General features: G+C 39.7%; 2 protein-coding genes across 2 annotated transcripts; both read right to left on the reverse strand.

Annotated features, from left to right (window-relative positions):
- Positions 1-19,071: 19,071 nt before the first annotated feature.
- Positions 19,072-45,861, reverse strand: LOC124167559 (ATP-dependent RNA helicase DHX33). Its single transcript, XM_046545526.1, has 14 exons — positions 45,315-45,861; positions 45,023-45,155; positions 43,006-43,171; positions 41,728-41,861; positions 31,485-31,669; positions 28,004-28,079; positions 27,398-27,591; positions 26,365-26,494; positions 24,973-25,104; positions 24,167-24,321; positions 23,607-23,778; positions 22,480-22,680; positions 21,115-21,384; positions 19,072-20,583 (listed from the first exon to the last, which is right to left on the reverse strand). Exons 1-13 carry the CDS (start codon positions 45,497-45,499, stop codon positions 21,181-21,183), a joined length of 2,067 nt encoding a protein of 688 aa, XP_046401482.1. The 5' UTR covers positions 45,500-45,861; the 3' UTR covers positions 19,072-20,583; positions 21,115-21,180.
- Positions 45,862-49,884: 4,023 nt separating this feature from the next.
- LOC124167560 lies at positions 49,885-58,941 on the reverse strand. Its single transcript, XM_046545527.1, has 4 exons — positions 58,884-58,941; positions 56,908-57,406; positions 52,200-52,254; positions 49,885-49,941 (listed from the first exon to the last, which is right to left on the reverse strand). Exons 1-2 carry the CDS (start codon positions 58,900-58,902, stop codon positions 56,934-56,936), a joined length of 492 nt encoding a protein of 163 aa, XP_046401483.1. The 5' UTR covers positions 58,903-58,941; the 3' UTR covers positions 49,885-49,941; positions 52,200-52,254; positions 56,908-56,933.
- Positions 58,942-63,801: the final 4,860 nt, after the last annotated feature.

Here is a 63,801-nt window from a genome sequence, read left to right on the forward strand (position 1 = left end):
GAGAAATAAAAATAATATTCAAAGCTATTGTCAAGTTTTGACATACAGTAAATTTTAACATAACATTTTAATGAAACCCAAATTTTAAGTGCCAAAATTAAGTAAAGAGTATCTGCAGGCATATAATTTTTCCAAAATTTTCTCAGACTGGGGGGGTCGCCCTTACCCATCCCCCCTCACCCCCCCCCCCCTCAAAGCACATTCCTAGTTACGCCACTGCTCTTTCTAATATTATTATCACGAATTTAACACTTTAGTATACTAACGAATGATGGACGGAGTGGTTCCCTGTCACAAAAGGAAAATTCACTGCGCGTTATCCATAGCATATCGACTCATCGATAAAAATGATCATGAATGAAGATATACAACCTTCGTAAAGCTTCACAGATTTTTTATTTGGCAAGACGCGTTTCGACGCTAGGGTCGGAAACCATGGAGAGAACTGAAATATATAGGTGACCAGGGGTGCCGACTTACAAAAAATATTGGGGGGGCTCAAACCGGGTATCTTGCCCCGTGAAATTTTATAAGTAGTGAGTTTTAAGTTTTTTAAGCATTTTAGAAGAGTCATATGATCAACATTAGAACCCTGATATCTCGAATCTCGATATCTGGACACTCCGGGGAATATCGACAAGCTTGACACATTCTTTCCTCACACCCATAACAAATTTTTGAGGGGGCTCGGGCCCCCTCAGGCCCCATGGAGTCGGCGCCGCTGTAGGTGACTCAATGAAATGCATGATTTTCCGTTGCGTGCAAATAGGGTGGTTTCCTATTATTTTTTTATTGCCTAAATCGAAAGATTATTACTCCTGGAGTACGCTTTTACGCTTTCAGATTCACGCTTTTAGACTTTTAACTGACGATATCTATTTTTCGCGATTAAATGAAGAGTAAAAACTTTCAAGCGCGCGAAAACGCGACGGCTAAGTATGAATGCTGAGAAAAAAAAAACAGTTTCAGCTCTCTGCCATCGCCGAACATGCATGGTCGGAACCTGGCCACGACATCAAATTTGAGGAGAAGAAACTTTTAGTTAAGGAGTGCCGATACTTCCCTAGGCAAATCAGGGAAGCAATAGAAATTCAAAAATTTTCGAAAACCATCGAATTTCAATAGAGAAGATGGATACTTCCTTCTCAGCGCCTGGAAAAGAGTCGTCAAAGAGAGAGCCAATCAGAGAGAAGCGCCCAGTCAGACAGCCAATCACAGTGCAGCTCCCATCCAGCCTACAGTATATAACCGAGGCAGAAACCAACAGCCGACACCTTCGACCTGAAGACGCTGACAGGATAGCCAGCGAAACTGTTGTCCACAAACAAGCTGACGCGGAAGAAAACCCTGAAGAAATGCAGAGATCAAACCATCGCCGCGGAAACCTACGTTCTAACAATGCTGAGAAAAGCCCGTGTGACGTCATTCTGGTTCCCGCTGCCGCCGTGTGAGGCCACCTTGGTGCGAGGCTATGAGCGCCGCTACGATGCAGGCGTTAGCAGGTAGCGCCTGGCTTAAATAAGGATTATTAATGACCTATCAAACGAAGGAAAGTTTCCGACCTTTGGCAATTTTATAGGTGATTATTAGAGATGTTTCCCTGAGCTCTGAGCCTCATACATGCATTGGTAATCTCAGACGATGTAAAACTCTTGACTACTCGTATACCATCTAGGTCCCTGTGACGTCATGTGGAGTGGCATCGCATGGGTTCCAATCTGCCCTTTTTCAAATGAGGAATTGACCAATAACATTCGTATACACTGGGATTTTTAAACCAAATAATTTGAATATTATGAATATACAAATGGTGGGTGTATATAGTACTGACAACCCGAATACCTAAGAAGCACCTGAAACAAACTTCTGGTAATTGGCAGTCCAGCAATCTGGCCTTCCGAAAAGAATGTCAATATTACAATTCCAAAAAGAAGAGAGCTGAGAATTGCGAATTTTAGAACCAAAAGCCTGAAGACACGCGAGTCTAAGATACATAAAATAATCACCTACAGCAGAAAAGAACGGAGAGATGAGGATTTTGGAAAAAGACCAATTGGGGTTTATGAAGACCAAAGACACTAGATAAGCTATATTGGCTCTTATTGGTGGAGAAGATAATCGAGATTAAAAAGCTATATTCATCGCGTCAGTTGACCAGAGAAGGCTTTTGACCACTAATTGAAATGCAAACATTGAAAATCTAACATAATACGGATTTTCCTGCAATGACCTGAAAATTTCCACAATTTATATAAAAATCAAGTATCTGTGAATACTCCTGCACCTAGCTGCTAAAAATCAAGAATAAAGAAAGTAACGAGTAAGTTCATGCGGGTGACTTCCGTAAAAGTTATCACCGCGGCTAGTCCCGGTATACTTTAAACGAGTAAGTTCATGCTGTCTCCCATTTTAAGTCAGTAAGTAAGTTCCAATTATGTCATTGAAAAAGTTATCGATGAAATAAAAGAGGTTCCACCAGAAGTGAAATCCACAATGAAATAATTAGCATTAGAATTTGCCTACGACTACCTAGTAACAACAGAGAAGAATTGAAATCTGGAAAGGCCAATGGCTAGGTATAGGATGAAAATCAATACGAAGAGAACGTTTTAATCTACATCGCAAGAAAAGGCCAACGATTGATTGGGAAACCAAAAAGTTGAGGAGGTGAAGTAGTTCTGCTACTTGAGTAGTCGATTGACCAGCGATGGAAGAAGCAAAAAGGATACAGTCAGAAGAAAAGCCCTAGCGAAGAGAGCTTTCTTGAAAAAGAGGAATCTCTTAATGGCTTGGATTAAAAACAATGAAGTAATGATCCAATACATAGTGAGTTTCAGGAGGAATCTGCAATACTTCAGGAAGTGGTAGAGAAGACGATTTTGAGCATTTTTGTCCCATAAACATCGGGTCGCAACTCCTTTGTTACTGATCTATGGTAACGCAATCATTTTGTTGGATGCCCTTAGTAGTTACCATTACAACGCTTAAGAAGGTAATGTGGAGTCATGGAAGGGATCTGAAACTTGTGCTGATTTTGCTTGAGATATATTTCGTTCATTTCATACAATCCACTGAGAGAATAATAACTTATTTTTACGATATAATCCGAATTATCGTAGGCATTTCAACTTTCAAAGGCGTGTTTTTTAAAATAAAAGCTTTATTTTTAGCTATAACGTAAAAAAATCATCACTAATTTTTAGGAAAATTTATTTTGTTTATTGCAGTAAACGTCATTTCTATATTTGCAAGGATTATATGAAAATTGAAGTGTTACTTTCGTATTTCAGCACTCCTCGGATGGGGAGAGAGTTGTAATATTCCCCAGTAATAGGTACTTATTAAAGCGATTAGCTGCAATAATGGAAGCTTGACACAGAGGTGAGGAACTGAAGAGGAATGAATGTTCAACAATGTTCGAAAGTTGAATTGAATTCATCATACTTTCACAAAATATATCCATTTTTATTAAGGCCAAAATAGTGAAAAATATTTTTTTAGTAAACGCTTGTGAATATATCTATACGAAATTTGCCGGTAATATGGGGACAAATAATTTTCAATGCGGCCCGCCAAATTATGACACGTTTCTTAAGTGGTCCACTAGAACATTTTGGTTGGTTACCGATGGTCTACAGGACAGAGGTTAGCACGTCCCACCTCTGCATATTTTGTTAGGCCATACACGGTATATAGTATAAGGTCTAAGGAGTACGAGGCGGCAAAAACAAATAAGTATGTTTTCCACCCGCCAGTGGCGTAATAGAAAGTGATCTTCCCCCTCAGATATCCAAAAAAAAAATTCTACTTGAAATACTAAGTCAAAAGGAGCGAATTCACACCTGGGTCGTCACTGCTCAGCACCCTATAAGCACTATTACGAGCCATATTCGCAGAATCGCTACGCGAAATGAAATTTTAATGCTCAACGTTCTGTTCCATATGCTGGTTACGTCGTCAGGAGGCCGAATAATGGCCAAATAATAGCCAATAAACTTTGCTTGCGCATACACAAACAATGATGGTAATGTGGGCAGATGGGAAATGACCAAAACATGTCCGAAGCGCAATCAAATTCCCTGAAAAGACCGCTACACTGATGCCATTTTCCCGGAAGTTGATCGCAGAGCAAGTAATCTCATTGTAGTACAAACACATTAAAGTGGCAACCGAAATAACTGAAGTGAAGACGACACTCCGAGCAGGAGGAATGAAACGTTGAGCATTAAAAATTCAATCCGCGCAGCAGTAAACCCGAAAATGGCTCATACTAGAGTTCGTTTATAATATCTTAATGATCGCGAGGCAGGTCCAAGTATTTCGGGGAGGTGAGGGCGGAGAGCACATGACTTCCTGAAAACCAATTAAATTGCGATGTGCGGACCCTAGCCTCTGGGAAATTCAGTCGCTTTCAGACCTCCGCGGTGTACGCTTCGTAAGTTAGCTGTGTTGCCAAGTGGGAAGAGGGTTTTTGAGAGTCTTTTGATTCCAATCACTGATGCCTCATTCACATTACGATTGTTCCAGCGATTGTCGGAACCATCGTGCATTCACACGACGATGGTTAAAACCTGTGCTGCCCTCTAGTGCTGACATCTAAAGTGAACGGGAAATTGACAGTTAGCAAAGCTGTTGAGGTATGCAGGTACAAGATATTACTGTGTTCAACGTGTCTTGGCCTTCCTAGGCCAAATACATAAAAAAATAGAGCTTAACGAGCTTTTCGTCTTTCTTTTCGTCTTTCTCTTGTCTCTTCCGTTTCCGGTCTCCCAGCGTCGAACCATCATAAAGTGGCAACGTTCGCAATTACGTTAACTATTGTCAGGACATGCATTCACACGGCTAGTTCGGTCAAATATCGTTAGGACAATCGCACGGACAATCGTAATGTGAACGAGGCTTGACTAAGTATTTTGAGTAAACATGGCAACGCCCGCCTCCCTCTCTTTTTCTCCCTATCCCACTTCCCTAGGGTCGCAGGCGCCAACTCCTGCCGCGACGTCACTCGAAACATTCCGAGCTTGCACGATAGGGCCAGCCGCAAAGATATTTGAAAAGGTCCATAGTGAATCTAATAACTCCGAATCTATAAACCAACAAACCTAATGAGGTGCATTTACATCTCAAAAAATGAGTGAGAGATTCCATAATTAAAAATGCTTGAAAAACTTGGGAAAATCTCACGAAAATTTTATTTCTCTCGGAATAGGCTGAGGAAAGTAGGCGCACAACTAGGAATTAAGGCTAGGGGGTGGGTTTAGGCGCAACTTATACCGGGGGATATGTAATACCCATAAGGGTTAGCGGGATCTGTGGATGCCCTTCCCCAGAACATTTTTAAGGTAAATGGTTCAAAATGGTGAATTTTACGGCTTTTTGAGGGGTATTTTATTAATCATTCCACTATTCTATAAGTAATATTTATCCAGCTAAGTAAAATGGATTGAATTTTAAAACTTCTGTGAACTTTGGGGAGGGGCTTTAATCCCCCAAAACCCCCCCTCGCTGCGCCACTGGAGGGAAGTATACAAAAATTCGCTAAATACAAACTGCACAACTTCTCCCTCGGAGCTACGGATGGGCACTCCAAGTGGGCCGTCTATGCGGTACTGAAATGGGATTTCACACTAAGTGGAGTATATTTCATTCCGACACACCCATTTCCAAATACACGATAACGTTACCCATACGAATTACTTGAAAACGAAAGGCAAAACTGGATTGACTCCTAAATAAATGGACCCGACAGGGGCGTTCTGGGGTGACTGGGGGCCCACGGCTAAGCCTCATGATGGGTCTCTCCTTACCAAGGGATTCGGGGGTCCTCCCCCTGAAAATTTTAGGAAACTACATGCCTGGAAATGGATTTTGACGCTATTCTGGCTTTTAAAAATTATATAAAAGTAAAGACACAGCAATTTCGTAAGAAAAAAATACCTACAATGAAAAGTGAGAATGTCACAACTAATAAAGTTTAATTTTAATGTATTATGGTTCTATTATCAATTTAGTTAATTGGTTCCTTGCAGTGGCGTCGACTCCATGGGGCCCGAGGGGGCCCGGGCCCCCTCTAAAATTCATTATGGGGGTGAGGAAAAAATGTGTCACGCTTGTCGATTTTCCCCGGAGTGTCGAGTTATCGAGAGTCGAGTTTTCAGGGTTCTAACGTTGATCATGTGACTCTTCTAAAATGCTTTTAAAATCTGCCATACCGCCCATGGGACCCAACTTCAATAATGCCAACGAAAGACATTTTCTCACAGCTATATTTGACAAAAAACTAACCCATAAAACAGCCATCGTATAAAAAAAACTCCGTCATGTTCATCGTGCATTCACAGGTTAAGTATCTAAATTTAACAACAATAAGGATGTATCGCAGTTTGAATTTTACATCCCGCGCTAATTTTTCCCTATCCAAAAAACCTAATATGCACAATCAGTAAAGAGCTATACTTCATAGTTATCGTACTTTGGAAATTATACATTTTTGAAAAAATATGTAAATGGGTTTCGCCAAAATTTCCAAAAAAACTCAATGAGCCGAGGACAACAGAAAGAAACAAGCAACTTGATTTCATATCCACCTTGCTGTAAATATTTTAACCTATCATCTCAACTGGAGGAGATTTCAACAAGTGAATTTGAAGAATAGCTGCACTAAAATGGATATTTTTCCCAAAAAACAGGAATCAATTATTGATAAATTATTGTAAAGAACAAGAAATATTATCAGTAATAAAAAAATTATATTTGCTGAAGTATAAGGTTAAATTGTTTTTATAAGGTTGTTATTTACTTACAACAATAAGGATGGTGCAGTAAATAAAAAATAAATGGATGGCTTCCATATTAAACCAACAGCTCGAGTAAGAAGTAAAATTACTAATAACCCCAAAAATATTAACAATCAATTTGTCAACATAAGCATTTAGTCCATTGGCTCACAAGGACGTGGCAAGAAAAAATTTCGTAGGGGAAGGGAAGGCTAGGGTATTTGAAGGGGGTACACGTAAACCTAACACTAATCTCCAAAGCGCTTAGGGGTGTGTCTGAACACCTAGAGCCCCTGCTTGTTTCATCCTTCGTAGCCCAAGTCAAATCATTTAATTAAGGCCTGGTTACACGGTAGTAAATTAACCCGAATGAGTTAATGTCTGTTTGCATGAACGATTTCTGTGGACTAGAATGGAACATGTGCTAATGCATGAACCAAATTAGAAGAGGTTCTATTTTCTGTTCATGGATTCGCACAAGTTTGGTGGTTACACGGTGCATTTTCGTGTTCATACTCGCGTTCATACATTTAGACATTAACTCGTGTAACCAGGCCTTTAGGCTATGAGCATTACTTTGCGAGAAATGTGAACAAATATCAAAACGATTGAGTACCCAACCACATGCTAACCAACACAATAACGAAGTCATGCCCCTTATATACGTGTATAAGGATCGTGAACGAAGTAAAAAATTCACAATTTGACTCCTTCGTTGGCTCCATTTACGACAGCAAACAATTCTTGAGTAGGTATCTAAGATTTTTAGCACCAAGCTAGGTTGCATGACAGGGATACTTAAGAGAAAAAACGGGCTCTTGCGGGAAAATAATACATTAAACGAACAATAAGAGGTAAAAGTAATTTTTAAAATTTCTGCTACAATTATAGTAATGCGGCTATATTTACTCTATCTTCTTATCACGATTAGAAGCGAACGGTTCTTCAAACTGCCACAAATTTCACATTAATACTGTGTAAACCCTTAGAGATTCAAATTTTTATTCAAGTGGTCTGGTCCAAATTAGCTTTTAGGAAAAAAGAAATAATTGATAGGATTGATTGTTGACCTAATAAATTTTCTTATTTTATTCTTCAAAGTAAAAATCCACTCGTGTAATATTATGAATGTTAAATTGAAGAGTTTTTTCCTTGAAAATTTTAATGTGCTATATCACCTGAAACATGGCTCATGTATAATCGCAGCGCCTTGTGATATCGAGCTCAACTCGACGTTGGACCTGATGCTAGCAGTACGCCTGTAGATCGATTGTTAAAAACTTTAAGTAGCAGTAAATTGAGTGTTTTTCCGCTGCAATTTACATAATATATGATACCAGGACCACTAATTCCGGTTTAGGTAAGGTAAAAAGTACTCACCAACTAACTTTAGCGCCAAACGATTCCGGTTGACATATGCTGCATATGAAATGCGAACAAAAAAACTAAGAACTGTTTTTCGGCGAACAATCAGAAATCTATGAAGAGTACGAAAGGAGCTACGAAATTTAAGGTGTATTCTTGAAGCGCCTCTACTCAATTACTCATTACCACACCAGCGTCATAGTCTTGCCAGCTCGCTCTAGGGTGCAACATTCGCGTACACATGCGTATCATGTGTCTAATTATAATATGTTCATCGTAGGTGGTTGGCTGAGCACAGGGGTAGCCAGAACGATTTGTTGGGGCAAGGGGGTTCAGGTGGGTGAAATCCTTATCTAGGAAAATGTGAACATTTTTATCTCTAGAAATCACATTTGATGCTATTTTGGCACATAAAATGACACAATTGATGGGTCGCCGGAAGCAATTTGGTTAAACATATTGGTGGAGTAAAATCAATTTGTTTTATAGGCTAACATTTTTATGCTAATTGGCTTGGGCAAGCACGTGCCCCCTGTGTACTCCCCCCCCCCCTAGGCTACATCACTGGCTGAGCGACAAGGTCGTAACAAAAATAGTTTCAGGAGGTGGGGTTTGCTTGAAGAGAGGGGTACATTACGGGGCACAGTGGGCGGAAATCGAAAAAAGCTTGACAAAACTAATATCTCCGTTATTATTCAACGTAGATCCACGATTTTTTCGAGTTTTAATTATTTTTACCTCCTTAATCCGAATCTAATGTTATTTTTGCTCTAGAACAATCAGGGGCCTCTCTAAAATAAAATGGCGGAAACAGTAAAAATCCCCTAATTTCAATATTAAAAGCGCTTCATGTTAGATGCTTATTATATTCATACAAGTACTATCACTGACTTAGAAACTTTGATGCATAACCCTAAACAAATTTACCGTGATGTATCGATACATCATAGAATGTATAGATGCGTGGTATCTATATAATATTAAGGATATGGATTTTATCAATGTACTCCACGGAAATTAATGCAAGTATTTTTCGATTATTTTCATAAGAAGTTAAAACCACATTTCTGTATCTGAAACGAATGACTAATGAAATGGAAATAATGCATACCTGAGTAAATACAGTTATAGGTCTTCGTCACCTGAATCAATCTCGTCTCCATCCGACTCTACGTTCTCGTCAATCAGAAGGAGGTTCCTAGCTTCTTTAGGTACCTTCACATTTCCGTGATTCGAATCGATTGATGAGGATATTATTGCGTCCGAAGATAGAAGAAGCCTTCGAAAAATAAATCTTCGAACGACACCATTCTTGAACATTTTCTGGAGTGCTGCTCCCTGAACCTCCTAATATCCTTGTGCCTCGATTCAAGGGCCTTCTCCGACAATTGTCCAATGGGTAGCACTGCTGCGTTTACAATAGACGCTCCATGTATTAGAATATTATGCACAGTTGGGGGCATAAAATACCATTCATAGTGCCCCACATAAAGGGCAGCAGTGGAAGAGCAATACTTGCGGAAACGATCTACGTCAGTTGGAAGCCCCAAATTTCCCAAAAAATCCTTTATCTCTGCATCTCATTCAATGCTAAATTTTTTAAATAGAAATTTGAATGCCAATAGTTTTTTCGACTCTGTCGTCTACACCATTCCTTGGCACATAGCATCGTGCTGTTCTTTTCGAGTCATTTTCCTCCTCTTCATTTTCTCCCCTGTCGGAGATAAAAACTTCTAAATCTACAAGCCACAAAAAAATAGCTACATTTTCTATCGTTGCCTTATCGACATAAAATATTTCCACAACTAGTGGTGTTAATCATACCTGTGACCGATTAATGTATTCCCTCCGTCGTGTACGACCTCTCAGTATTAGAGTAACTTCGACAACCGGTAACCAATCGATGGGTTCACCTAGGAGAACTCTATCAGTAGTCACTGTGGCTAAAAGATGTCGATGTTTCAACACTCACCAGCTAAGTTACTGACTGTATGAGTAAAACTGAGGAGGCAAGACATTATCTAAGCCAATAGAACGTGTGCATGTTTGGGAAAACCGCCTTGTAAATCGCCAGCTAACTCGTTCACTAGCGTGTTCCAGAGAAGCGATCTTTTGGAGGGCATCCACCGATGCACGTGCGCTACGGTGGTAAAACAAATAGCGGCGACTTCTCAAAGAAACAACCTAGCCCCAAACACCGAGTTCACGAGCCCCACGTTTTGAAGGAACAATATCCTAAAGATGTCAAGAGGTGTTACTTAGTGAACTACTAGTGGTGGAAGCGGATTACCGCCCCAAGGAATAATTGCGGTCTGTCGGTCGTGTGCACTGACCGCGCCTGCTTCGATTCTTTCCCGCTCCTCAAGGTCGGAGGGATTTCTGGTTTGAAGGGACCTAAAGTGCGGGAAATTCCCTGTGTATATGCATGTGAGAATAAGTACGAATAAAAGAACATAGCACTCTACCGACGAATGGTCACACGTCCTCATCGGGCTCCTGGGTGACCGGCGGCAGCGGCGAATTTTATACTTTCTACTTATGTGCCACAAGAGAGTACGAAAGTTTTTTTGGACTAAACATTGCCTTTACTTTTAGATGTCACATCTTTCCTAACAATTGGGGTAAAAATAATAGTGGTGGAACGATTATTTGCTTTAAGCTGCAGCAAAAACCAAATCAGGATATTCCGCGGCCGGGCGGCTGCGTTGACTTTTTATACATATCCCATCTTTAAAAGCAAGGTAGCAAGTTGGAGCAAGATTTTTCTTTTGGATCATTTAGTCAATATTCAGGTCTTTCTTTCCATATGAATTTTACGATCGAGTCTCGTCGCCCTCATAAAGTTATTTTCCACTTTATGTCAAAAATAGTCCAAAAACAATGCACTTTTAAATGTTTAATTATTATATGAAAAATTGATAAAAATAATTAAACTATCCCGTATAATTCTTAGAAAACGTTTACTCTTTTACAAAATATGCGTTGAAATTTATGGAAAACCATATTAACGGCTCACTAGTGAAAGTAAATACTCGATTTTTGCAGAAATTCAGAATTGAAATTTTTTATATATTTTTCTCGTCTTTAACGGCTTCTAATGAGTTAATGGGTGAACCAAATATTTAAATATCCATAGTTCCTTGATCCTTGGACATTATTCTATTGGACTGTACCATTTTTGTTTACCAAAAAAATAGTGAAAAATTAGGGTTTTGTCACACTTTTTTCGATTTCCGCCCACCGCGGGGGGCGGTGGGCGGAAATCGAAAAAAGTGTGAAAAGGCCGTCTCTAGACGGTCGCATCCATATTCCGCACATTTTTATAATTCTCAAAAAGGGTCGGAAAAGGGTCCACTAATCCGTCTGAATTCCGCAAATGACCATTAGTTGGTAGTTCGTTTTGTGAAAAGAATTCTGAGGAAGTGTTAAGACTATGTGAGAGAAACGAACTACTTTTCCCTTGTTACATCCCTGAGTACGCTGCCAGTATATAGCACCCCCGAAAAGGCACCTATCTTTAAGTAAAAGAAAGGTGCTATTTCGCACTCGTCCGACCACACCTCGAATATACAGCGAGCATATGGGATCCGGTACAGAAGGACTTAATCCGAGAACTGAAGAAAATGCAAAGGAAAGATACGCGATTCGTCAAAAACAGCTACGGGCGGAGCCGCTAGAGACTCGGAGGCCGCTCCGAATAGGCTCAGATTGCTTAAACAATTGAGAACAGATATCTTTAAGAGAGAAACTGAGAACGACATATTAGAGCCCCACAATAATTCCAGGTCCGATAGAAGCGGTAAATTGAGAGAGATATTTTGCCGAACGGATAGATATGGGAATTCGTTTTTCTCCGACCCATACAGGACTGTATTAAATGCTAGTCGTAATTTTGTTTTAGCATTTGCTTTATATTGTGTCCTAACACTCCCTGCCGCACGCCTGTTTTAGGGGCTTGCGGGGTAGTACGTAAGTGTAGACAGAGATGGGTTCCTCATGATATAAGATACAGAGTAGTGCTACTCTGTGGATAAGCTTAATCAACGAGCTGGAGCGCGTGAAGTTGGTTTTTGGTTTGGTCAGTTATGCCTAACAATGGCGTAACTATGGGGGGATGAGGGGATAGATCCCCCAAAAAGCTTCAGAGAAATTTAAAAAAATTCTTTTAAAACAATGGTCTAGTTTGACTTACATTATATGTATCTACTTAACGTTAAAGATCGTTTATGAATGATGTAAAATGTATTTCCATGAGTATAATTTTTCAAAGATTTTCCCCGGATCCCCCCGTAACTTGGGGGGAAGGGGATCGCTCCTCCAGGCCCCCTCATGCCCCTCAAAGCATATCCCTAGTTACGCCACTGATGTCTAATATACACCTCGACCAGCAAACAGGCAACTTTTTACACTAAAAAAAAGATTTTTTCTACCTACAGGCACCATGAACATACGTGTACCTACTTAAGATCCGAGAGACGACCTATTGGCCTTGGCATAGTGGCAATATTCGAAGTTCGGACGCTCGCGTTCAGGAAAGTTGGGTCAGGAAATGGTAATGTGTGGAATATGGATAGTTGCGGTCAAGGGACCTTTAGGGAACTGTGCGGATGACGGACGATCTTATCCAGTGGCACAGCCAGAGGGGATTTTGAGGGATAAACGCTCCCCCCCGCCCCAGAGCTCAGAGAAAGTTTTGAGTTTAATCCATTTAAGTTAATTGGATTGATATTACTAATAGAATAGTGTAAATATTAATAAAATATCTCTCATAAAGCCGTAAAACTCACCATTTGAACCATTTATCTTAAAATTCCGCAATTTATTAATCTCGCACCTACCGCTTATCCTTGTAGGTATTCCATACCCCCACACACCCGGTATTAGTTGCACCTAAACCCCTCCAGCCTTAATTCCTAGCTGCGCCCCTGATTTTATCTACCGAGGCCGTGCGGATTAGGAGCAGGCTATGTGCGGAGCACGGATGAGCAGCCCTTGATACCTTTCTCCCACTTATTTCGTGGGGCTTTATTATCCCTTATCTCCCCCGCAAGTCAAGGCCTTGACCTTTTCGGAGTGGAATACATTATTTGCAATTATCGCATTCCATAATTTGTTTTGATAATATTAATAATTGTTTCAGCATCATATAAAGCGACCAGCATTGTTCGGGAGAAGAAGAGCCCAGCTTACATTGACGCGACAACCAAACCAAAGATCGTTTCTTTTCTCGCCATTGCTACAGTTGGCAACAGTACTTACTGCGGTTATATTAGTTAGGAAATGACTGATTTGCTCACTGAGTAGCACAGACATGGAAAACTGAGAGCAGTTAGTTGCCAACAGCTGATTTCCTCATTCAAAACATTCCTCAGAACAGCATTCAAACTCGATAGTAAAAGAAAACACATTAACACACAAACGGATTAATGTATGCAGCTTCCAGAAACTAAGGAGAATCTAACGTTTCAAATGCATTCTTCCGTGCCCCTTTAGAAGTGACAGCACCATTCGAATGCTCCATCAAAACACCACTTATGTACACAATTTGACAAAATAAAGTCATTCAATCCAACCTTTACCACCAAAAACAAAAATCGCTCACTCGTTAAAAGGGAATCATTATACCGTAGATAAGTAAATCTACAAATATTCATTGATCGACTGTCGATACAGACAGAAAAACTAAAGGAAAATTCCCGATGTTAAGAATAGTTCAAACCACAATTGTTCTATATGAATAACGTGGTGATTTGTGTGCTATTACGACATATGCCCTTCGATCTTTTCATGGATGCTATTATTTATGCTCACCAAAAACAATTTACTAAGGTCAGTTGTGAGAAGCTTGACAACATATACACAATGCTTTTTAAGTAAATATGATAACTCTAATTTAATTCCTTATATTAAAAAAAGTGGCTATCTTTCATGCGGTACAGCATGAAAACTAAAGTAATTCGGCATAAAATATTTCTCACTGTTTTTGGCACAGGTGGTTGGATGCACGGGTTGCACGTACCTGCCTATGCTGGCGGCACTCAGTATACGCGTTCCTCGAGGAATATCCTGCAAAACCAGTGGTTTTGCGAAAAGATGACACATCCTGAAGAAGTTTCCTCGCCGATAAATCACTCCATGGTAAAGCGACCCGATGAGGAGCACATGAGAAAGCACTGAGAGTATCTCACTTTCCAATCGATGAATTGATAAAAAACGTACGAAACCCATTGCACTTGAGAGCACACGTATTTTTCGCCACAAATTGTGCTGCTTTTCGAAGGGAAACACACCCGTGTCTTCACAGACTAATTTGGAATCGGCGAACACATCCAGCCTTCGGCCCTCAACTTCCGCAACAATATTACGTCAGGCAACTACGCGGCCGTCTCGAACACAATTCATACGCTGGTTATTATAACCTGTGCACCTTGTGTGATAAAGATTTATATTTCTTTTATCTGGAATTCAACATCGATAACATGCATTCGCAGTAATTACGAGGGCAGTTTTTTTTCAACCTACGACGAGTCATGGACAGAAGACAAAGTGATTAATCAAAAATTATTTCATAGCTAGCATACTGCTTGTGATGTCCTTTCGACATTATCGCCTCGGCGATTGAAGAATTGGTCGTGCCTTGTTCGAATGTCGCTGCGCAACTATCTTCGGGCCACGTCACATGCTGCTCGACGGCAGACAGACTTTTATTTCATTTCGATTACCTCAACCACAGAATACTAATCCTTAAACTTTTCCAGCATATTCCGAGATACTGGTTCCGTTTGCAGAACTGCGGAATTGGCGCGCATATGCCTGTTGACAAGCTTTACTATACGTTCCTCATGTAATGTTGCCCCCAATGACCTCCAATGAATTTCGCCCTTATTTTGAATCTCATCGCCCGTTTGAAAATGCTCCCTCCTTGCCATATCTTCATTTCAGCCGAAAGATGGAAGTCACTCGGCACTAGGCCGGCATTGCAGGTGGGAAATTGTCAAATGTCCCACTGAAGGAGCGGTTGAGGTGCATCAGCGCTGAGATGTCAGACGTCATGGATCAGAACACTTCCAGAAGTCAGCATGTCTCTTCTTTTGTTTTGAATGGGAATGGGCATAATGTGTCACACCGAGCAGCTGCATTAACGTTAAAATTCTCTTTTGTCGGCATGAAGGTCAAGACAAGCCAATTTTGAAGCCATTCGGCGATTTTTCTGACTGCCACTCCCCGGTACACACTTGGCGGGAGAATCAGTTGAGGCAACTGACTCTCCCGCTACGTTTAACTGATGAGATAGCCATTAACCTTAAATTAACAACTTACGATCAGAAACGACTTAAGAGTGTGGTGTGGAGGACGTGCAGTTGCTCTATCCACACAGTACCAGCCTGTAGCTTTTATGGTGTTTTTGCTGAGCGATTAGAGGTTGAAAAAAAATCTCCCTCGTATTAATTACATTACTCTTCAAGGTATGATTCTGAAATGCGAAGAGATTCCCAAATGAGGCTAAGGGCTTAACTTTTAACTGTATCTTTTAAGGAATCTCACATATCATCCACATTGTTCATATCGTCTCAATCAGTTTCAAATAGCCATGATAGGTAGATGTGTGACTGGCTTATTGCTGGGCCGATTTGAATGTATTTGGGCAGCACACACTTAATCTTAAAAGAATGAGGTGAAACCATAACACTCCTATTCTCCTTATGAAGTTCCCAGCAGAAGGAGCAAAATATCGACCAGAAATGATTCCAACAACGTATTTCCTGAAAGGAGAAATCCTTATGAAGAACACAAAAGCTTCCTTCATCATAAGACAGCGCAGAGCATGGGAAGCAAAATGAAGGAAAAATTATGCAAAAAATAAATTGGATGGTAATGTAGGAGTCCAGCTGGTGAGTGAGGGAGTGAGGGATCCAGGGCAAGTGAGGGATGACATACTGAACTGAACTATAGGAACATCCTAGAATAGGGAGGAGGGCAATAGCAAATAATTTCATGAAAATCACTTCTTGATCTTTTGTGGTGTAAGTGAAGTAATACAGGCATGTGCCTGCGAGGAAATCGACATTGAATTCCAGAAGGTCCCCTGTGACCAGAGGCTGATCCAGAACAGGCACAAGGGGGGGGGGGAACTAAGTGAGGGGCCTGGAGGATAACCTCCAAGCAGTAATAGAGGTCCAAATTAAATTACCATATTGTCAAGCGTAAATTCGATACCCAAGGGGGAGGCTATAGCCCCCTTAGTCCCTCTCTGGATCTACCACTGCCTGTGACATACAGTGACAGTGGCACAGTGAGGGGGGAGTTTTTGGGGGATAAACCCCCCCCCCCAGAGCCCAGAGAAATTTTTCAGTTTCATCCATTTTACTTAATTTGATTGATATTACAAATACAATAGTGTAAGGATTAATAAAATATCCGTCCGAAAGCCGTAAAACTCACCATTTTGAACAATTTATCTTAAAATTCCACAATATGTTAATCTCGCACCTACCGATTATCCTGGTGGGTATTCCATACCCCCACACACACTGGTATTAGTTGCACCTAAACACCCCCCCAGCCTTGATTCCTAACTGCACCCCTGTACAGTGGTATAACCCAATGGGTGAGGAGACCTTCACAGAAGAACCCAGGATTAAATGTTCTTCAAGATGATTTTAATGGTTGCTAGACCCAGTGGCGCAGCGAGGGAGGGGTTTTGGGGGATAAAACCCCCCCAGAGCTCACAGAAATTTTTAAGTTAAATCTATTTTACTTAATTGGATTAATATTGCATATAGAATAGTGTGAGGATTAATAAAATATCCCTCAGAAGGCCGTAAAAATCACCATTTTGCACCATTTATCTCAATTTTTTCCGGCGGAAGGCCTCCGCACCTCCTGCTTACCCTGGCGGGTATGCAATACCCCCAAGTATTAGTTGCACCTGAAACCCCCCTAGCCTTAATTCCTGGCTGCGCCCCTGGCTAGACTCAGTACAATTTCTCTTTGTGGCTGAGTGGGTGTGGCCAAATCAATTGGGGATGAACAGAGGGAAAATCATCTCAGCATGCAATTTTCCCTTTGCCAATCAGAAGACAGTCTGTGTGGCCTTGTCCTTCAGAAATTCAGTCAAACTGAGACCAACTTTGTGTTAACATTGTGAATTTGCTATTAGTGTTTCCAAACCTGGTGTCTGACCTTTTCTGGATCACGGCTAAGGCTCTTGTGTCTCATTCCCCTACTAATGAGTGCATATATCGTAGCAACGCCAGACCCAAGGGGACTGCATAGAGGAGCCCCAATTCCGTCCCATAGAAGGCAGATTTCTGTAGCCACTTTGGTCGAATTTTAATCAGTTTTCAAAAATGTCTGTGGCGTAGTGATGAGTGCAATGTGATCCACTTTATTCCAATATTTTGCAGTATAATGTTAATAATTGTGAGGAATAGCATTGAAAAGTAATGAATTTGATAGATCACATTATCATGCACATAAATTTCAGCCGACTCCGCTAATTATATCTTATTTCCCCAATTGAACTCTGATCACTTTGTCCATCAGCTACCCAAGTGGCAACTTTTGTGAACCTATTTAAATGCGCAGTGGATAAAAACACATTTAGAGGCAGACTTGAGGATTCTCTTTTGTAATATTCATGGCCAGGCCAAAAATACAGGTCTACGTATCACTACCCATGACTCTTGCATTTCCTCTCACAAACAAGGGTGGCTATGTTACATTTGGCAACGCTACATTCACTTCAGCTCTCTCTCCTCTCCCTCTCTGTATTCTTGTAGTGGCCACAAATGTATTTGCCTCCACTTGCGGAAGCGAGGAGACGTGGGAGAGGATGGCTGGAGGCACTGAAAGCGAATGGGAAAATTTAAGGAACTTGTGATTTCCAAAAACCGATCTAGGTCGCCATTCTTGGAGGCCATAGGTATTTTTCTAAATGCGGAGATTCAGCACACTCCTCTAGGTCAACAAGAGGAGGGGTGGGGCCTCTAGGGGCATTAAAAGTAGTATATAAATGCTACCAAGATAGGCAGACGGCAGTGTTGGTTTGGGGGAGCCTTCAAGTGAGGGCGTACTCCACAAAGTGTGCTACTGTTGATCTGCCCCGTGAGGGACCATCGCTGAAACTACTCTGCTCCGCAACACATATCATCGGAAGGAACAAGTCCGGGCCCCTCAGGCTAAACTACGCCTTCCGCCTAGAATAGGCAGCTAACCCATTCACTTCGTGTCTCTCAGCCGCTTGTCTCACACGTCTGACGCTCCATCTCCCCTCGCTGGTGCGATATCCCAAGGTATAGTGACAATTCTCTTTTCCTCTCTAACTTCAAACCTTTTGTGTAAACGTGACTTCTGGTACCCAAAGGCAAGAACCCACGAGGCAATAGCGCGGGTTCGATCCCCCCTCACACGGGGCGAACATTACACTCTCCCTCCCCCATCAGCAAAGCCCACCGACAGTATCTGGGCTCTCAAGATAGGCATCCTCCCCCATTTGCTTTGCCCTCACCTACACAGTTGCAAGATTAATTGAACCGGCCATAGGTGAAACAACCTATTGGTCAAATTTTGATGGTTGGAAGGAAATTACTTTGCTTTTCTACAAACCACACACTTTATTGCCGACTAGTTTCGGTTACACTGTACCATTTTCACTGTACCATTTTCAAGTCTTGAAAATGGTACAGTGAAACCGAAACTAGTCGGCAATAAAGTGTGTGGTTTGTAGAAAAGCAAAGTAATTTCCTTCCAACCATATAATGGAATTCTACAAAGTAAAGGCCTCAACAATTCAGTGCAAATTTTGATGGTTTCACTGATTCCCACAAACTTTAAAATATTTTAGAGCAAATCCACCACACTCTCAAAATGATCCAATTATCAAATTATTAAAAATGGATCAAATTATCCAAAAGAAACACTACAAACATGCAGGTACCAATGTAGCTTTTATTCAACGGCAAATTCTCCAAAGGGCAAGTCACTTACCCCGTCCTCATTAAAATTTTCACTAAGTCCACGAAAATATTATAAAGAGATGTCATTTCCAACTTTTTTGGCTAATTAAGCTGGCTTTAAAAATATGTTAAAACTGCCAGTCAGCATAAATAAAATTTAAAATAAAACAACTTACAAAATCAAATTCATCAATGCAGTGACTGCAGCCAGAATCAGAGAAGACGGAATGAATGAAGCCAGCTGTCCTCCATAGATACATGTGTGTCCAATAGGTATCTAGGAATTTTTACACAATGTGAAGTAGGTATAAATATAAAATCAATAATTTGGCAACAAATATTCCAGCACCCACAGCAACAAATACACTGCAATTCTGATGTAAAAAATATTCAATAAAGCAAAAATTCCTCTGATTTACTCTCGGATAGAAAAAATAAGATAACTTCTCAAAAGCACGTTCAACCACAAATATCTGCAAAATTCAAAAAGAATAATCTACATTGGTTCAAAATTTTACATGCCATGCAAATCAAGACTCCTTTACCACAATTAAGTGTCACATGCAATGAAATGCAATATTATCTTACCACAAGGCATTTAAATGACGACTTGGCAATATTCAGTTAATTTAACCTTGTGAACAATGCCTGACAGTTTTCCCTCCACTTGAATCACAAACAAACAACACTGCAGCACTTAGGTCAAAACATTCAATCAAGTGAAAATCCTCTATGAAGTGATTTCCAAAAATAAATAAGGAGAATTCTGAGGTGAATATTCATCCAAAACAATCCACAGCATTCAAAAAGGAATGCTATTTGTCGTTTTAAAATTATATACCACTCGACTTAAAAATCCTCGACTTTAGTTTACCATAATATCAGGATGGTCCCTTTCAAAATGCAGGTACTGATAACACCCCTCTTTAATCAAAAGTGAACACTATTGAAGCAATTGCACCGTAAACATTCAATCGAGAGTAAATTCTCCAAGTTCCCTTAATTTAAAATAAATCAAGTGAAATCACTAAAACACATTCATTCACACAAATCCAAACCATTCTTGAGGGAATGCACTTTGTTGGTTTAAAATTGTTGTCATTCAATTCAAAATTCTGCTATTACAGTTAAGTAGTACAAGGGGATGGCCCCTATGCGTAATGTACATTGCACAATCAAACTCCTTCTTTGACGCAAATACAGGAGTGATGCAGCATTCCTCCGTGTATACAGATTCATAATAAATGCCACCTCAGCAAATATCAATTCATTCACTCTGCAGTTCTCAGGAGACTGAGTCAGCCAGTTCAAGCTGAAGAAATGCGATCAGCAAAACACAAGTCACCAACGCATTCGCATTGGCAGCTCTTGAATATAAACCCTGAATGAAACAGCACATCTTTCTATGTCATCTTCTCCATAAGTAACTACATATTCATAATGTCCATTTCCTACTCTCATCTGTTGAGTGAAGACTTGAGCACCTACAAAAGAAAATCCAAAACAGCATCTATGAAGTACGTATTTGATTAATTTGCCGAGAGATCAAAAATTAACAATTACACAATAAGAGTAGAGTGATATAATGCATGCCACAAACTGGATCATAAAGAATCACAAAACTGAACATAGGTACGAACAAATAGGAAATATTATCACAGATACATAGATATTTTATGTTCCACAAATTTTTAACATTAATATCACATCCTCGAGTAACACATGAAGAGCTGTATATACTCTGTAACATATAAACTAGTATTCATTCTCGGAAAATTCCATAACACATCAATAACATGGTCGGGGCAAATGACAATTTCTCTGCAAAACATTAGCGCCTTGACAACATCATTTTTCAGGACTTCTAAAAAAATTAAACAAGGGGAAATTTTACTATGAAGCCAATAAACACTTAGTACTGATACCACCATTAATTCTCTTTTAAAATATAAATGTACTTCATGAGTTTTGAAAGAGACTGCATACATGAAGGGACAATTGAGGGAGTCACTTACCTCTGAGAAGTGCAATCCATGCAATGTGGATGAAAAGAAGATTTCTCGTTCATAGGAGAGGCATGCTCACATGGAGGCATTGAGGCAGGCGTTAATCTTCCTCTGGAAGTCAGGCGGTGCTATGTGGTTCACCCATTCCGGATCAATCGACGACACTTGGCGCATGTAACACCGCCCTGTTTGCACTACTTCTCCATAGATGACAAGCGGTGGCTTGGAACGGAACAGGACAGATGAGGGGTGAATGGCCACCACCTGGTTGGAGCCCACCTGGATCCATGTAACAAGGAGAAAGAGATTTTTTTCATTTACTTACCACGTTAGGTAAGTCTTTATGGAGTCACTATCACAAAACATCTGTCCTCCAAAATGAAGGGAATTTTTAAACTATATACTCCTTGTACCAGGGAAATTTAATCATATGCATCACAGTAAGATAACAAGTAAAAGACTAATATTTTTCCCTCATTTCTCAAAAGTATGCTTTGCCCACGTCTCACCTAGAACTCTCACTGGGACATCTGTAAACATGGCCAACACTTTGGACATTGCACTTCACTGCTAGAGAGAACAATGGCTCCGCTGGTGTGGTTGATCCAGTGAATAGTGTTCGGTCAAATCTTTGCAAAAAGTCTATCCAGTTTGGCTCTATGTTTAGTTTAAAAATATGTTGATGCCCAATTTGGCCACATACAAATGCAAGTGAGCTTTGCGTTAATTTTTTCCACCACTGTGCTTACAAAGAGAAAAAATTCACAACCACTACCTCTTCAACCATCTTCTATTCAGCCTGTCATTCCAATAACATAGAAGTACTAAGGTTTAAGTGTCCAGTCTAAGGGTCCCATGACAGGTTTGTTGCATTTGAGATGTAAGAATAGAAGATGGAGAGGTATACAGAGTGTGGAACAACACAAAGGGTCATTGATATTCCCGAAGTGGTGAGCATATACTGAATAGAAAACAGAAAACCGATTTCTCCACGGCTTCAAGGTGGCTTCATATGTATTTGCTTCCACTTTGCTTAAATGAACTCTATGGATATTTCCTTTGAAATGGGGGAGGAGACAGAGGCTGTGATACATTGCACATGGAGTTAATGGTTAGGCACACTGAAAGAAGGGTTGGACTACACTGAAAAGTTGGTTCCTTTACTGTAGTGGCAAGAAAGCTAAGAAGCAAGATGAGAGCTAGCTAATGCACGAAAGAAGGATGCTGAGGAGTGTATGGGATGTTTAGCATTAATTCTTTGATAATTCTGTAACTGCCCTTCAAACTCAAGTGCACCACGTTATGTGTCTTATGAGCATAGAGGTGAATGAGAAACAAAGAATTTACTCCACACAATTTCATGAAAACAATTACCGTCAGATAGTGGCCCTCCCTCTGGAGCTGGGCGAGGTTACCAAAGAGACCCGCAATCAGGCACTTGCGGATGCAATCCCTGTCCTGCCCACACGACGAGATAGGGATGTTGGAGTGGCGACACAAGTCCAGCAGTTGGCTCCTCACTCCAGCAGCATACTCCAGGTTGCGGTTGTTGAGGAAATTGTCAAAGCAAAATTGCTGCAAGAAGTTGAGAGGCAATAATGCACCAGTTGTAGAAATACCAAAGAGTTGCAATACATAAAAATTACACACATCCGCTCACCACAGGATTTACCGATGACTAAACCCAAATGAAAAATAAAAAGAAGGTTTAAGAAAAGGTCAGAAAATGATTAAAGTTAGCTTGCAATGCCAGTTGTTCTATTTTTTGCCGAATGAATGGCGTAAATAGATCGAAAGAAGCAATGGAAAGAAGAAGCACTTTGAAAAATCTCTGTTAGTAGAAATTCCACTCCCTGCACCCACCCTTGCCAATTCCCTCCAATGAATAAAGCTATGGCTTTTTAGGTAGGATAGTCACAGCCAAGCCCAACAAATTCCTGCTAATTCAGCTTCTCTGTCACGCTTGGCAGCTCCCATTACAATAAGGGAGCAAAACTTGACTGCATAGATGCTTGGCAGTTGTAACTGTGATGCAGTCGGATTTCTTTTCAGATGTCCCTCTGAGTACTTCTGCAGTGTTTATCATTGTGATTTTTGTAACAAGAACAATTAGAAACCACCTTCTGCAAAGCATCCTGCTTGGCTAAGCTTATCAATAACATACCAGTCACAACTGTCTCAATGGAGAGGAGTTTTTCTCCGCTTAAAAGAATTAAAACTTTTAAGAGATCACGCAAGAAGAAGAATGGATGAGAAACCTGGCTTTGTTGCCTTGAGCAATTTGCATGATTGTACCTCTAATTAGAATGGATGTTTCATGTTCTGTTAAAAATTTAGAAGAGTATGGAGCAACTAACCCAAGAGGTCACCCAAAAAAACCTGCATCAACATAGAGTCAAAGTTTAAAGTAGTAACTTTCATTCAAGGGAATATTTCATAACAGCGTTTTTCAAAAATGGTCTTACTTAAGTGGAGGTTAAAATTCATTTGAATTTTTGTACCTTTTTCATAGAAGCAGAGTTGTACGCCCGGAAGATGTTTAGGTTGGTGATGTGGTCCCCCGTGGGGGAAGCAAACTTTTGGTGGGCTGAGGCAGCATCTTCTCGGCGCTTCGACACAGTTACTCTTAGATTCTCACCAGACAGGACAGCAACAAGAGTCACCACTTCCTCCCTTAAAAAACAAGCAACAACATAGAGTGAAAACATTACCAGATAGATACACACAGCTGAAATACACAAAGTCCACACAAATGGTGTCTACTAAGGTTGCCCCATTTTGCAACTTAATCTCTGAGAGTGAACAGTAATACCCAGAAAAATTTGGCAACCCTCATGAATATTACAGATGTGAGTTTTTCCCCACATACGTTAATATATTCCACAAGAAGTTTCACACCTTTGTCTCAAAATTTAAAAAAAATTGTCATTCATCTTTTTCTTTCAGAGTGACCAGATTTTCAGAAGGAACATCAATCATTATGGCGATTGCTATCTATCCTTTAACATGTTCCTAGATAGGCTTTACTGAGACAATGTGCATTGAAGGAGGGTCGACTTACACACATCCCATGTCTCGGGCAGCCAGGATGACACGACTGTAGTGAGGATCGAGAGGGAATGCTGCCATCTGGTGGCCCAGGGGGGTCAACTCGGGACGGTTGATAGAGATGATGGCACTCAAGTATGAGAGCTTCTTCATCGCCTCCATTATGGACTAAAAAGAGACAAACAGGCATGAGTTGTACCTTAAGTTTGTTTGCAGTAGAAGGTTATTAGGAGTCGGAATATAAATTAGTACAAAGACTTTGGTGCCCAAAATAATTCTCACAAGTGAGACACTTGTTGAACTGCTTTTAAAATCTCATCTGTTCTCCAAGTTGTTACATTCTAGGAGTGACATAGTGCATTAACAGTGCAATTCATTATGCCCAGCAAGATTTGCATCACCAAACAACAAGCCTTTACTTAAATAAATACTAAGTGTCAAAGGCATTATGGTATGCACAAAGAAAATAATATGTATATATTTTAAACATTGTTATACGCTGCAGACCACAAACTAACCAGATTTTTACCTTAATCAATCACATAAAGTTCTTCAAAATAAAATTCATTTTAGAAAGAGCAATCATCATTCCTGAAAGAAAGTCATTCCACGCGAATTTGTTAAGAGCTTTACAACTAAGCAGATTTTCAACATTTTTCCCGTGGTTATAAATATACAAATCTAATACTAAAAATATAATCAATTATAATGAATGTTTATGCAATTCACATGGTTCACAATTCAAGGTAATATTAGTAATTATGGGTAGATATTTCTACCTATGGTTCAAAATTTTGTAGCTGAATAACTTATCCTAACCTCAACTGGTGGACGATCCATAAAGTCAAATGAGAGGGCATTGACACCCATGGCCAAGAGCTGCAAAACTACACCTGAAAGGTTGCAGCGCTGGATCTCGGGAACAGTCATCTCAGCCATATTGTTGTACTCCTGTGCACCAAGAGAGAAGACACATTTAAAAGAAATCCTAGCAAGAAAAGTGAGACTACCATCAGCCATCAGATTTTAGTGCCAGACCACTTCGAGTGGGATTTGCAAAGACTGCCAAGGCTATTTCACGGACTTCGCAAGATTTCAGCTTATAAGTTATTTTGAGTACTTAATTTTGTTGAATGCATATTGTCGTATACTAAGAATAGTTCACAGACTAGGAACGTAGTTTAACTCGCAAGGGGAGACCACATACCTTGCTCCACCTTTTTCAATGCCATACTTTTTATGGCATTTGGAATTATTAAAGTGTACAGGGACTAGCCACGGTGATAACTTTTTACGGAGTCACCCGCAAATGCACAAATAGTGCGAAAAATCCACAGAGGAAAAATCATTCGCCTTGACCGGGATTCGAACCCGGATCCCTCGATTGTCCGGTATAGTCCACAAATTTCCACAGGGAAGAATGACGCCTTGGTAGCTTAACTGGGTAAAGCACTCGGCCGGAAATCGAGGGATCCGGGTTCGAAACCCGGTCAAGGCGAATGATTTTTCCTGTGGATTTTTCGCACTATTTGGGCATTTGGAATGGTGAACACATCTCTGAACTGGTAGTGGTTCCATTGAATGGGCCTTAGTTTGGCTGTAATTAATAAATTTTCATGCGGTATTTTTTAACAAGCCTTATATAATTTCAAAATATCACCACACCCTACAGACGGGTCAGGTGGTGCAGTGGTAGCGTGATCGATTCTTACCCAGGTGGCCTGGGTTCGGGGCATTGTCACGACTGTTTATTTTCTAGCCTTCATTTTGATCATATGGCGTCAAATTTTTCATTATTTTAATTGCAGCAAGCATAGGCATAAGATAAATTTTTTATCATCATAATGGCGTTTAGGGATTTTAGCGCTGTCATTTCGAGCTTCAAGTCAAAATTTCAAGTAAACTTGCAGTAAAATAATTTCTATGTGAAAAATTTTGCTTTGAAAAGATAGTTTTCATAAATGAAGCCCACATTCAGACTTCGTTAGAGAGAAGTTTGAAAATAAAGAGGATCGCCTTGGGATGTTATTTCCGTGTATTGTTTATCGGAAAGGTCTGGGGTCAGGGCTATGAATGTACTATGAGGAGGTTTTTGTAAAATTTTGGTACATGGACGTCCGTGATGTAGCCGGGTTTTACAGTGCATATATGATTATTCCAGAAGGGTGGTGGCTGCTCTGACTACCAATGATAGTGAGGGTTGCGACTTGCCTCATCCGTGTACATGCGATAGCAGGTCCCTGGTCCCTCACGACCTGCTCGACCAGCCCTCTGCCATGCTTGTGCCTTTGAGATTCGTTGCACCTTGAGGGAGTCCATGCCCGTGGTGGGGTTGTGCGTCCTGTAAATCATATACAGAGCACTAATGAAAAATGAATTTTTGGTGCCCAAATTAATGACTGTACCTTTCTGAAGTGGTAACTTGGAAAGACAAAGATTACAACTTGTTAATATCTCTTTTCGGTTTACAACATTTTATTCTGAAAAAAATCCATAATGAAGACCCACACTCCCTCCTTCATGGAAATGGCACATATAGATTGATTCAGACGATAAGATGCATGTACTTTAAAGGAAATGTTGGATCACGATCAATACAATTAGCACATTAATGCTACATACATGATTAATAGTGTTAATATTGATTGTGACAACTAAGTGGGGTCTGATCAAGATTTTTGGAAATGATTCAATAATTCAAAGAACTTAGACATGCTAATTTCCATAAACAAGCCATGTGATTTCATGATTATCACAGAAACACTTAAGTCACAAGTTCCTTGGATTGGGAACCTTACAGAAACAGAAAGTATTGATGGTTGTGACTAAGTTTCTCTAAATGCCAGAGCAGGGGATGACTATGGACAAATCATCTGGAGCCACAGCAACAATGAGAGCAATTATGGCACAAGACAAGAGGAATTCTCAGGAAAGAGGGGAATTTCTACTTTTAAAAGCCCAATTATGAACTAATTTTGATCAATTTCTACAAATGAATAGAGTAAAATCTAGCTTTGATGACTGGAGTAGTTACTTATGAGATACAACGAAGCAACTCTTTCATTACCATATTTAACTCTGAAATCAATAATGCCCCCACAAACGAGACTTTCTCATGTTCACTAGTGCCCCCACAATGCACAATATGGTGGCTCATACACCGGAATATGAAGTGAGAAGCCCTTATGTGACAGGAATAACAATACATATAATGCATTCAACCATTAACATGTCCCACACTTACCTCAGCTTCACCATGCCACTGTCAATGACATATTTCACTCCAGGAATAGTTATCGAAGTCTCTGCAATGTTTGTACTCAGAATAAGTTTTCGAGAGCACGGGAGCCCAGGCCGCAGAACCTCCAGCTGTTGAAACTGGGCCAATGCTGCATAGAGGGGAAGGACTCTAAGCTGAGGACCACTCTTCATCAAATCCTGGAGAAAGAAGATAGAAAAAGTATAAGTAAGGTAAGTAAAAAGAAAATTAAGGTAAAAATATGCAGATAAGGGTGATATAGGCTAATTAAAGATTCAATCAATGGGTCAAAGATTTGATTGACACTTACGCCGATTCTATATAATTCTAGGTAAAAAAAAATTGTAACACCAGCCAGCTTCACAAGGAGTACTACACTGCTTGGTGTGAAGTTAGAACTTTTGCGATTTTTAACTTCTCACTAAATCACATCAACTTGTGAAGGTAATGTCTGAGCAACAAATTAAACTCCATAGCATTAGGAGTGTTGATCGGGGAATAGACAATCCTTCCACATGAAAAACTGAAAGTACACTGACATAGAAAACAGTGGCTAATTGATTTTCCACAACTGACAGTTGATCCACTCACCTTAGCAACAAGCCTTGCACTGTACACCATTGCCTCAATTTCTTCCTGTCCAGTAAGGAACACCAGAATGTCCTCACTAAAACAAGAGCAATTTAATGAAAAATTTAAAATACCTATACATACTTCTACTTTTGTTCAAGTTTAAAACTGTTCATCAAAAAATGCAAACAAGATAAAAACTACCTGAAAGTATAGTAATGATGAATGAAATGACATCAGAGACAAATAGGATGATTTATGTTCGCATCTGACTATATTTTAAATGAAAAATTATAAACAGCATAGACAATGCTGCAGCAAATTAATTAAAAAATACCAATCTTGGATTCTCACCATTCATTAAAGAAAATTAAATGGGATTTTTATTTATTGCTCAATTATGAGATGGTACTCCTGCTTAACTATTAGTAGGTATTCTCATAACTCCAGCTTCAATAGTTTTCAATCTCTACACAAGAAAGCCAGTTTCTTGCAAAAAAAATATGGCAGTGATGCAAATGCCCAGAGGCCCACTTGACGATTAGCATCTAGTATGAGAAGATCCATTGACCCCAGATAATTATAGAAGCATTTTCTGGAGTGTTTGCTGCTGTATATAAGCAGCGAATATTCCAACAGTGGGCCAGTCACAAACTTATCAAGCTGCTTGTCAGATACATAAGCAAAAAATCTGTTCTTAGTCAGTTCTGTTATTCATTATCACGAGACACGCCTCAGAAGAAAAAGATGCCAAATAACACAAAAGTTGGACAAGATTCAATATGAACTTATGCAGCAGGGGTGTTTGCAGTGATTTACAAATGATTCACTTCTTATACTACTGATAAACACTGTTTTTAGAATAGCCCAGGCGAAGAGAGCATTCCACCAAAAGAGAGACATGCTTACAGCGGGAGACTTAAATATGGAAGTAAAGAAACAATTAATAAGAACCTACATCTGGAGTATGCTCCTATACTGAAGTGAGGCATGGACAATGACCGCAGTGGAGAAAGCAAGGATAGAGGCCTTCGAAATGTGGCGCTACAGAAGAATGATGAAAATCAAATGGATCGACCCAGTTAGTAACGAGGAAGTCCTAAGAAGAGTAGGAGAGAAGAGAAGCCTCATGAAAACCTTAACAAGAAGACGGAACAACCTTATAGGCCACATCTTGAGACATGATGGCCTGATGAAGATAATCGTCGAGGGACAAGCGGAAGGCAAGAACGGAAAAGGAAGACCTCAAACAAAATATATGGAACAAGTAAAGAAAGATGTGAAAGAGAAGAAATGCGTAGGTGTGAAAAGATTAACTGATAGGAGAATTCAGTGGAGAGCTGCATCAAACTAACCCTATACCATTTTTCTGAACTGACGGCGGCTGACCTTGAGCGTGCTCGAAACCCACCCACTCTTCTAGCGAATCACAGAAGAGCGACAGGAGAAAGTGAGGAAGAGCCCGCAGTCTCTCTCCGAACTCCGAACAGTGCACATCGCTCTCCAGGTAGCAGTGTTGCCAAGCCGAATCTTTGGAGATCGCACAGCACTCGTTCTACCGCCCCCGAAAGTACCGTTATTCCCAAGGATGGCAACGCCGGTCGGCCGGATGGAGGGGAAAAGGGAAGGGGATGGAGGGGAACGGAGAGGTGGAAGGGTGTCGAGGGTATGTACTCATCATTCCCTCGTATCGAAGATAGCATCTGAGCTATGAGTGTCCCATGCATCACCCTAATTCCATGAATTTAGATATCGGGCATTACTCCCAAGGGCACGACTAATGCTGTTGGCCGGTGACGTAGGCTGGGTAATCCTGACGTCCCTGATAACGGCCCTTGCCTGCGTCACTCGGAGGACAAGAGTCACTCGCAGGAGCATGTATAAATTCGGCTGCCGGCAAGGCCTCAGGGTCAGTTGGCTACGCACGTCGTGACCGCGTCTAGCACGAAGCAGTTACATTCGCCGTGACTTCGGCTAGACGACCAGACCAACCTCCCGCCCTTATCCTCGAGAGACGAAGGCTTCGCCAAGGGGTACACTCCTCGTGCCCGCGCCTCTCCTCCCGCCCTTATCCTCGAGAGACGAAGGCTTCGCCAAGGGGTACACTCCTCGTGCCCGCGCCTCTCCTCCCGCCCTTATCCTCGAGAGACGAAGGCTTCGCCAAGGGGTACGCTCGTCGTGCCCGCGCCTCTCCTCCCGCCCTTATCCTCGAGAGACGAAGGCTTCGCCAAGGGGTACGCTCGTCGTGCCCGCGCCTCTCCTCCCGCCCTTATCCTCGAGAGACGAAGGCTTCGCCAAGGGGTACGCTCGTCGTGCCCGCGCCTCTCCTCCCGCCCTTATCCTCGAGAGACGAAGGCTTCGCCAAGGGGTACGCTCGTCATGCCCGCGCCTCTCCTCCCGCCCTTATCCTCGAGAGACGAAGGCTTCGCCAAGGGGTACGCTCGTCGTGCCCGCGCCTCTCGCTTCCCGACTTTCCCTCCGGCCGGCTCCATTCCGCGGCTGACGAAAGGGATACGCTCGCCGTGCCCGCGTCTGCACCGTTCTTCTGTCGCCCAGTCGCACCCTTCTCCAAGGCGATCGCATCCCGGTGTCCGGCTCTCTCTCTTCCTCACGTCGCAACACGTAAGTGATGTCACTATTGTACTGTATTGTCCTTGCTTTGGGAAAATATATATTTATCATGTCTCCGGGTAATTCGGCCTAGTGATTTCCGAACCATTCAACCTCTCGACGCTCCTTATGTCGCCCACTGCGACAAGGGGCAGCGCTTCTCATTGGCTAGTTTCTATTTTCCACCCAGCCACCGTCAGTTCGGAAAAATGGTATAGGATTGTTGACCAGTGATGATGATGTTGAAACACTGTTTTAACAAAGCCAACCCTAGTTAACTCACAAAAAAATCTAAAGAGAATGATATACACACTAGAATCTTAATTGAATGGATACTTTGAAGGCTTACGTTAAAACTGAGTGTATGCATTAGACTCTGGTAAATTACTTTTTTACAGATAAATTTATTACAATGCAACCTGCCTTCTGGATCAAGTAACAGCAAATGATATAAGTAAAATTACACAAATTCTTCAAAAAGGAATATGAACACACACACACACATTGTATTCACCATACAATCAAAACTCCTCTATGCCAAAAAAATTGAAATATATGCATCGAAAGGATTCATTTTCTGACAGCTTCATCCAACATTCATATTTGCACCAGTGAAGATAGCCATTGAAATGAGAAAAATATCAGAAAACTTTCCTTTCCCTGCATTTAGGTGGCCTCATCTGAAGAAAAATATTTTTCTCCAACTTTGCAAGAGTGCTTTTTCATGTTTTCATTGGATCGTAAAAAATACTGTAATACATACATAGATTTTATCCTAAAATTTCATAAAATTCTTTCGGTTTCAATTACAAATTACTTTAAGGAGATTTTATTAAACTTGATGCGAATGTTTTTTATTTGCCAAGAGCCAGATGCAAGTATAGGTACTTACTTGGGTGGGGCCTCTCGATGGATTTGGAACACAGTGACAAGAATGGCAAAATTATAGTCTTCGTGGCTTTTGAGAGCTTGCATTATGTTCACAGGAAACTGACGCCCTTGCAAGTAGACAACAGGGGCATCATCAAAGTAGGATGAGAAATGATCCACGTCCATTGTGGCTGACATGAGGATCACCTGAGGGAAATAAAAGAGAAAACAAAAGTGACGAATATTTAATCATAAATCTAACTGCAGGACTATAAACAATGATAATCAAAACCTGAGATGACTAATATTTGTAGAAAAGCTATAAACACACAAATAACAATAAACCGAATTTATAACCGATTACAGTAAAGACATTCAGTACAGTTAGTGAAAAATGCTCCTGATTTCGTTAACATCAATAATAAATACAGTAAAACCTCTATGTAGTGAACCTCTTTACATCATAAACCTCCATACATCATACCACTCCTATGGTCCCATCAGATTTACATGTAAAGTTATATGCAAACCTCTTAGTAGTGAACCTCTTTATCTCGTAAAACCTCCACTTATCATACCAAGGAGATACCCCCGAGACAGCCTAACTACCTCTGCAAATCATACCGAGACAACTAGAGACAATTAATGCAGCCACGATTACGTACATGGAATGAAATTATCAGCGGTAAATGTTTCGCCCTTATTTTTTTTTCTTATACACCTTTAATATGCTGTAATTTTCACGTTAATCATTAGTTGTGGCCATTTTGTTCCATATGAGAGCATACCTAACAGTAAATTAATAGAAAAAAGGATCTATCCTAATCAATTTAAATGTCTGTTGAATTAAGAGAGATCACATCGTTTTCTCTCGAATCATGGCAAAAATCATGCGATAACACTCGCTTTTTGTAATTATTAAATAATAAATATATGTTCACTAATGCATGTTACCTCATGCTTATACTTGGCGGTAAGTGGAAATTTGCTGTTAAATAAAGTTTGGAAAAAACATTTGTATTCATTACATTTTTCTTATTTATTATACAAAAGTCTCAAATTTATTTCAGCTGCATAATTCCTTTCAAAGTTGGGAAAAATGTAACCATTGAGGTGGCTCTCTAATGCATTTTTTCTCCATTCCAACAAGTTACGTTTTAAAATAATTTCAGTATACCTGAAAGCTGATTTCAGATGTATTAAGGCTGAGAGGTATTGATTGCTTACTACCAAAGTGCCACAGAAATATTTAACTAACCAAAGTAAGGAATTATGGTTAATTTTATGACAGCATTAGTTTTGCTTTACTTTAAGTATTCCTTGTTGCAGTAAAACCTCTATGTAGTAAAACCTTTTTACATCGTAAACCTCCATACTTCATACCACCCCTACGGTCCCATCAGATTTACATGTAAATTTATAGGCAAACCTCTATGAAGTGAACCTCTTTATCTCGTAAAACCTCCACTTATCATACCAAGGAGACACCCCTGATATGGCCTAACTACCTCTGCAAATCGCACCAAACAACTAGAGACCATTAATGCAGCAGCAATTACGTACATGGAATGACATTTTCAGTTATAAATGTTTCACACTTATTTTTTTTCTTATACACCTTTAATGTGCTTTAATTTTCACGTGAACCATTAGTTACCGCCATCTTGTTCCATATGAGAGCATACCTAACAGTGAATAAGAAAAAAGGTATCCAACTATCCAAATCTTTTTAAGTGACTGTTGTTTTATAAGAGATCACATCGTTTCCTCTCAGATCATAATAAAAAGAACTAGATAGCCCTCGCTTTCTGTTATTAATAAATGTATATTCACTAATGCATGCATGTTTGTTTAAACACATAAATATAATGGTTTAAAAGACAGTAGTACCTTTCATTTCCAAAGGACATGATAAAATGGTGCCTATCACTAAAACCTCTCTATAGTGAACCTCCATACATCAAATTGCCCAAATTTTGGTCCCCTCCATTACAATACAAAGAGGTTTTACTGTACTAATAATTCGAGCTTAGCAAACACTAAATTTTTAGCAATTAATGTGAATTTCAGCGTCATTCACACAGCAGATTATATATTGTATTCACCACCACTCATGGCTTCAATGCAGTGTGAGGGTTCTCAGATTGTTCTGGCTTCCTGAAAGTCCTTTCTCCCTTGCGTTAACATCTTGAATGGATTGCAAGGGTATATTATTTGGTGGCTAGTATTTGGTTTGTATAAAACTGGTGCCGTTACAATCCTTCCCTGACCTTTTTTACGTGCTACAAACAACCCTCATCCCACAAGCATTTCAATATTTCCCAAAGGAAATACATGGCTGAATATATTGCTTTTCCAATGTGTGCCAATGGGCCAGTTGCATAAAATTTGTTATGTATCAGATTTACATCGTTTCCCTTCATTTTTTTCCGTAGAATACGAAAATGTTGATATTAAAATCGAAAAATTAATATTAAAGCTAAATATTAGCCTTAAAATATGTAAAAAAAAAAATTAAGGCGTCTGATTGGCTGATGGCCCTGATGACGTAGAACCACTTGAAAATATCGTGAAAAACCCCCGTAACACTCGATCTCCGCTATCTTTATAATATATCTGCTCGCTGTGGCCAGTTGCGTTGTTTAGTAGTCGATTACTAATAAACACATATTATCCGAGGTGTTTATTCTCCTACCAAGAAATGATTCCAGGATTTTCCAAAGGACAATCAGACAATCTACCAGCTATTGACGCTGTAATGGTAGCGGAGTTCATGAGCCAGAACTCGAATTTTGTGGGAGCAGAAATACGTGGCATGAAAACGGCAAGGTTGGTTTTTTTCTCATAATCATACGAAGCTAATACGTGATGTGGTGAAATAACCATCATTTACACGTATATTTAAACTGTACATTGGCTTACACTATCTGCGTGTTGCACTTATTTAGAAGCAGGATTCATGTTGCATTTTTAATCTTTTACTTGCTTAATTTTATTTGTGTCAATTGAAAATGTGAAATTAACTTATTTTATAGAGCCGGAAGAGAATCTTACGGCGATAATGCCCTGGGCTATGTCCAAGTAAGAAGAGAAGGAGCTATGTGCACAGTCAAGGCAAAGGTAACACCTGAGCACAAACTCAGGGGCAGCGGTTAAAGCTGTAATTAATGAGGACGAGGATAAGGTTTTAGCCGTAGAATGTGAAGACTGTGCAGCATCTACTGGTGAGCATTCATGTGATATAGTAACAGTCGTTATTCAAATATACAGCTCAAATTACTTTTTTAACACGACGAAATATTATGAACGTTTAATCATGATGCCCCGTTGAAATTGGGTATCACAGACGAAATACATCATAGCATTTTATATTTTTAGGAGGATGTAAACATGCTGTGGCCTTGTTATTTTGGTTACATCGAAGGAGTGAGGAACCTGCGAAAACATCGACAGAATGTTATTGGAAGAAGTCTAGGCTCTCCTCCATTGGAACTGGAAAAAAGTTTATAACTGCAGATGAGATGGGGAGAGCGCCGGTAGCTTTGAATGTTTCAGAGGAAGACAGAGAGTTATTTGTGAAATCTGTAGTAGACTCTCTCAAATTGAGCCACCCAAGCTCACAAATAGTGAGGTCTCATGAGAGTCATGGTGAGAGCCTCTCCCTGCACTCGTTGTTGATAGGGTTTCATTATAGTGTGAACTCACGAAGGGCAGATGATTTTGTGGACTACTGCAGTCACAATGTCACAGACAGAGATATTATTGCAGCAGAGAAGGACACTGAACAGCAAGGTAGTTCAGAAATGTGGCACTCATTAAGATATGGGAGAATAACTGCTTCTAAGTTACATGAAGCTGCCCACTGCCACACCAAGGATGGTGTGCTGGTTGAAACCATTTTAGGGGCATATAGAATAGATGATAATTTGGCCATGTCTCGAGGAAGGAACTTAGAAGTTGCTATAAAAAATGTTGTGGAGAGCAAATTAGGCGTGAAAATCTCTGACTGTGGGCTCTTTTTAAGGGGAGATTATCCTGTTTTGGGCGCATCACCTGATGGCATTGATGAAAACAATGTATTTGAGTTCAAGTGCCCTATTAGCTTGAGTAGCTATGCAAAATATATTGTTCAATGCAATGGTTCATTCTTCCCTGCAAAACAGCATTTTGCCCAAATGCAGCTACAAATGCTGATGACTGGTAGGAGGAAGGGGTATTTTTGTGTTGCTAGACCTGACTTCGAGGATAGCCAGGAGGTCGAAATAGTGTCTGTTGACTATGATCAGCATAAATGCATGGCATTGATTAATAATGCAATGAAGTTTTGGAAGGAAAATATATTTCCTGTAATGTACAATTCTTTATTTTGATTACTTACATACTTGATACTTGTGTTACTGTTGGTTTTATAAAGAGGAATATTAACAAATTTCTTATGTTTCCTTGTATTATTTGTCTATACCAATGCTTGGAAGAGAGCTATGACAGTGAAGTAGTGATTATGGAGTAGGACAAACGGAAATCCTAATCTTACTGCCTAAAGCAATGAAGTGGAAGAGAACATATATGAATTTTCTATTATGTCTCCCTATCTATATTGAACTCCCCATTACTGCCATCAAGAATTACATTCAATGCATTGCCCCACTGTCTGCCAACTAAATCAGTTCATTTACATTAGAAAGATATTTTATGAGTACTTTAAATCTATAATTTTTCTTCTACTCCTAAAATAGGTTGCCAATGTGACTGCAATAATTGTTGGACCTAGTCAGAGGCATTTTCAAACGGGTTTCAAAAGATAATTTTGATTTTCCTTTGACCTATCTAAAGCTTTCGATTACACTTACTATGAAATTTTATTTCTTAAGCTCAAGAGTATGGTTTCAAATGAAAGTCTCTACACTGTATTATATGTCTTCTCTCTCTTAAGTAAGAATTGTAAAATATTCTCCATTTGTTGGTAACTCTCTTTTTCCCCCACCACTGAAAATTAAAAGTGCTGACCCTCAAGGTCTTAATCTTGGTACAATTCCTAACAATTTAAGACTCATTTAATGATCAATCAAAGTATACCTCAACCTGCCAACCCATACTGTTTTCAGGAGATAATTCATGCCTTTGGTATTGGTGAATATCATTGGAATAAGAGGGTACATCATATATGTCATAGGGATGTTCATGTGGTGTGCAACTAACTGACTCCAAATACAGTTGAAGTAGTTAATACACAAATTATTATCAAAAATTGTTCTCCTTCATCAAGCCTATTACAAGGAAAAGACAGCAATTCAAGAAACCCTCAACTAACATAAAATTCTGAGACTTTCATCTTAACGACAATCCAGAATGGTCACACCATGTAGATAATACCATAGGGGTTAAGGCCATATATATCTTCATTGTCACTGTAAAGAATTCAAAGCTTACGGTGACACCTTAAAAATGCATCATAATGTGTACAATATGGATATGAATCTGAATTATTCATAAAATATTTCATAGAATAATAGCAGTCATGGTGCTGCTGCTTACTTCACGCCATTGATTTGTTTAGTTGAAGGAAGGAAATAGTCAAATATGCAGCTGCAGTGGGAAGCATTTTGTATGTTTTAGGCAAGACATCATAAGGTATAACAACTGAACTTTGTAACAATGCTACAAGATACAAAAATATACAATAAGAATAAATTGAAAAAAGACATATCAAAGGTATCTGTAAGGATAATGCGCTATCAGTGAAGGTAGCCAAAGACAGAAGTATTTTGATGATCAGAGCACATTTCAATGACATTACACAATTCTTCCTTGACAGTTTATGATGCCACATGTCACAGCAACAACCATATCTGTTTTGCTGATGGCATTGTGAGATATGCAAGCATGGGGCACAAGATACCTGAATTCCCTTAATCTGCTAATAACTCGCTCCACATGTATTCTCAAAGCAGCAATTTGCTTTGTCTCCCTCACCTGCATGGAGTTTAGCACCTCACCTGAGGCAACACTAGGGGGTCTTACCAGCTGGCAACCTTTCTTTGTCAGTAATCCATCTATGTGCTTGAACCCCCTATCTGCCATGACTGATACCCCTGATGGGAGAACTTCAAGGAACCCACAATCCTCAACTATGGCTGCATCACTGGCACGACCTCCATAACCTTTTGATACAAAATTAACTAGGCCATCTGGAGTACATGAAACTAAGTACTTTAGTGTATTACACTTTTTGTACTCGGACCATGTAAGGGCCTGAGACAAAGGATTCGATGGCTTTTCAATCTCTACTTCAAAACAATCAATTATTGATTCCACCTTGGCATATCTAGCCCGAAATGGAATGGGGAGATTCATTTTTATATCAAATGAGGAAGGCCAAATAATAAGTCCTCTCAAGTAACTATAAATTAGGGGCAGAATCTTTGCAAATATGCGACTGGCCTGACTCTTGCTAATGCCAAAGTCATGCCCGAGGACTTCAAATTGTTCATTTAGTCTTATTTTCTTTAGAGTCAACACGATTTCTCCCTCTTTACATTTAGTGAATTCACACAACTTTTCAATTACTGTGTAGAATCCACTGGTAGACCTATATAAAGTCTAGGATAAGCTTTTATCCTTTTGATGATGGCTGATGATACATCCATCACACCACCCAATGGAAATGAATCAAGGATATCTTCTTCCCCAAATTCATACGAGTCATCTGAAGGGGCTTGCATTTCTTCTTCAGAAGATGATGATGCCTCAGCACTGAGCTCCATGTCTTCCACTGCCTTCTTTGGTTGCTTAGGCAACTTCAGAGGTGACGTACTGTTAGATACTGTTCTCGGAGAACATTGAACACCCTTGCTTCTCACATTTTTTAACATTGTGTTAACCTAAAGTAAATGAAAATTCAAAGATGGATTAGTACTTGATATAGTCTAATTTAAAGAATATAACATGCATCCATTTATTTATCCCCAAATTGATGACATCCGTCACTAAATCCCCAAATTAAAATCTTCCATCTTGCACATACAATGGTGGTTATGTATAGTCATGTATAAAAATTCCCTAAAAACAAACAGTGGATAAGAGAACTAATAGGATGCTGCTGCAAACTTTACTGCAAGTCAAAAACCCAAGGAACAATTTCTAGCGGAACTAGTCAAAACCATATCATGCACTGTGATATGATTTCGGAAGCTAAGGAAATCTTCTCATCATTCCTACACCAGAGTTTGTCTATCATTCAATATTTACAATTATTTCTCTACATATTCACCTTATACATTAACTATGGCAAATTGTTCCTGAGAAAATAAAAAAATTGAAGGGAGGATTCTTGAAATTTATGAATCCCACTGCAATTTATGAATTCCACTGAAAATATTATCACCTCTCTCAATTTACAAATTCTGTTATTAATAGTGGGTACAATCTTATTTCAATACTGTTCAGAGTTTTTTTCTACTGATGAACAACTATTAAATGCAGCACCACTCTTAGCCAAAGCAAGGGCTATTATTGCTTTACCTTTCAAGGCCTCTCTCAATTTAATACTAGTTTTCATACCGTTGGATCACGCTTGGATTAAGCTTTTTTAGACTCCCTTCAAGCATAGAGTAAGTATATTATTATTAAAGTCTCCTGCTGTATTTCCTCAGATACTTTGTTGGACTGTGACCCTGACCATTCCCCCAAAAACATAAACATTAAACCCTCCAAGGATGTTGATTTAGCTACTTACAAAATCCTAATTTATCATTACAAAAACAGTGATTATGTAATTTCTGTATTTAAATATGACAGCTTATTCTGGTTCTTGTAAATGAACATGCAAAAGTGCCAGCTCGTAAATAATAATAATTATTAATCTAAGTACCTGCACGGAAATATTTTTTGAGCAGTTCTCTTCTTTACTGTTCTCGCCACAGCTTATTCCAGGTGTATCCTCAGGAGTATTTGGCAATGGAAGAGGATATTCCGTCGATCCAAGGCTTTCATTCAGGCATTCATTGACCCGTTCCATTTCCTGACACTCTTCCATGGCATCGGCCACTAAACTTATTCGCTGCCTCTTCACAGTTGCAGCTCGCTGGGGCCTGATATGGCTTCTCTCTCTATCTTTCTGACAACTGAAAATGTGCGGAATGACTCCCTTTTTCAGATGGAGTTTTGAGACCATTCCCATTCTATACTCAAGTATATTTTCGACGTCATCAGTGACCTATTTAAAAGAAAATTTTCGTAAATGAAATGCATATTAACAGAAAGCAACGTCTATGTTATCAAGAAAAATGCACCTCCCATTTCTGCCGGCGAATGTCTTATAAGAAAAGACGCAAAAGACAATTGCGATATAGCATACTTATCTTAACACTGGTACTCACATTGAAGTGGTCTTCGCAGCAAGAGAAAGTGGTTTTCGGTCCGAGCATTTTATCTCTTCGTGCCGCCGTGAACCACTTCTTACGCAGTTCGGGATCCGTAGGACCATTAAAAAATAATTTTTCTGGGTTCCTATTAGTCGTACTCTGGCAGTGCGGGACGAAACAGTATCTATAAGACTTGCTGGATTGAGCCATACTTCTCGTAGGCACCAAAAAACTATGTAGAATGGATGAATTTCCAACATTTCCAACGTTACACCAGAACTCAAACGTATTGCTGTCCTCCGTCGAGTGGTGTTTCGTCACATCCGGTTGGCGGGAGAAGTGGCCCGTTTGAAATGACTTTCAAAAATCGAATTTTTGAGCGCTGATTACTTAATAACGGCGCATTGAAAAAATACCTGGACTATTTTGTCACATCTCAATTTGATCATATTTTCATATACCAAAGTAAAAAAAAATCATGCAACTGGCCCATTGACAATAAAATACTGATGCAGGCAACCCGAAAACAAACCATACTCCCCCGAGGCAAATTTCTGGCTATGTGGTATTTCTGGTTATTTCTATGGTGCAATATCCAGTTCAAGGGAATTTTTTCTCAGGGCAATGAATGTGAATTCATTCATTGCATGATGCAGGATTTATATACTTATACATATATCACACAATTTGCTGTGATTGATAAATAAAACACTTTTTAGAGCACTGATTCACATTGTTTCAACAAAAGCAATGACTAAGGTTTCACCACTTTTCACTTTGAAGAGGCTGGTCACCAGCCAAATACAAGTACAGCACACTCCCAATTGTCCGGGCTAATGATGGGGAGAGACGACACGAATAATAGGAAAACACAGATAAGCGAAACTTTCACTCTGTCTTATAATGTTCATAATTTACGTAAAACAAACAATATACATATTACTATTTATGCAGTCAGTGGTGGATCCAGGATATGGAAAAGGGGGGGCTAAGTGGGGTTAAAAATTCCAGCACTAGTGGGGGTCGGAAAAAAATTACCATTCTATCTAGTGTAAATTGGATACCCAAGGGGGGGCTATAGCCCCCTGCTCCCCCCCCCCCATAGATATGCCACTGTATGCAGTTATTCTGTTACTTTAGAGTGCTTCCCGGACTCATTGTGAGCTTTCTTCGCCAGACCGGTATCTTTTTAGTAGTGATAACAAGGTTTTACTCGTATTATTACGTCTCCATGTAAGAACTGCTTTCGAAAACAACGCATCCGCAGCTGTGTGATCACGGATACATAAAAGTGGTATGCACGAATGCTTTAAAACCACTGCTCGATGTCGAAAACAACACTTTCAGGCATCACGCCACATAGTCGCGTCCTGCACAAGTTGCCCGAGTTGCAACTGCTGCGGGATATGTACCCGTGATCACGGAGCGCGATCGTGCACTGCAAGGTTTAGAAAACTGGACCACGAAGCTCTCATGAAAGCAGCTAGCACGTTATCGCTTCCGCTTCACGAAGGGGATTCTAATGGAAATAATAAGTCCGGTGTATCCTAGCATTCCAATGAAGTCATTCCGGTGATTTTGCGTCCCATTGTATTTGTTTATTAAGATCACGGAAAATATTGAGTAAGAGTGAAAATCATGCACGGATTATCTGAAACACAGATATACCGCAGCCGGATAATCAGGAGTGAGGGAGAAGAAAAATCATAAGTATGGATAAGGGGGGGAAAAACCTCAGTTGATGGTTACATCAAATCAGTGTGTACACAATAAGTAGTGTTTTCTTTGATAATATGAAACAGTGCAACACATTTCAAACAAATTCAATACTGTAAGAGTAGCAGTTATATCGAGAAGTAACAGCTAATTTCAAGTCATGCACGTTAAAAGCAAATTAATTACCTTGAGTGGCTTGAAGTTCTTAGCTCTTCGTATGCTCTGAGCTTGCTTGACAATGCCAAACAAAACATCTGTGTGGATAGTTCTCTCATGGGCTTCATCCAAAATTATGACATTATAAGACATCAACAGATTGTCTGAAATGTAATGAATGGGCATTAAAATAAGAAATCACACAAGCATGCATGCAATGAGAAATCATAAAATACAGAATTAAATATGATTTTTTTTTTCAAACTCTAGCTGAATAGACAATTAAAAATATGGTGGATAAATCTAATCAGTCTTAGGAGCCACAGTCTGTCCATTAATGGCACATGAGAGATACTACTTCATCGTAGGCATCTTATACTGACAATTATATCATTCCTTACACAAATACCCCAAAACAAAAAGAAGTTTATAATTGGTCTAACTAAAATACACAACATATGTAATAGCTTCCACTAAAATCCATGAGACCCTACAGTAATTGGCAGTTGTGAGAAAAGGAGCAAAATGATGGCAATTGGCAACTCAAAGAGACGATGACCAAAACACCAATCAGCACTCAAACCATGGAGTGTGTGCATGAATCATTCGCAATTGATTCTGGTACATAATGATCCTGAATGTACATGCTTGCAAACAGAAATTAATGCTGAACAAGTCAAGCACAACCCCCAGGATCTCCTAAATTAGTCCTGAGCTCTTTAAGATCTCAAGCTACCATCTTTCCTTGAGGCTTACTGCAACTGTATCCACACATAAAGATGACACCTAGGCAGCTGGTTAGAGCACTTGGCTCAAATTTTAGGGATCCTGGGACAAGTTTTGATCAAGGCAAACAATTTTTCCCCCTATAGTATTTTTAACATACTACAAAATAATGAATTAGGGGAATGATATACTTGGATCTGTATGTATCCATCTTTCCCTAGGTTTTTTAAAGAATAGAATTCTATAGTACATTTATAGATTAAAAGCCAGTAAACAAAATTTTTTTATGATCTATAGCATAATTTATACTCCGTAGTTTTGCAAATTTAGTGATTTTTAATTGATTAAACCACTATTGAAATAAGTTGATGCATTACTTTAGGCAGTTTTCATATTGACAAATGATAACGAAATACATTAAGAACGCAACAGAGAACAAATGCCAGAAACCTTGCTGGACTTGGAAAAAATAAAAGCATGGATCTTACCCACCCTTATTATTACAGCTTTGACTTATTGATGATAGAGCCAATGAACAATTTAATAGCCAAACAAGAAAGCAATTGAGTCAATCACACATACCAATCAAAGCCTCACGCAGCAGCATGCCATCCGTCAGGTATTTGAGCTTGGTCTCAGGGCTGGTGACATCCTCGAACCGCACAGCATATCCCACGCCATGTCCAATTGGGGAGCCCATTTCTGTGGCCACCCTCAATGCAACCGTAATTGCTGCAACACGCCTCGGCTAGAAACAAAAGCAAACTCCTCTCAACAAATGATTCACTACACAGATCAATATTTTACGAGCAAAAGCCATTCCCAGTTCCATTCCCTCCATGCAATTGTAGACTATCTACTTTCAGGAATTAGAGTGAGAGCAAGTGTGATTCCAATGAGTAGAGTGAACCAGCTGACATGAGCAAGAACGCAACAAAATTGACTTTCTAACTGCATTTAAGTGCTGAACTTTGACATGGAGACTCTTCAATGCAGTGAAGTTTCGAGCGGGAATTTTCTCTTTCTACTCTGCCAATACGAACACTCTTTGTAGATTATGAAATACAATATTCTGGTCGATATAAAATATTTTGTTCATAAAATGATCCATATTATATCCTGCTTTTCCTATCCCATATAATATCCTATCAAATTTAATAAGCTGAGCTATCCACCATTGCAATTCCATTGCCAGGCTTTTTTTTGGACAAAAACGGAACAATGCCGTCTTACCCTCACTTCACATATTTTCTGGTCCTTTCCTCAAGCCTTCTTAATATTTTTCATTTTGGTTGAGTTATCAATAAATCCTGAGATGACCAGATGCTTCATAACTGCAAGACAACTAGAAATGGACAATACAATCCCTATAAAAAAGTCTTGCTCTGTAATTTTTCCGAACAGGAACATCACGTAAAAAAGTAGAGATTGCTCCACCAATCATTTGCTGAAGAACACGATCATTCTTCCATCCCTTTTCCCATCATTTCTTCCATCAATTGTCATTCCATCAAAAACCGAACTTGTCATTACAGGGGCTGTTTATTCAGATTGGCAGATAGACGGTTCCAGTAGCAATAGTTTCAGAAATGGAAAAAGGGACATGCCAAGTGATTGAAGAAGAGATGGAATTCTCCCCCCTGGAGTCATAGTGGAAAATGCTAGAGTGAAACTGTCATTTTTCTGCCATCATTAGAGCAATGCTCACAGAGGACAGAAAAAATGACTGCATGATTAAGGAACTGTTATGGATTCAATAGGGAACACATGGAAATGACATGCAATGCGTGGAACTGGGTTTGGAATAAGTAAGGAGCTCACGGAACTTTCACAGAACGCATGGGACTGAAACTAAAACAGTTGGAGACTTAATGAAAAAGCATGGACCCAAACGGAAAACAGCACAAGGAGCATGTGTAACTTGTACGGAAAAGATACGGAACTGATTGGGAACATATTGGAATGGTAGGGAAGAGGTAGAGAATAGGCACTGTTTTGGTGCATGGAATATAAGGTGTATTACCCTGGGCAAGGAGAAGTAGGGTCATTCAAAGTCAATTGAACCATAAAAATGGCAAAATGCAATCCATCGACTTGGATTTTCATGAAATTTGGTACACAAGGTTATTTTACATAAATAATGACTGGTTTTACATCCAAGCCCTGTTTCAGATCTAACTTTGGTTGGGAACAGACTAGTCATTTTTGAAAGAGTAATTACACATTAGGGCATTACAGCAACAACTCATCGATTTGCATATAACAATGCCACTAAGCAAAAGATATGAAACAGCTCCCTTTACAACAAAGCACAATCGGAAAGGACAAACTATGATTGAATCAGTCACCAAAGAATTGTTTTTCAAACTAGAATCTTTAAAGAACTACTTATTCACTGAATGGATTATAAATTTAACGCAATGCAAAAGCCACTGATTATCAATTCGATAAATCCAGCCACTAAACAATTCAGGTCAAACATAGTCACACCTTAAACAATACATACCACAAAAAGTCATGAAGAAGGAATCACAGCTCGTTATGTTATAGGAATGTTACAATTTTACCCGAGCCACAAATCACAAACAGTGATACTGACCTGAGTGATAGCAATGGCACCAGATTTTTCTAATCTAGCGTCATGGATATATTGTGGAATTTGTGTAGTCTTTCCACTGCCAGTTTCTCCAATAATGATAAGGGTTGAATGGTTATTTATTTCTTCCAAGAGCCTAAAAAATATTGAGGAACACACTGGTTAACTTAAAATAGGAGGACTGTCAATAGCTTTTAACTAACAATGGCTGAATTCTTGACAAAAGAGCGAAACAGAGAAGCCAAGATGCATTCATAAACAAGTTTTTATTGATAGAATTTCTTCAGTTGAGTACCTGCTCTTCACGGCGAAAACTGGAAGTGACCTGCGATGCTTGCTGATACTGACGCTAGAATATCCTTTAGAATGTGTGGAGTCGTCAGATCGAAACTTCTTCGGCAAATGACCATCATCTTGTGATGGGCCGCTCTTTTGTGGGGAGTACCCGTTAGTTAGACCCGTTTTGTACTTTGAATCCATATTGGCGATGAAACACTACTACATGTATAATCAGAACGAAATAAGCCCGGGTAATTACCGGTTTTAAGTCACAGTTTAATTGTTTCCACTCTCATCTGTCACTTAGCACTAGACTCTTCGCTTCCTCCACTGCATTACAAAGACTGTAGCCATCCATTTACCACGAATTTGTGACTATATCACACAATAGCTACTTTATCCAGCTTACTAACCCCCTGGATTGTCTTCACATAATGTACTGCCACCAGAATCACCGCATAAGTGCGCAAAATAGGTCACAAACAACGTGCTTATTTCGGCGAAAACAATACTTAACTTAGCCCAGTCTCGCTGGCACAATTATACCCCGTGCGTCAAACTTAGACCATATAAGAACTAGACCCGCCATTCCCCACCCCTACCCATGTCTCGCCGTGTGGCCAACATCTCCCCTCCCCTCCCTTCCTTCCCCTCCCACTTTTAAAGCGGCGTGACGTCACGGTTGGGACGCTCATCGTCGTAGCGCATGGCTACGAATGGGGATTCACTGTATCACTGCGGTATTTTGACCATTTTCTTCGCGATTTTTCAATTAAAAGTACTAATATTTAAGGCGTTATGTACGAAAAGTATTCTCTCAGCCATGGTTGGATTGGTGAACTTACAATTAATGAACAGTGGCATTTTTCGGCATTGGCAGCGACGAAAAAATATTGTGGCAGTAAAATGAAGACAAAGCCCTTTGTAAACTTCCGCAGATTTTTTTCTTATCTCGTTAGCGATCTAGCATCATTCGGAACATCGTTATAAAAACATGAAATCTTGTACAAAAGTTGTAAACGGGAGGAATTTTAGAGAGGAAAAGGGTCATGGTGTAAAGCCGGTCGTCCACGAAGTAACGCGGCAACGCCTTCGCATGTAGTAATTTTTAAACGGTCAATTATGCGATGCAAATTGAGCTGCGCGCTAGCGCTACTAAAAAGGGATGTCAACAAATCAGCATTCATATTATTCAGGTAAGTAATTTAGTTATTTCATAAATGCATAATTTTTTACTTAGCAGACAGCTCTCGTGTTATATATATTTTGCGATGGTGGAAAAAGGTCTAGCGCCGGCTTTGCAAGTGACACCTACGATTTACGTACGCTACGGAAAATTCTGGGAATAAATAATACCTACTAACATATTTATAATTAGAAAGAAAGAGAGGATTGGATTAAAATAATTTTAAAAATAAATGTGCTTTATAACAATCAATTATATTTAATATATTGAATAACTTATTAAATATTTTTATGTAATTTTGTACGTATGTACTTACAGAGTTTTCAATTAAATTTTTTTAAACAATTTACGACATAATTTAATTTTTTATATTCTTGTCACAATACGTAAGAAAAGAGGATGTGGATTCAAAGATCATCTAAGAAGTGAATCTCATTTTATTAAAAAAATCCAGACGCGATCACTCTGTGAAATTTGTTAAGAATGTGTGAAATGTAACGGATAAATTTCTATTTTTCACGGCAGTATGATATTTCGAAGCACTTGGAGACGCAAGACCATAAAAGATATATAAATACTGCTCTATCTTCCCCCAAAATACAGAAATTTTAAGTAAAAACAATTTATGAAAAGAAACTAGCATTAGCAGAAGGATGTATTTCCATTCCATTTTTTATAGTCATTCCTTCAGATCTAAGGTCTGTGCATCACAAGTTATCAAATCGGTTTTGCAGCGCACATGATACATAAGGCCGTTCAAACAGCTGCTGTTTTGTTGCCCGCAGATGTGGAAAATATTGTCATTAAAATATATTTCTATTTCTACATTACACTGTGCGTCTTCAAATGCTGAACGAATTTTGTGAAAATGCGGAAGTCGCATGTATAAGAAAATACTTGGTTACTGTAAAACGCGCTAGTTACCTCTTTCGTCAGCTGTAGATAGAATTTTTAAATTATACCACACCATGAATTCCTACTTTCTATATCAGGCTTAATGGCCTAGAATTGTAGAGGAGAGTTTTGAAAAAGAATCCTCAAATTTAGCTAGAGTTTAAAAATAAACAATCGCCCCTTTTAAAATGCTATTGAAGTTAATGAGGGAGATAAAATTTTGGTAATCGAAGTAGCGAATGAAGTTTAAAATATCTGAATCAAAAGCGGTCAGAAAGACAAAGCGGTCGACTAAAATCTCTATGACCTTTGACCCCCATTATGACTTTCGGAGGTCAAAATAAATTGTTGTACGGATGAATGAACTGCGTAACCGACTTTGGGACCCTTCAAAACCTATGGTTTGACACGTTGGTTGTCATGATGGCCAGACATTTAACTCTATGACCTTTGACCCCCATTGAGACCTCGGTGGTCAACAAATCAACAATACGGATCTTGAAAACATATGGTTCGAAACCTGGGTGTCACGATGGCCGGACGTTTACCTCTACGGCCTTTGACCTCCGTATTAACCTTGGAGGTCAATTAGTGAATAATACGGGTATTTGGACAATGTCAATGACTTGGGTGCCCTATAAAATCCATGGATCGACACCTTTGTTGGTATGCTATTCTTTTTGCCACCCTTATGACCTTGACGGTGACCTTACTTGGTCAACGGTTGAATTTTCGTAAATTTAAGTGTTTTTTTTTCGGGTTTCTTGCGTCCGAAAACCCAAGAATTGACATTTTTGGTCAATGAAATTTAGACATTTTTCAATCTCGATTTTTTTGGGTTTCCGAGACAATTCGACTCGAAGAGGAGACGGAACGGAAAGACGGAAGGGAAACCTCAGTTATGACGAAAGGGAAACCTCAGTTATGACAAAAATGTCACATTCTTCATAACGTGATTTTCTCATTAGTTATCAATTAAAAAAACACGAAGTATTCCGCCTACTTTTCATGAGTTGGTGACGTCATTAGTGTTCCATCTCATTCATACGTTCAGAGATAACCGCTAATTGAAGGAAGGAGTCGCTCACTGGAATGTAAATAACTTTGATCCACGTGGAACCGATGCGCAAAACGGAGGAGTTGCGGAGAAGCAGTGGCACGCTCGGCAGGAGTTTGTGACGTCATCAACTTATTCGCGAAAGGGTTAGACTGCCGCTTTTACGTCGCGAGAAGAACGTGAATTAGGCGACTCGACGGATCGAAAAACGAAATATCACTGGTCTCTCTATTTTTCAAGCCATATCACAATCGACATTTTTAAAAATTGATGAATGACTCCATTCATTGAAAGTACGGAACTAATTCCAAATTTTCCAACGAACATCGTTAACAAAAGCCCACCAACACCATCCATACATCCACGGCAGCCCATTTTTCCGATCTCAAAATCGTCCACAATGCAAGGCCTATTAAACAATAATTTGTATTAACGGGAACGTTGGAAAATTGTTGAAATAAAAAAATAAAGCTTGTAGCCTGTAGCAGACATCTTCAAATAAAAATCATTAGCAAACGGCTGCTATTGCTAAAAGAAAAACACAGAAAGAGAAGCAAAAGAAAATGCGCAGGAAACTTTGAATCTGACTCAGACACTGCTATTGATGAGAGAAAGGTTTGTGAAGACGAATTAGAAAGTGAGTTATTTTTAACGGAAATGGGTAAAGAAACCACTTTCTATTAACGAAGACACCGGATAAGAGGGAGAAATGTGGTATCGGTGCAATACTTGTGAATTAAGGGCACATCAAGAATGTTCTAGATGGAACACTCCTGAGGGGTATTTATGTAACATGTGCTTCGGAATTCAAATTTAACTTAAGGTTCTAAAAGCTCATAAACTTATGTAAGCCTATTGGCAGTGCCCTTAAAATTTTCAGCCTTTTTTTACCATGGAAAGATATTTTTTTAACCATTGACTTCATATTAAGTCCATATTTCCGTTTACTTTTTTGTGATTTCTTAAATGCGGAATTATTTAATATAATAAACATAAATATTTCAGTTTAACGTGCCTAAGTCATCTAAAATCCTCATAATTCTTATTTTACAACCATTTAGTAGGACATGACATTAGCGACTGCTGTTACCCCAGGATATGGGTAATACAGGTATTTCTGTAACTGAACTGGTTAAAGCACTCGATCGGAAATCGGTGGATCCGGGTTCGAATCCTTGTCAAAGCTAATGATTTTCTCTGTGGACTTTTCGCACAATGTGTGATCTGCGGGTGATATCGTAAAGTTAGCACCGTGGCTATTACCCGTATATTCCCATTTGCTTTAGGTATTTGAATGTATGTGATAATGAAAATGCTGAATAGACTGATTGTCTAAAAATATGGTGACTTCTCTTCGGATAACTTCGATTACTATAAATTCGAATTAATGGTTGAACTATTACCTGATTTTCGTAGGTGATAAGAGTATTAAGATGAAAAAAGGTATCCTACCTGCATGGACGCAATCTCCAGGGTTGGAGCGAGGAGGTGGCCTGGTGTTCTGGCCTGGGAAATGAATTTTAAGTATAAGATTAAATGCAACAGAAGATACAGCAATTTACCGAAGCACCATCACGTATGGCCAAATTGATACTGCTTCATTGATTATTCTCAACCAATATGGGGGCATCCATTAATTACGCGAGGCGTTTAGGGCGATCTAACCGATTCTCAACTAATCTCACGTGCCGGAGAGTGGGGGTGCGGGCAAGTATTACGTAATTTTTTTCCGCAAGAAACAGTGTACAATTGCGATCTCAGTTATCTTAGAAACTACTTTTAACTGATCTCAAATTGTTATTCTAGTAAACACAACTCAATTAAGCACATATTACCGTATTTACACCGAAAATACGCCTTTAGAACAATCTCTCGTGACATTAGAGGAAAGGGGTGGGGGTCGAGCCAAATACTTATCACGATATCTCACCAAGGGGGGATGGTAGGGAGTGTAAAAATCGCCTCACGTAATTAATGGATGGACGCTATGGTGATTTTCCGTTCCTAAAAAAATTAAATCAATGCGTAAATTATATTAGAATATATATACGTGATAGTGATTATATAACCATGTATATATTTGGTGTAAGAATCAATCGCTTCCGCCTCATCATTGTTTTGTCGCAGTTTTTAACTATTTATCACTGTTATTAATATCAAAATCGATGAAAGAATTAAATGTGTAAACCTTACTTGTCTCTAAAAATTATAAAAAGCCTTTTATGAGCAAAATTTCCAAAGGAAGTCGTTAAACCATCTCAAGAATCGAATTTGTCTCTCACAATTCCTGTCATGTAATCTGGCAGTTACGCCTCTAAGCCAATAGTCATAAATTTTATTTGCCAAAAGTTTTACCGTCCATTTTGCTACTACCATCGTTTGTCTTCCCTCCCCTTTCCCCCCCTAGAAGCAAAAATCGGAAAATCAGTACCTACTGAATTGAAACGAAAGCATTCAAGACATTTTCATTAAACCCACGAAAAATGATATGTATTTTTATAAGATATGTATCTAAAATAAAACTATTTTTTCAAGGAAATAATCTCATAAAGTAATGTCACAACTTGGTTTGCCCCCCGCCCTCTAGACTATGGCTTGCCCCCCTAGTTATGGTCCTGGGTACGCCTTTGGTACAAAACTATTCGAATCCCGGCTAAGTAAAATATTTTTTTAATGGCGAACTTCATCCTTTGGTGTATTTAACTTTGCACCCGTGCGCGTGACTGTATACAAAGTCACTTGTTTCTGCAGTGCTTTGACATTCGTCGTCGCCGACCAGCGACAAAATTGGGGGTTTTCACTCCTGACAGTGACTAAGTAAGCACGACCCTCGCCACATGTGCCACAGTGTGGACTTGTGACTTCAACATCTTGTTCGAAAAACCCAATGAGGTAATGAGCACACAAACATGACAATAGCGATTCTTTAGTACTTCACGAAATTCACTTTGACGATATTCCAGTGCAATCAGTACATTAAACGGCTTAGTATTTAGTGTACTATGCAAAGCCCTTAGAGGTGGAGCCGAAAATACGAGATGAAGGCCGACATTTGTTGTCAGGATATTAAAAAGGAAATAGTATCAGGTGTATGGCAGGAGTTTCCTAAATAAAAAAAATCCGTAACGTTTTGACGATTGTTATCGATAACAACACGGCTTCAAAGCGGGGAAAATACCATTATCCTGCCTAGTTTAACCCAGTATGCTTTCAATGTTGCTTCTATGTAATATCAATAACGCATTCATTTTAAGCTCTATTAAGGATATGTTTAAACTACGTGGTATTTTATGCTGTATGGTAAATGGCAAAATGTATAGCAGCCAAAATAATTATACAGGTGATTGAACAATCTACGGCCGTTTAACAGTCGAAAGAAAATAAATTCCCCAAGACCGCACTCTTTGCTGAGCAAAAAGGTGGGGGGCTGGGAAGTTAGAAGGATGACAGAGAGGTCCAACAATTTAAATACACAAAAATAAAGCTGAAACACTATGAAACAATCAATCGCATAAGCTCACTCACGCACCTAGAGGATTTGCTCCAAGGAACAAAGGTCGCAATCACACATACACTCAGGTTTGCACCCCCTCTCATCCTTTCAATTTCCCACCTTTTTGCCCAGCAAATAGTACGGCCTAGGGGAATTTATTTTTTTCAACAACAATTATAATGATTAAGTAGAAAATTCTCATTTTAAATAAGTGCAAGGGTTAAGAAACAAAAAGTTTATAGGGACAATAAAAAGAGCATATTTCACATACCTTTGGCTGTTCTTGGCGCCATGTTTGGGGCGGGGAGGACCGAGATGTCATGGTCCTAAAATTAAGGAAATATAAAGGTTAAATTATAGTTTTGAATAGCGTTTACTAGCGTAGTATTTTACTTGATAGGTAGCACATATTATCATTAAGTACTTAAAATTTAGAAACACAATATTACCAACCGACAAATTGTAGATTATATAATAATTACAATAGCCATCCAAAATTTGTTATTATTATAAATAATAAATATATCCTTTTAATAATTTGATGAATAATTCGGGGTTCGAATCATATTTCTTTTTAATAATTCTTAACTTAGTCCAACAATTTAAAGCCAATAAATAGTCATCCATGAAATTATTTTATCTCTCTTTTCATATTAGAAGTTTTCCGCTGCCATAAAATTATCCTTAAAATATTTTTGCACGCCCACTCCCAAAACATAAAACCGCTGAAGACAATCTAATTCGAAGAATACAGCCGATGCAGATGGACACCGACGAGTTTTGAGAAGCTCGAAATTGACATACGTGGAAAAAATTCCTAGAAAATGCCTGAGAACCAAGAGGTCATAAAGATTATTTTATTAGGAAAAAAAACGCAGCTAGCACTGAGCAGGAATGCAATCCTCGCGTGAACCCTATGCGGATATTATCTTGTCATTAGTGTGTGAATCCATATTCCTTTGCTTGGCTGTGTTTCGCGATCTATCCAGTTTTCACACTCGCCATACTATCGCTGTTCATATCGACGAAATATCTTGTATCTCAAGTATGGCTATTTGATTCACATCATGTCATGAAAGGATAACCTAGGCATTTACGTGGCCCCTCCGCCCCGTGGATCATACGCTGCCCAAGGGGTCCGGGAAAACTTTTGAAAAATGACATGCCTGGAAATACATTTTGCATCGTTTTTGCATTTTAAATTTAACTTTGAGCTGATGCAGTTATTGAATACCAAAAATAGGCAATAGTTTAAATTTTTTTTATTTCTCTGAGGGCTTGGGGGTTGTCTATCCTCCTCATTCCCCTCCCCCCCCCCCCCCATAGTTACACCACTGCGGTAGAATATAATTCACTAAAACTTTGATCGAAGGTTGGTAGATTTTCTTAAAAGAGGCGTTAATGTAGGCTTATGTCCACAAAAAATCATCATGTTCCGGGTTCAAAGTAGTGAGGCATTCACCGAGTTCATATATTGGCGATGGCAGAGATTTTTCAGAGACTGCCTGACCTCTCCTCATCGGAGTGCTCATCGGAGGCCACTTAAAGCTCACAAGGAGACATCGCCAAAGTGATGTTTGGGATCTGGATGTGGATGTTATTTTCTGAAACTATATAGGTAAGGCAGAAAAAGTGTCACGGCTTTCTTCCACATAGGCCCGGGTTCGAGAGATGCTCGCTTGTAAAGATTTCGCGCAGCATCACATCCATTGAGTAATCTCCATCTCTCAAATATGGCCATGGCGGTGTGGTCTAGGGCGCTAGTTATTAAACCTGTATAAAGTGTCTAGGGACCGAGTCCCAGTGTCGGAAATAGTTTTTCTCTCTTCTAATTTTTGAAATCACCCATTCGTTTTATTTAGTTACTTCACGATTTTTTAAATTTAATATCAATTTTTGACACTTTGACCGTGACACTTTTTCTACCTTACCTATATAGTTTCAGAAAATAACATCCGAATGTAGATCCCGAAAATCACTTTGGCGATGTCTCCTTGTCAGTACTGTCGGATGGAAATTCAAACCGTGGTCTCCTCGGCGCCTTTTGTCAAGATCAGGCTAATGGCAAAGCCGAGTTTCTCTCAGCCTTTCTTTCCCCACCCCTCCCTCATAGCGCAAATGATTCAGCTACAAATGAGGTGGGTGAGACGCCAAGGGGTACAAGTGATTTTTTTTCAGAACAGAGTTTGGTGGAGAAATTTGGTAAAGAAAACAAACGTGATCGACTTGATATTTAGAGGAGCATTTCAATTTCCCCTCGATGTCAGCACAAAACGGAGACTCACTTTAAAGTACCCCTTGGCCATCAAGTTTTTGCTTACTTTTTCTATCACTTCAAGGGCATACCCAGGATCAAAACTAGAGGGGGACATGCCATGATCGTACAAGTTGTAACAAAGAAAAAGTTAAGGAAACAAAAATAACAGCGCTTTATTAATTTTTAAAATAATTTGATCAAAACAATATTTCTATTTTAATTATATATGTTATATATCAATTTTCTTGAATTAAAAGAAAATTTGTTCAAATATTTCGATTTGAACTAAATTTACTTTTGCTTCTGGGGGGGGGGGCAGCTGCCCCCTGCTCCCCCTCGCTTGGTACGCCCATGTATCGATTGCTGTACCTAATTCTGATTAGCACTCGAAGACAGCGGCGCAGCCTGGAATTAAAGTTAGGGGGGGTTTATGCGCAACTAATTCAGGGGGTCTGGGGGTTATAGAATACCCGCCACGAAAGTGGGAGGTGCGGGGGCCCTCCCCCAGAAAAAAAATATGATTAATGGTTCAAAATAGTGAGTTTAAAGGGTTTCTGGGGGATATTTCATGTATCCTTACATTATTCTACGAGTAATATTAATCCAATTAAGTAAAATGGATTTAACTTTAAAATTTCATTTGAGCTCTCGGGTGGGGGGGGGGAGGGGTTTCCCCAAAACCCCCCCGCCACTTCTACGCCACTGCTCGAGGAACCTGATTTGTCATATTGACGGGCAACCTGGCTATTTTGATGATTTAATTAGCACGTTTATGCATTCGAAATTCCTTGAAAATTACATTTTGAATTAAAATAAGCATCGTATCTGCCATAATGATTGACGTGTGGTAAGCTAAGGCAGGCGAGGCAGGAGAGACGTAACCGCTGTACATTTTTAATTTTAAAATTATTTGTAACAAATTACTCAGTTGTATTGAAAAATAAGGAAAAGGTTATGTGTAATGAATTTATCTAATAATTTTAACAGAAACGAAGAAATATTTTAAATGATTACCATACGCTAAAATGACGGATATGGGTCCATCTATGCAGCGAAAAGCCGTCACGTCTGAAAGGGGCCTTAATGATCAACATTAGAACCCTGATAACTCGGATCTCGATATTTGGATATTACGGGGAAAATCGACAAGCCCGACACATTTTTTTCCTCACACACATAACGAATTTTTGAGGGGGCTCAGGCCCCATGGAGTCGGCGCCACTGACCCTGACTTTAGCTCCCCGGGATTAAATTCATTTCGTTTCGTTTCTACATTTCGCTCCCGGGAACGAAACTATTGAAATTTCACTGGTCTTACCTTTCGTTTCGTTTCACTTGCCATTCCTGCTTTTAAGCAAGACTAGATAAAGAGCTTAATAAGCTCTTATAAAAAAATTTTTTTTTTAACCAGCCTTTATATTTAGATTACAGGGGATGAGCAACGTTTATATATGACACAAAGCAAAAAAACTCAGTGACCCCGAAAAACCAAAAGTGACGTATTAAAAAAGTCACTATATTTATTAAATTTTCAGTGAATGGTAAGCCCCCTATGTTTCAAAATGCCACCCCTATGCTTTTAAATGCCTACCCCTATGTTAAAAATGCCACCCCCCCTATGTTAAAAATGCCACCCCGTACGTTTTATGTAACGGTAAAACAATATTCAAACATTTACAAACACGAAAATCGACCATTTGGAACTTCTTAGATCCAAAACATGTTTTGGGGGGCGATAGGTTGACTGGGGGGTGGTTAAAGGGGGGTTGGAGAGAAAAAGTTATATTTTCATGTATTGTCATCGGAAATGAAGAAGTGTGCAAAATTTCAGCGTTTTTGCTTCACGGGAAGTGAGTCAAATTTGAGTTACAAGATTTGTAGCAGACAAACAGACAAGCAAACAGACAAACAGACAGGTTGGTGAGTTGATATAAAGGCTGGAATAAAAAGGCTGAATAGTTGGGGCTCGAGAAAAACGTACGGAATTCTTTTCCACGGAATCAAATACGACAGCCCTAGTTCTAATCGGGCCCGAGTCCCTGGAGGGAAATATTTCCCGAGGAATACTCGGGCTTGCGCAAAAATATGTCAAAATTGTCCAAAAAATTGTTATTGATCGATCGATTGATTGTTTGCATGCGTTTATTTATCATTGTTCATTTTTTCTTATTGATCTCGCTCTAATAATTTCATTTTTCTCTTCACGCAAACAATATTCTCAGCTTCCAGCATTGCACATGCGCTATTTTAAAATTTCATTAGTAAACTGGCTGGTTGGGGCGAGTTTAACTCACAGATACAGAAACGATCACGCAAGAGAGATATTTTTCTATACGGATGTTTAGGCATTTGTTGTTTCCAAGAATATTCGAGATAATTCCGGTCGTTTTAATAAATTCTGGTTGGGATTATGCAGTTAAATATCTCTAATAAGCACCTTATTTACTTTTAACATTTTTTTGCCCGCGGCTGGTGATTCAACAACCTCTGCCACACGCCTATAGTGGCGGTTTGCTGTGTAGTTAGTAAATGCAGACTACTTAGCGAACCAACATCAAGAGCTATGAGTTGATAACTGATGGTACCAATGAATGTGTAAGTATTCACGAATTTTATATTTCGATGTGATGGTAATGCATGGTATCCCGTGAGATTGGATAGGGCTGGGGCTTCAAAGTGTTCAAAATACTCATTATTGCCACGCAAAAGATGATTCACTCACCTCTTGATGGAGGCCGGCTGCGGGCCTCAAGCGGGACCGTCTCCATGGGGCCCGGCCGGCGGAAATCGCACCTCCACGGCGAAGGCTGGGTGGCCCGGGTAGACCACCACGACGTCGAGGGGGGCGACTACCTCTACCCTGCGGATTACCCACTGCCCTTCGACTTCCTCCGCAGTAATTCGCAAATGGAAGTTGAGGTAGCCGATCCCCTCGACGCCTTGAAAGGCCCTCGGTATGTGCCGTGGAGGGTCCTGGCCCACAACTGGGCCAGCATCACCCGCCCCAATATGGTGTCGCTCAAAAAGCCAACCCGGGACGATTTCTTCATCTCCTTCGCCCTCCATCGGCGGATTGGGGGGTGGTGGAATTTCCCTCGCCTCATCCACGGTGCTGAGTCGCTCCGCAGCCTCTGCCGATGGAGGGACATCATCCCGGGAGGCCTCCTCGCTCCCTCCGGGCCGATACGCGTCTTGACAGTCGCCCTGCCGTTTTCGCTTGCCTGGAGGGAAATGAAGGATATGAAAGTCCTATAATCTCTATATGAAAACGATCGTCCAAGGGTAGGTGGATGCGAAGAAGGGTAAGGGATGGCCCGTAGGGAGTTACATAGGTCAGGTCAGTGGCGTAACGATGGGGGTGGTATGAGCGGGATAAATTCCTCCACGAAGGGGGATAGATTCCCCCAGCCTCAGAGAAATAAAAAGAATATTTAAAACCATTGACTAGTTTTTCCGTATAATAACTGCATCTGCCGTGAGTTAAATTTTAAGCATAAAATGATGTAAAATGTACTTCCAGGCATGCCATTTTTCACAATGGCATGCCAGGGGGGGAGGTCGCCCCCTCAGGCCTAACCCTTCCCCCACTCCCAATGCATATTCCTAGTTACGTCACTGGGCAAGGCTCTTAAGGATGCGAAAGGGATAAATACGCTACTATGAAGTAAAAAATTTATATCCAGGGGCGTAGTCGGGGTGGGGGTGGGAGAAGTCTCAGGGGGCACGTGCCAACCTACCAAAAGCATTTCATATAAGGAGGATAATATTAACCTATAAAAAAATATATTCTGCTCCACCAATATATTTTAGCAAAAAAAAGTTTCCCGACGACCCATGAATTGCTTAATTTTAACGTCCAAAATAGCATAAAATGTTATTTTTAGAGATAAAAATGTTCAAATATTACCCCCCCGGGTCGTGCCCCCCTAACATATCGTCCTGAATACGCCCCTGCCTATTACAATATACATATTACCAATATTACACAGGACTGCTGGTAGTTCATCAACTAAAATTAAGGAAAGGACACTTTAGCGAGTAATTGATTTTTTTTAAATGATTAGTTCAACCTTTCCCACATTCATTTCCAATCAAAAACGAATTTATGAACCTCATATCAATTAAATTGCATGCAAACATACATAATCAGCTAAGAGTTGCAGATTAAATTCCTATTTTATGCATTTCTCGTTGTATGTGACAATCAATTCAATTCAATCAGGTCTCGGGCATAGGTTATCTGCGATTTAAGAACACATTAGGCCTTACTTCTTCTTTGATTAGGATTCTTATTTAATAAGACACTATGGATACGCTTCGTCGCAGTAATTGGCCCTCGCAGAAATTAAGCGAAAGCGATTTCGCGTAACGAAGAGAACGAGAGCATGAACTCTGCGCTTCAATTCAGGAAGCACGCCATCGAACCGAACTCATCAGGTTTAAGATCCCGAATATTGTTAAGTTAATTCCGTTCTGAGGGATATTACTCCCAAAATTAAGACTATACGCAACTTTTTGTGCATTAGCCCTCGAAAACTGTCGAATCCTTCGAGGACCGACCAGCCAAGGGATACATGATGATTATATCCAAGTGGTTGCTAGGCAATATCCTTTCCGCCACGTATTTCAATTAAAATCAGCCAATATTTAGTGGATTTAGGTCTAAAAATACTATCCTACAATGGTTATGACACTTACGGCACAAGCACTGGCCCATGCTGGACTTCAAGTTGCTCAATTAACAGCTTAAAAGCTATATTCAGTTGTCAAACGTCTGCTCTCGATTGCTCTGAATGCATTCGTATGAGGAATAACAATAGTCCCGTAGTAACGGTTGGCGTATGGTTTCGAAAGCATTGTTGCTCCGGAACCGTCGCAGGTGAAGCATTGCAAATGCAATAATGAATTACTACGTGATATGCAACTGAATTTTATTTTCTATTTATGATTACATGATAAATTAAAATTACAACTAAGTGGCCAATTCATACGTTTTTTAGTGCTTCTAAACATATGAACGGCATTGAAATGTGTTGATGATTTATTTATTTTTTCATTTTACAACGGTCTATTATCGAAAACTGTGGATAGTGGAAATTGTAGAAAAGACTGCCGTTATATCGTTAGTTGCTCAAGCGGTAAGTGTGAGTATTCTTTACATGTTCCGTCTTGTACTGAAATTTTCAAGACAAGGTTGAGATCCCTTTCCAATTTAAGAGCGCAACGTAATGAATTGGGCATATCCCAGACAGCACACTGGTAACGGTATACATAAACCGTAAGTATACCAGGTGTATACTGTTTCCTTGAGAAACTGTATACATGTTTTAGATTCTAAGTATACATAAACAGTATCCTGAAGCATATACGTATACAGTATACGAAAGGTATCTGTATACCTTTCATATACTGTATACGTATGTGCTACATATGGAAACAGTATCTGAGAGGTATATGTATACCTTTCATATACTGTTTCCATATGTAATCTCAGTGGCGGATGCATATGGGTAGTGTTGCCGCGAGACGAGACGAGACGAGACTTTCGCCAGTCTCGTCTCAGTCTCGTTTCCTGACCTCTGGTATCGTCTCGAGTCTCGTCTCGTGAACCCCAGCCTCGTCTCGGTCTCGAGTCTCGAACGAGACTCTCGTCTCGTCTCGTTTCCCCATAATAAATTTAGCGTCCTTCCCATTGCGTGCATAATCGCTGAATCGAAGGACTTAAAAATAGGAGAGCCATTAATGAAAACTGCAAACACATATTTATCTGGACACCAATTGAATCAAACTGGTGCTAAAATCATTGATTTTATTGGTAATCAACGAATAAAATAGTACTTAACATAAAAAGAAATATGTCTAAAAATGGAATGTAGACATAATCGTAATCGATCACCGAAAAAAAATCAAAAAATTATATTCTCTTTAACATTGTTTGAACTTGATTATTATTAATATGTACTTACAATTTTCAGCGCTGATTACTTTTGCCTGCTCCCTGTATGCCGTGTTTAGTAGTTGAAAAGTCTGTGGGGTTTCTCAAAACACAGGTTCCTGGGCAGTTTTACATCTGTATCTTGTCTCGTATCTCTTTATGTTTATCTCACTCACTACATACTTTCTTCTTTCAACCCTATATGTTTCAATTTGTGGGTTTTGTTGAACAAAATATGCCGTCTGGTCGATCGAGCACATTCCGTATCGGTATCCGAGAGCCGTCCTTTGTGCTGTTCTAAATTTTGTCCTGCTATAATTTTGTTCACTAAGATTCAAATATTCACTAATGGGCGAAATGTAATTGTGGTAAGGATCTTTTTTTTACAACTTCCTTCCTCTTTCTATCTACAAAGCAGAGAAAGTTGGTGAGCAATGAAAACCTTTCCTTTCCCGTTACATTGGGAAAAAATTGAGTCTCGAATACATGTTTTCCGATAAAATAAATTCTGAAGTTTGGTTTCTTATTTATCCATTAATATGAGCAACCCTAGAAATAATTTTATTTCCACCAGAGTTGTGAGAACCAACTTTTGAAAGCGCTTTTTCTTGCTTTGGAATTTTCATGGTAAATTGTAAAGAAACTATGCCACGTAGCGGTTTGTTTCAGTCACTATAATTGTAATTATTTCATCATCGAAAAATAACTCCAATTCCAAGGATCCTTTTTACACGAATAGGGGATATTTCTTTTCAACTAAATCACACCCAAAGGTTAGAGGCGCGTCTTCACAGCCGATATCTTCCCAATTATTTTCTTGAAAATTCACAGAAAAATGAGATGTTATAAATCTTCGAACCTGGAGTCAAGGGAGTATCCAATTGAAACTTACGAAGTCGTATCAGAACATTCTGCACTCTACTATTCCACAAAGTCAAGCACACTATGATCGGACCACTCACGAGAGCTAGAAGGCATGGTCAACTAAGAAGGGGTTCATATACGGAAGGGGCCCAAGGCCGAAAAAAATAAAACCACCAAAGCAAACGTAAGCGTGAAAAAAAACTCCAACCCTCAGCTTCCAACGTCATAAATAAGATACCAGATGCTGGCAGGCCTGCGCGGTTCCAAGAACTATCGAGTGACAATGCCTGGACGGTCCAAGCCTTCACTATCATTGCCACGATGAAAGAGAAAGGAAAAGATGAGACAGAAGATGAGATGATAATGAACCGTAGAGTAAGGCATTCAGCGTCCCCACATTGAACATACAATCGCTAAGAAAGCACATAAATCGGAGCGTAAGTGGAAGACTATCTTCCATACGTGTCCTCTAGACGCCGCTACTAGAGGAAGCATCCTGGTATCAGCTGGAAAAAATATTCTAAAAAAAATTCGAGCACACATACAGAGGCGATTAAGAGGCACAGAACGAAATCAGGCAGATATGTCTCACATATGTACTCACTGAAAGTACATATATGGAAGAAGGTAGGAATAGCTTGGGAGTAGCTTTTGTCATTTTAATTTCTGCTGTATTTATGTGTGTAAAAATATTTTTACACTTGTCTCATGTAAAGACATAGTAGGTTTTACATTTCTAGAATCGGAATTAGTTATGCCTAAAATACTGCGATCGAATAAAATTAGATGTGTAGGTCACATTTCTGTTTAGTTTAGAAAAATATATACAGTATACGGTTCAATAACATGATTCTCTTGCCTTCTGTGGCTAAAAAAATCTTTTATGGCCATAGTGATAAACAGTCAAAACAGTCAAGCATGTAGTCATAGTCAAAACAGGTAATAATTTTGAACTGGATATTTGGCTGAAATTCTCGTAAAATTACTTTGCAAGTCATATTTAATTCGAATATTTTTATTTATAATTGAAACTTTAAGCTCATTTAACATACATGCAGAAAAAATCTAAATCGTGTAATCAAATCTTCATGAATAGGTACTGTAAATAGGGTGGTTTCCTATTATTTTTTTATTGCCTAAATCGAAAGATTATTACTCCTGGAGTACGTATTTCACGCTTTTAGATTTTTAAATGACGATATCTATTTTTCGCGATTATGTAATGAATTGCAGCACGTGCATGCCTAGACGAAAACACTAAGGGCCACCCTCAGCTGTTCTGGGAAGAGTGACAGTTAAATGTATCACTCTCACTTCTTTAAAAGGGTTCGTCGCGACGGCCTATCACGTGCACGTCTGGAGGGATCATTTGCCTGTCAAGACAGAAACTATTAAAAGGGTTCTAGATACCCTCATTACTTTTAAAGGGGTAATAGACGCATCCTGTTTTAAAAGGGGTCATAGATATTTTCACTGCTTTTAGAGGGGGATAGACGAGTGCAGCTTAAAGGGATTGTGGCAGCTGGAACCCTCAGGAACAACTTAAAAGGCCCATTTTGGGAGAAGCTCTCCCCCTCTCCTTCCCCTGCCTCAGAAACGTATACTGATCTCCCCCCTCCCTTATCTAGGAATAAGAGTATATAAACCCTTGCATCCATGGACCTCGCGGGAAGAGACCTCGCTCGCTGCCAAAGGCTACGCTACTCCAGGGTTCTGGAGTCTGTAAGATTTTCTGAAATAAATGTCTCTTTCCCACTAGCATCACTCTGAATTTCAATTCTTAAGTACCAGCAACCCTCTCAGAGAGTTGATCTAGCCACTCGGATCAATCTCTCCGTTTCAGTCGTGTGTACCGAGTTGTCGGGACATGACATAGAAACGTTATTGGTGTCAGGTGCTTGGGTGTGGTACAGTGATTGCTAGGTAGATTCTGCGTTCAGAAGACTGACGTAGATTCGAATAGAAAAAGCGAGCGGAGGAGAGCTGACGTCGCCGTGAGACGCCAGAGGTTGCACGGGGAGCAGAGACGCTGCTGCTGCCGTGGGTCGCCGAGATACGACGGAGAGCAGGCCCGCTGCCGTCACTGAGAGGAGCCGAGATTCGCCGGGGAGCTGAGACGCTGCCGCCGACGAGTAAGGACTGCCTAGACGCCGCACCGCCAGGGAGGCCGGATCGCCGCAGAGAGAGAGGCAGGAGCCAGAGACGACAAGAGGATTCGAGGAGGAGGAGCGCCGCAGACGCCGCAGAGGGGAATCAGCTGTGAGAACAGCTGTCGCAGGATCGCTGATCCATAGACTACTGGTGAGTCACACTCATTCCTTTCTCCTCGCCCTAGTTATTTTGTCGTTCGGTATCTCAAATCCAAGAAAATGGCCGAGAGTAGCAATAGAGCAGGTTCAAGTGAATACTGCGGAATTATGGAGGCAATAAAATTGATTTCACAGCCTTTCGATGGGGATAAAAGGAAGTTACGGGAATTTATAGATAATGTCGATGTTGCATTTGAACTCGTCCATCCCGATAACCACGAAAAACTGTTAAAATTTGTAAAGGCTAAAGTAACTGGCGAGGCCAGGTCGAAATTGATCGTAAGGGATCTAACAGACACTTGGGATAGAGTGAAAAGTGTTTTGGAGGAAAATTACTCCACTAAAAGAACATTAGACTACTACGCATGTAAGATGTTTAACTCGAAACAGGGCGTAGCTGAGTCAATAGCTTCGTGGGGAAGTCGCATCGACACGATGCAAACTGAATTGAGAGACGCGGCTAGGAGGGATTTAACAAATGAAGAAATAAATGGAGCAATTGCTCTCG

This window comes from Ischnura elegans, chromosome 11, assembly GCF_921293095.1.
Source record: "Ischnura elegans chromosome 11, ioIscEleg1.1, whole genome shotgun sequence".
NCBI classification, from domain to species: Eukaryota; Metazoa; Arthropoda; class Insecta; order Odonata; family Coenagrionidae; genus Ischnura; species Ischnura elegans.

Coding starts and splice junctions, on each gene's coding strand:
- LOC124167559 (XM_046545526.1), bottom strand. CDS start 45,499: ATGGATTCAAAGTACAAAACGGGTCTAACTAACGGGTACTCCCCACAA. Junction 43,172..45,022: donor GTGCCATTGCTATCACTCAG/GTCAGTATCACT, acceptor TTTTGTTTCTAG/CCGAGGCGTGTTGCAGCAAT. Junction 22,681..23,606: donor ACTCTGCTTCTATGAAAAAG/GTACAAAAATTC, acceptor AACTTCTTGCAG/CAATTTTGCTTTGACAATTT.